The sequence below is a fragment of the Arvicola amphibius genome, chromosome 4 (genome assembly GCF_903992535.2).
Source record: "Arvicola amphibius chromosome 4, mArvAmp1.2, whole genome shotgun sequence".
In the NCBI taxonomy this organism is placed as follows: Eukaryota; Metazoa; Chordata; class Mammalia; order Rodentia; family Cricetidae; genus Arvicola; species Arvicola amphibius.
Genome location: NC_052050.1, coordinates 9020613 through 9092444, shown reverse-complemented (window position 1 = coordinate 9092444; position 71832 = coordinate 9020613). Strand labels below are relative to the sequence as shown.

At 47.4% G+C, this 71832-nt stretch overlaps 1 protein-coding gene and 1 long non-coding RNA gene across 2 annotated transcripts in view; both read left to right on the top strand.

The window, feature by feature from the left end:
* The window catches only part of LOC119813662, a 5981-nt gene extending 5718 nt beyond the window's left edge, over positions 1-263 (top strand). Inside the window, exon 2 of the long non-coding RNA XR_005285205.1 lies at positions 1-263. This exon is cut by the window's left edge and continues 776 nt beyond it. This is a non-coding gene — a long non-coding RNA (uncharacterized LOC119813662).
* A 35958-nt stretch (positions 264-36221) lies between these two features.
* On the top strand, positions 36222-41528 carry Sox9 (SRY-box transcription factor 9). Its single transcript, XM_038326856.1, has 3 exons — positions 36222-36992; positions 37791-38044; positions 38575-41528. The coding sequence occupies exons 1-3, from the start codon at positions 36562-36564 to the stop codon at positions 39411-39413; spliced, it is 1524 nt and encodes a 507-aa protein (XP_038182784.1). The 5' UTR covers positions 36222-36561; the 3' UTR covers positions 39414-41528.
* Positions 41529-71832: the final 30304 nt, after the last annotated feature.

The following is a 71832-nucleotide window of genomic DNA, read 5'->3' as shown; positions in this document are numbered from 1 at the left end:
GCTGTGGGAGGGGAAATTATCGTTGGTATGTAGAATGAATAAAAATTTTTAAAAATTGTAGATGAGCATAGTGTGTGTGAGAGTGCATGCATACACAGCAGAAGATTCTACTGCCATAAAGTTTCTCCAGAAAACATAATCTAGAGCAGACCCCTATATACACAAGTATAAATGTGTGCTTATAGTAATCTATAATTTCTTATATTATACATAGGATAATATGTAATAGTACATAATATAATAAAATTTTATTCAACATATAAGGAACTGTAATTTGTGCTTATGAAATACAATAATTACAAAGCAATACATTAACCTATAATAGAAAACACAGATACTCGTCTGTTCAGGCATTTTCAAGAACTGGCTTATGCAATGGTGAGAGATGAGAAAAGTTTCAACTCCATAGGGCAGGCTGGAAACTGAGGCAGCAATGGATGCTACCATGCAGAATTTCTTTTCTAGGAAGCCTGTATTTGTTCTCAAGGTTTTCAATCAGTTAGATGAAGTCCATCCACATAGGGGGAGTGATATGCTTTACTTAAGGGTTCAAATGCAAGTCATGCCACAAAACCCCTTCTTGACAACCTTCAGAATGATGCATGATTGAAGACCGACAGGTGCTGTGGAACAATGGTCTTTTATCCTGTCACTTGTATTATTTTTAATAAAATGTTGATTGGCCAGTAGCCAGGCAGGAAGTATAGGTGGGGGCAACCAAGCAGGAAGTAGAAGCAGGGCAAAGAGAATGTTGGGAAGAGGGACGCGCAATCTGCATTCATGGCCCAGCCACAGAAGAAGCAAGATGTGACTGCCTCGCCGAAAAAGGTACAGAACCACGTGGCTACCATAGACAAGAATATTGGGCTAATGTAAGTTATAAGAGCTAATAAGAAGCCTGAGCTAATGGGCCAGTCAGTTTATATTTAATGTAGACCTCTGTGTGATTTCTTTGGGACTTAACGACTGCAAGAACTGGGTAGAATAGAAAACCTCAGTCAACAGACAGCAGCAGGCCGTCCAAGACGGCACCAAGAGAAAACATCTTAGCAGCCTCCGGTGGCTTTGCTGGCATCTAACTGCTGTGAAATTCTTGCATCGGGGGCTGGGGGGACGACTCAGTGGTTAAAATATTTGCTATGCAGGTGTGAGGAGCAGAGTTCTGATCCCCAGAGCCTATGTAAAATGCCCGGTGGTCATGGTGACCTGACTGTAATTCTCCAGCCTTGGAAAGAGATGGAGGATTCTCAGGGCATGTTGGGTAGGAAATCTAGCCATATCAGCAATGACTGGGTTTGACTGAGAAGCTGACTCAGTGATTCCAGACATCAATTTCTGCCCTTCATGTACGTGTAGACACACATGCACAAGCATCCTTCCCTACACGTGTCCCCAAACATGAAGACACATATTTGTACCACATACATATAGAAAATAGAGAAGGGCTCTTTAATGAGAAAAGTTTTGGCTATGTACAGTCTTGGTAGAGATATGGGGTATAATGCTTAATCTTGGCTATCAACTTGATTGGCTCTGGAGGCAACTAGAAGACACATGTTCGGACAGCTCTGTGGAGGCACTTCCAGGAAAGATTAACAAAGAGAAAAAGACTCGCCTACCATGGGGGGCAGGGGTGGGCACCTACCAGTTGCAGCCCAGGTGGAGGAGGCCAGATGAAACAGCAGGGTCACTTGGTTGCTGCCTTTGTCTCTGACTGTGGCTGTCTCTGCTGGTGCTACCTACAGTGCCATCCTCACTGGAATCAGACTCTGTTTTCTTTATACTCGGCCCCTGTGGCGTGCAGAGAGCCACTGTCAAATGCCCCAGCCTGTGTAACCCAGTCCCATTTAGAGCCTGTGTTCATTCTGTCTGTCTCGCTCCTCCAGAGAACTCCGACTAACACAAGGGGACCACTTCACCCCAGAGCAGGCAACGCAACGGAGGTCTCAGGGTCTGGCTAGAGTCAAGATAGAGTAATCACAGGCTGGTAACTTATCACTGGACACCACAGACGGGACCACATCTGACTGGGCTTATCTCAAGGGAATCGGTTTCTTGGTTCTTCTTTCCCAGAGGAAGAGAACCTGAGGCTCAGAAAGTTTGAGTCACTGTGGGAAATCACCCAGTGTTTTTTAATCTTCTGGCACTAATTCCTGGGGTTCGCATCGGCCCTCAGACAATCATTATCTCCCTGAATGGATTAGAAATGTCTTATTTCTTCCTTACCTTGGACCCACGCTCCTTGCCTTTCCTCTCTTTCTCCTTTATCCCAAGGTGACTTGCTACAGAGTGGCAACTCCCCACTCCACACACTGCCATGAACTTAGAGTTCCCAGCTAAGCGAGAGGTCGTCTGAAAGAGGGGCAGAGTCGAGACCCTCAGAGTCTTACAAGGAACAGCATAAAGCCTGAAGAGAATTTCTGAGTCGTCAAAAAGTGGTTTTTATCAGAAAGCCTAAAATTTGATTCTGAACAGAGCTAAACTGTTGCCTCCACCCAAAGGTGCCTTGGGAACATCCACAATATTCACCACCTTCATGACACTCAGGTTTACCCAGATAACCTGCTGATAGAAACGTCTAGTGAATCTGGGCTAGAATCAAAAGATGCTAGCCAACTTGGCCCCACATCCTCAAGCAAACTGAAGACATCATCACATCTATCCCTTCATGGAAGAGGCACCCGGCCTCACCCAGGATGCTCACTTGTCCAGGATATGACACATGACATTGACTTCTCCGCCTCTGTCCTTGGCCTAGTTCCCAGTAAGAACCAAAGCCTCCTGTTTCAGTTTGCAACTGTTCAAATCAGAGGCCTGACAGCTCTGCTCTGAGAAACAGCCAATGGAAACAGGGGTCATGGCTGTCAATCAGGGCGTGTTTTGCACGCCCAGGGCAGTTTCCTCCAAGGGAGTCAATACAAATGAAAACTGCCCGATGGTCCCGTTTGCCTGAGGTCAAAGAACAAAAGTGCAAAACGGAAGCTACCCCAGCCCTAATTTAATCCGGGAGGACAAACAGGGGATCACTCAACAGTCCTCAAGCCCACGGTCAGAAGAGTATGCCCATGAGGCAAATAGTTTTCTGGACCATCTCCCCAACCTACTCCCTCCCGCTACAAAAACGAGTTTAAAATGGCCCTTGATGACTTGGTGAGTGACATTCTTGTGGGCTATGTTGATCTTGGGCTGTAAAGTCAAATACACAATGGAAATTTTTGATTTATGAAATAGCGATCATGCTACCATGTGAAGCTCACACTTGTTTCCTACTTCACGTCACTCAAGATTCAGCTCAAATGCTACTTCCTCAGAAAGGCCTTCCGTGACCTCCGCCACACAACACTCGCCCTCACGGTCTTTTAGGAAGCTGAGCTTTTCTTTCTGGCCTTGGCTTCTGTGTTTGCTTGTTTATGAATGTCTGACTTCTCCTCCCTATTATAGTGAAGCTGAATGACAATAAAGGCATCAAAGTCCCCAGAGCCCCAATTACAACAATCAGAACTGTACCTGGGCGCATACGAAAGACTCCATAAATATTCATTGAATAGATGTATAAATGGTCTGACCCTAAAATCAAAGACCCTGAGGAGAAATGAGCCATCTTGGGGTTTGCCATCTGAACTCTTTCTCTTTGGAGAGCTACTCTGGAAATCCTTTTCTTTTTTAATGTTGTGTGCATTTACATGTGCATGTAGATGCGCATGGATGTCAGAATAGAGTGCGTGATCCCCTGAATCTGGAGTCACAGTGGTCGTAAGCCCCGCAGTGGGTGCTGGGAAACAAGTTCCAGTCATCTGGAAGAGCAGCAAGTGCTCTCAACCACTGAGCCGTCTCTCCAGCCCCTACTCTGAAAATTCTTGAGGCTAGTTTCCAACCCCAAGTAATAGACTGACATCTCTCACATTGTGTGGGACTCGGGTGAGCAGCCAACCAGCTGAGCCACCTCTCTAGGGCATGCAGCATCCTTGGGGAGGTATATAGTGGAAAAGATGAGGTCAAGAGCTGAACATCAGATGGCCCAAATCCAAATCTCAGCTCTGGCGCTTCCTCCATGAACAGCCATGGAACATTCAGTTAACAACTCCATGTTTTAGTTTCCCGGCCTATAAAACAGGGACGGTATGGACGGTGCCTGCTTTACAGGGTTTCCTGTGAGAAAAGGTAAGCAAATGGTTCTGAGTCACTTCTTCTGAGATGGAGGGAACATATGACACTCATCATTATTTCCTTTCTAAAAGATTTATTTTTGTTATTTCCAATTATGTATGTGTGTGTTAGCATGCACTTGTGAGTATAGGTACCCTTAGCTCAGAAGATGTCAGATCCCTTGGAGCTAGAGTTATAGGCAATTGAGAGCCATTCCATGTTGGCTCTAGAAACCAAACTCAGATCTCCTGCAAGGGGACTCTCAACCTCAGAGCCATCTTTCCAGACCCATGCCAGTCATTCTTAAAAATACTGTTTTGAAATTATTAATGGGAATGTTCTATTACTCGGTGCCAGAGCTTGAGATGAGATGAGATACAAGGTCAGAGATTCTCGAACTCATGCACTGGCCATGTCCCTGGATGGCTAGGAATGAGCGGCTCCTTGTATTTTGTGTCCAATGGATTTCAATCACCCAGATCCTGGATTTGCAAGAAATGGACATGTAAGACATAAAACAACCCTCATTAAAGAAATGTCTCGTTACAACAGAGATCATTACAAAAAACCACAACCAACCAAAATGCAGAGAAGAAGAAATGTCTCATTTCAACAGACAGAGATCATTTCAGAAAACCACAACCGACCAAAATGCAGAGAACACGAGACCATGTGGTGTCCAGCCCCAGCTGGCACATCTACAACACAGCACCTAAGATTCAGGGATCCTAGCAGAACAGGGGACAGAAAGACTGAAAGAGACAAGGGGACGGGGGGTTGCTGTGAGACTATGTCTCCTAGAAACGTCAGAGAGGCTACACCTGTGAACATCACACCAACACAGCTACCGAAACAAGACCTGAACAAAAATGCCACCCACAGACATTTTCACAAGGAAGGGGGAGATCTCACAGGACCCCAACCCTAGAGCGACAAACACATAAGGAATTATGAGAGCTGGATAAATAGTCTTCCCCAGGGAAGAGCCCTCAAAGTAATGGTCCAACACTAAGAAGTCAGCTATGAAATCATATGCATGCAAGTAACAATATATGGACTAAGAAGATTGTATTGATCTATTTAGGAATTCACAAACATGTGTGTTTATATAACAACAATTGCAAAGCTATAGGCCAGGAGTTTGAGAGAGAGCGAGGTGGGGTATACTAGAAGGGTTGGGAGGGAAGGAAGGGGAAGATGGAAATGATGTAAGTATATTTCAGTTTCAAAAATAAAGAAATATACTAAAAACAGAAGCAAATTTAACAAACAACTTCCAAAGGCTGTTTGTGTTGTGATGCAATGTTTACAGAACAAGCATAATTCAAGCTAAATGCAGGGCAAGAGAAGAGCTGTGGCAGGGAGACAGCTAAGCAGGAGAACACCTACAGTGCAAGCATAAGGATCTGAGTTCAAATCTACCCAGAAACCTACACGGAAAGCTGGTGTGTAGAGGTGATTGAAGAAACATGTGCAACTCTAAGCATACATCGCACGCACCGAAACATAAATAAATAATATTGCAGGAAAAAGAACAGGAACCACTAAAGAGCAAAGTCCGTATTTTTATTTTAGCCAATTTATTCCCAGAAGCCTCTGAACAAAAACCCTTGCTGAGGAGCAGCACTCTTCAGGACTGATCTTCAGAAATACTCAGGCATCCCTCGCTTTATAAGTGAAATCAAATAGATTGATACAAGGAGGAGTTTTAGCTTTATGGCAGTAATGAAGGAACTCTTGAGCTGGGGTGGCCCAGCTCACAAGGGCAGAGGCAAGCGGATCTCTGTGAGTTCCAGGCCGGTCTGATTCATATCCGCAGTTCAAGTTCAGCTAAGGCTACATAGTTAGACCTTGTCTCAGAGAGTGAGAGGAGGGAGGGAGAGAGAGAGAGGGAGAGAGAGGGAGAGAGAGAGAGAGAGAGAGAGAGAGAGAGAGAGAGAGAGAGAGAGAGAGAGAGAGAGAGAGGAAGAGAGGGAGGGAGAGAGGGAGAGAGGGTGAGAGGGAGAGAGAGAGAGAGAGAGAGAGAGCGAGAGAGAGAGAGCATGTTAAGAGCACTTCAGCTTTTCTAGAGAACCTCAGTTACTGAACCCCAGCCTCTACATTGGATGATCACAGCTACGGGGGATACAAGGTCCTCTTCTGGCCTCTGCAGGCACTGCACTTAGAGGTACACACACACACACACACATACACACACACATACACACACACACACACACACACACACACACACACACACACATGCAGGCAGAGGGTAAAGGAAATTCCTAGAAAATTAACTCAATGTTGGAACAAAATGCATTGGTAAATGACTTCCCAGTGATGTTTTTCTGCAAACTCCATAAACAACAAGAATGGTATGAGAAAGGATCTTCTGGAAAGCTCCTGCTCCCATTCCCCAAATCATCAGTGTGCAATTTGCTCAAGCAGACATTTAAGGAAAATGGCCAGTGTGGTTCATCCCTACTGATCACAAGAGTTCGTGGTTCGCTCTGTAGATCTGATCAACCTTTTCATGCTCAGCTCTAAAGAAAGCCAAAACTGTTGCAGCACAAGTCCACTGAAAGAACTCCACAGGTTTGCTTGACCTCAGTATGTCCCTCTTCCCCTAAGTTAGCCACATCGTGAGGTCTAACATGAAGCAAAGCCAAATTGAAGAAATCAAATAGAAATGTGTATTATAATCACACTTTGAATATCCAACTTTCAAACAGGATACAGAAGTGGCAAAACCATGTAAGTCAAACGGTATACAATGCATGCTGCCTTGTACCTTCAGCCCAAGGGTAGTGACAGGTCTTCACTAAAAATGTCCCTCAAAAAAAGTTAATATTAAAACATCCACCTCCAGTGGCAGGGACATGGTTCTATCGGTAAAATGCTTGCCACACAACCGTGAAGACCTCAGTTCAATGCCCCAAAATACACATTTAAAAAAACCAAGCACAGTGGAGTATATAATCCCAGGACTGAGAAGGTAGAGACAAGAGGATGCCTGGGGCTCGCTGGCCAGACAGCTAAGTCAAACTGGCAAGCTCCAGGTCCCAGTGAAAGACTTCTCAAAAAAAAAGGGGGACAGCTCCTAAGGTGAGACCGACCTCTAGCATCTACGTGCACACACATACATGCACCTTCACACTTAGGAATGTGCACACAAACACACACACCCTTCACACACAGGAACATACATACACACACACACACACCCTTCACACACAAGAACACACATACACACACACACACACACACCCTTCACACACAGGAACATACATACACACAAACACAAGATCATGCACACACACAAATGTCTACCTATCCCCTTCTGGTTCCGGATGTTCTGGCTGAGCAACTCGGAGTGGAATTTGACTCCCATGGAAAGTGTTTAGGACGTGATGTAGTCACTGACCTCCAGTGTTTGTTCTGTCTCCTTCCAGAAGAGTCCTGAACGAAGCTGTGAAGTTTCCCAAGCACCACACAGGCCAGGGAGATCCACCCTGCAAACAAGAATCTGTCACCTCGCGAAGACATGACATCTATGAAGCAGCCAGGAAGGAATTCCCCATTCTACTTCCTGGCACAGCAATAACCCGGGGTCTTCTTAGCCAAATGCTAGAATTTTGCGGCAGAGCCCCACCACCTCTGCATTTAGCAAACCGTGGGAGTGGAGCCATTGGGGAAGAAAACTGGCAGGAACACCCGATATAAGCACAAATCCAGGGCTACTTTCCCTTTTCACCTCGCCATGGTGATCTGTAGTCTTCCGGGATGAACTGAAGAGAGAAGCATTAGCAAACATTGACTCAAGAAAGAGAGAAGTTTAGAAGGATAGAGGATGGCAGACTGCATTCGTTTTCAGTCTAGCATATTCCATTTTGGTTGCTATTTTGAGACCAGGTCTTGTGTAGCACCAGCTGACCTTTATCTTTTTATGGGATGACCTTGAGCTACTGACTCCCTTGAATTCACCTTCCAAGGCCTGGAATTCCAGGCACGCGTCATCATGACTCCTTCATGCAGCGCTTGGGCTTGAACCCAGAGCTTCGTGTATGCTCGACAGGTTCTTGAATGCTCAAACCTCCCCACATCCCAGCCTTGGCATGTTTCCTTTACATTGAGTACCCGGTGCCCAAGAAGAAAAGAAGTTGTCAGATCCCCTGCAACTGGAGTAACAAGCAGTTGGAGCTGCCACATGGGTGTTGGGAATTGAACTGGGGTCACAGTAACTGCTTCTAACCACTTAGCCATCTCTCCTGCCCCGTTGCTTATTTTTTGACATGGGTTTCACTGTGTTATCCCTACTGGCTTTGAATTTCTGGGATAAAATGATCCTCCTGCCTCAGCTTCCCCACTAGCTGGGACAATATGCCTGTTGCTACCACATGTAGCTATTCACTGTATAACTGTTTTAATTATTTTATTTTATTTGTGTGTGTGTGTGTGTGTGTGTGTGTGTGTGTGTGTGTGTGGTCATGTGCCACTGCGCATGTGTGTGGTCATGTGCCACTGCGCATGTGTAGAGGTCAGAGGATGCCTTTTGGAAGATAGGTCCCTCCTTCCAGCACGTGAGATCTTGGGATGAAACTCTGGTCCCCATGCTCACAGGCAGGCAACTTTACCTGCTGAGCCGTCTCACCCGTGCCCCCTCACGCAGTGTTAGTACTGGAAACTGAGGCATTTAAAGGCGTGCTTCCCAACAAGGGAGCCATTCAGCTCTTTCTTCAACTAACCCAGCCCCTTCCTCGATGCCCAAACACCCTAAGCAGCGGCCCCCAACCTCAATATCCTCCCCGTTTCCCAGAGGCGCCACCGTGCTAACTCACAGTTTAGCTTTCCCTTCCCCTGACAATGGCCATCTGTAAGAGGCCCTGGGCGCCTGGAATTTGAAATTGTTTTTCTTCCCTCTCTTCCTGAAGACCAGATTGTTCCTAGGCTCTGGGATGCCCAGCCAGCACAGGCCTGACTCCCTGGCACCTCAGCCGCCTTGAGGACCTGGGTTTGTTTTTGCAGGGTTGCTCATGAGCGATGGAGTGCTGGCGCTGCCTCCTTGGGAGAGGAGCATGGCAGCTAGGCGTGTGTTTTCAGGGAAGCAAACTGCAAGAATAAACAGAAGATACACACACCCCCACATCCTGACGGCTGAGCCCCAGACTCTCCGGTTCTGACAGCTGATCCATTCCGACTGCCCTTCAGAGCTGCAGGCTTGAAGCATGGTGGGCAGACGGGAGCACAGAGCTCATCTCTCCACAGGCTTGCAGGTACATTTTGCATCCTCTGCCTCTATGCTACGGGCTCCATCTACATCTGAAACCTCAGAAAAGCCAGGCCTGGCTCTTAAGATGCTGGCATGATGGGGTCAGGGGAAATGTCTCAGTCAGGGAAAGGTGACTTCAGCCAGACCCCGTGACCTGAGTTCCTTCTGAACCTGGTGGAAGGAGACGGCTGGTTCTCTAAACCTGGCCTCTGACCTCCAGCCAAGGCACGTGACACTTGCATGCACTTATATATACAGAGAGAGAATAATATTATATATATTATATATATATTATATATATTATAGATGCATACACACATACATATGTGGTGGTGGGGTTCTTCTAAAATACCAACCTCCTCCATACCTCAGAGCCTTGGACTATACTTTTGTCTCTGCCTGGATTATCCTGTGCACACAAGTGCGTGCACACACATGCACACACACACATGGGGTGTCCTGCTACCACCATCTTACCTATAACCCTTCATGTTTAGGTATCAGGTTGTAGGGAGTCCTTCCCTATCTACCCTGGCCAAAAAAAAAAAAAAAAAAAAAGGACCCTCCACCTCTTCCTCTTAGCTTGCTCCCTTTCTTCAACTGTGTCTTACAGATCTAATAATATGTGTGTTGTGTGTGCGTATGCCCATGTGTATGTCGTGTGTGTGTTTGTATATGTTCACATGTGTGCACTTGTATGCCGAAACCAGAGTTCCATGCTGGATGTTTCCTTCAGTCTTAAGTTTTTGAGACAGGGTCTTTCAATGAACCTGAGTTCACTGAGTCAGCTAGCCTCATCTGCCAGTCTCCAGCTCCCCAGTGCTGATATTTCAGACATGCCCCCAACACTCGGGTTTTGAAGGGTGTGGGGATCTCAGGTCCTCCACCTTGTGTCACATTCTACTCACTGAGCCATCTCCCCAGTCCAATTTCTAGTCATTTGCTCTGTCCGTTTTGTGAGGTTTACTGCCTGCCGGTGCAGCGCAGTGCCTAAAATGGGACAGGGACTCAATCAGTGCCTGCTCCTTTAATGAACTCATGGCCTTGTTTTGTCCAGCCTTAATTAGTTCAGGGGAGAGATCAAAAACAGCCACCAAAACCCTTAATCACAGACCCTATTGGTAATTCTATCTCCAGCCGAGCTTAGGTGAATGAAAGACAACAAGACAGTGGTGGAAAGACAGAGAGCCCCAAAGGCCAACGAGACAGAGGAGCCTGCAGCCAGAGGGGACCTCGCAAAAACGCAGCTTGTTGAACTCATTTGGGGTCAGCACAAGACATAGAACCGATGACATAGCCCTTGCCTATATCTGGTTGGGAATCCTCCTTACACTTCCCAGTGTGCATTCGTAAACATAGCTACACTGTGGAAGACTTAAACTGCAGACCCAGTGAGGGAAAGCCTTACAACGGGCAATTGAATAATTCTACAAATATGTAAACGGTATGATTCTACTATGGCTAGCTTATCAGCTTGTTCAGAAAACAAACTATACCTCCGTAAAATAATTCAAGGAACCAATAAATTCATAAAAGAATATCTATTAACTTTTATAAGTGCTTTGGAGGTCAACGTGAGTCATTGTTAAAGGGTGGGGAAAGGGCCTTTTTCATGAAGACCTTTAAGAGAAGGATTGGAAAAGGGATAGCACCCACATTTTTAAAGTTTTAGGACGAGAGCTAAGGATATGACTCTGTTGGCAGAGTGCTCACCTAGCATACATGAAGCCCTGAGTCTGATCCCCAGCACTGAGTTAACTGGGCATAGTGGTCCACACCTCTGATCCCACCACCTTGGAGACAGAGGAAATTGGATCTCAGTGAGTTCAAGGCTAGCCTTATCTACATAGTGAGTTCCAGGACAGCCAAAGCTACTACATAGTGAGACTCTGTCTCAGAAATACAACAAATAAATAAATAAAATATTTTTTAAAAGACAGTATCAGAAATTTAAGGTCACTATCAGCTATACAGTAAGTTCAAGGTCTTGCCCAGACTACCTGAGACACAACCTAAAATAGATTAAGTTTTAGAACAGAAAGACATATTTGTTATGACATTAAGTATAAATCTTATTATTTATAAGTGTTGAAAATGAGTGCTGCTCTCCAGATACCTGGTTTCCGCGTTAGAGCAGAGCCCTGGAGATGCCTGGACTTCTGCTCGTTCCACTGCAAAATTCAGGTCATTGGAGAGAGGTGGGGTCAAATCTCAGCCAAGAGCCCTGAACAAGAGAGAGAGCAGGATGTGGTAGGGACTAGAGCAACTGGGACGAGACTAGGAACGCAGAGACGTGACCAGAAAGGAGGGGAGGTGGACCGAGGGTGGCCAGTGGTGGCCAGTAGCTGCTTCCTTCATAGAGCATCCTTATTTTGGGCCTGTTGACTTTGCCAAGCAGCACCTGAGTCATCTCCCTCAAGACCAGTGACCAACCCAAACAGAGGAGCTCAAACATTGCTCCTGGCCTCTTGGGCATCGTGGGTTCCCACTAACTATGCACATCCTGTTGACTGGGGTTTGATTCTGATACTGGACCTTTAAGTGGGAGATGGGCTGTCTTGTGTGTACTCTTCCATTGTGTGTTCTCCTTGCTAGGAGGGTGCAGAGCAGGGAAAGAAATAGGCACCTTTTTTTTTTTTTTGAGATAAGCATTGCTATTAAAATTGCTTTTGTTGCCATAGAAACAAGAAACAGTAGGGCTGGAAGAAAGTGGTGGGGAGTTGAAAGGTAGCATGGTCTTGCCATTTTCCCTCTCCTTTTGCGGGTTGCTACCATACCCCCAGGAAAGTAGCATGTCTCACGGGTGTGGTCCCTTTCTTCCAGCCTCCCCAGAGAAATCTGGATCCCAGCTCTGCTTCACAGCCACATGATCTTGTATATGACTTGGACTTCTTTGAGCCACACCCTCCTCTTCTGTTAAGTCAGGGCAACGCTTAGCATGGTACATGTAAAGACACGTGCCCTACAAGCATCTTTCTCCATCGCTTCTTGAAAACAGTGACCCATGCAGGCTGGGGAGATAGTTCAGGTAGTAAAATGCTTGCCTTGCAAGCATGAGGGCCTCAGTTGCATCTCTAGAACCCATGAAAATACAACCAGGCATGATATCAGTGCTTATAATCCCAGAGCTAGAGAGGAAAAGACAGAAGGAACCCTCTGGTTCACTCCCTACTGTTACTGGGCCTACCAGCTTAGCCTACTGGTAAGTCCCAAGCCAGTGAGAGACTTGGTTTGAAATAAAAGCATTAAGTGGATGGCACCTGAGTAACAACACCCCAGGTTGGTGTCCTATGACTTCTGCATGAAATCACTAAATGTACACCCACACCTGTATAAATGTACACACACACACACACACACACACACACACAAGTGGCCCACAGAAAGCAGACACTGCACAGAGAAAGGAACAACAACCCCATCTGATCTGATAGAAAATGCATGGATGCATCTGGATTTTATTTTAATTTTTATTTTACAGGTCTGCATGGTTTTTTGCATCTATGAATGTGACCCACATGAGTGCCCAGTGCCCATGGAGGCTAGAAGTGAGCATCAGATACCTTGAAACTGGAGTTACAAACAGTTGTGAGCCTCCATGTGGGTGCTGGGAACGGAACCAGCGTTCCCTGGAAGAACAGCCAGTGTTCTTAGCCACTGAGCTATCTCTCTGGTTGAGAAGCAGAAGGCAGAGAGAGCTGTGCTGTGCAACTACAGCAAGGATCATGGTGCACAGATGTAAAGTTGAGTGTCACTGAGACAAGGGTGTTTTGAGCATCCGTCTCTTCTGTGAACCTCAGCAGCCTCAAGCAAAAGGAAGACAGTTTTAACATTGTTCTCAGAGCATTTCCCATGGCTCCTTGGTTCAGGGTTTTAAGCAAAACATAAGGCCTGTGACAAGAAAAGCCTCCTCCCTGGCTGTCTTTCCCCTGGAGCAGAAGCCAAGTGGGCAAAGAACCATCTCAGTTCAGAATCGTGTAGACACTGTGGTCCTGGCAGCAGCAAAAAGACGACAATGAAGTTCTAGCGCTCTCGCTCTCTCCCTCCCTCCCTTCCAGGGTAAGGAGAGAGAAGAAGGAAAAGGGAGTCAAAGCAGAAGGCTGTCATACCAAAGGATGTCTCCATGACATCCTAACCACTTAGCGATGCATCCCAAGTCATGCCTGCTGCTGACACATTCTCTGCCACAGAAACTCCTCTAGGCTAAGAGAGGACGTGGGGCCCCAGTGGTACCAGATGTATATGATCTGAGAACCTCCCACTGACTACGTTGGAAAATCATGGGCTACTGGTGCTGCTTGGCTCAGGTGAACTGGTAACTGCTACTCCTTTCCAAATCATTCGTCCCTATGGAAGCTAAACAAATTCCTATCCTGGGGCTGCCAAACAGTTACCACACACTGGGTGCTTTAAAACAGCATGCAAAGCATTCTATCATCCATCTAGAAGCTGAGAACGAAGGTGATGGCTCTCTCTGGAGGCTCTGGAGAAGGATCTCTGCCATCTCTCTCTCCCAGCTTCCAGTGATCTCAGGGGTTCTGCTGTCAAAGGGTGCTTGTTTGTTCCCAGCTGCCCAGACTCAAAATAACCACACAGAAACTGTATAATTAAGTCACTGCTTGGCCAACTAGTTCTAGCTTCTTATTGGCTAGCTCTTACATCTAGAATTAACCCATTTCCATTATTTTATATTTTACCATGAGGCTCATGGCCTACCGGCAAGGTTCCAGCTGACAGCTTCCGTCTTTCCCCTCTAGCGATTACATGGCGTCTCTCTGACTCCACCTTCTTTCTCCCAGCATTCAGTTTAGTTTTCTCTGCCTAGCTCTACTCTGCCCTATCACAGGCCAAGCCAGCTTCTTTGTTAACCAATAAAAGCAATTCCTATACAAAAGGACTTCCCACACCAGGGTTCCTTGATGTGTGGGTACCTCCACACCAATCCATCGTCTTAGACACGGCTCAGGTTGCATGGCGTCTTGTTATCTCCCCTCTGCAAGAGACTCTAAATTTCCTATTTACACAGAACCATCCTACCCCTGCATCACTTCATCCTAACCACTGAGACTCTACTTTGTTGTTGTTGTTGTTGTTGTTTTCGTTTGCTTGCTTGTTTGTTTTAAGTCACAGTACATGTTTGTCTCTTGTCATCTTTGCAGAAGGGGGCGAGTACTGCACACACACGGTACACATGCACACAAGCAGGCAAAGCCACTCAAACATAAAAGTAAAGAAATAAACAGAAAATAAAAGCTTTGAAAGGAGAACCAAGAGAGGTGGCTCTGTGGTTAAGAGAATTTATTCTTGTAGAAGACCCAGGTTCAGTTCCCAGCACCCATACCAGGAAGCTCACAGCTGCCTGATAACTCTAGTTCTAAGGCTCCAATACCCTCTTCTGCCTTTCATAGTCACCTTCACTCACCCCCATGGTAAATGTAAGTATATATGCATACTCAAGCACACACACATACACACAAAATAAATAATTTTTAATTAAAATAAAAGGGTTGGCAGGCCTGGAAAATGACACCTGAGGATGTCCTCTGCCCCTTTACACATGCACACACACTGTACACACGCACACTGCACACATGCACACACACACACACACACTGCACATATACATACACACATGCAAAAAGATTATCAAGAACTCAAAACTCAAAAATAATATTCTCCCAAAATGAAAGACTGTGGATGCCAATTTTTTCCCAAAAAGTACTGCATCGAGATATACATGGGTTCAAAGAACTCCCAGCCAGGCAGAAGCCTGTAATCTCTCTCTTTCCCCAACTGTAGTCCCCTTCTTCCTAATCTAACACTCCATGCTCTCCATGTACCAAGTACCTTGTCTCCAAACTGAGGCTGCACCAAAGCTGCTCGTGTAATGACTGTATGATATCGGCTTGCATCCAAGTCAGCAAACTTTTTATTCTATTCGATAAAGGAGATCTTCCTCCGGGAAGATTCCAGAGAAGGCAGAGAATAGGCAAAGCCCTGTGTAAGCAAGGAGAGGTTGAGGCAGGAGGATTGCTGGGAGCTCTAAGCCAGGCTGGCCCACATAGAGAATTCCAGCCCATCCTGATACAGCAAGATTCTGTCTCAAAACCCAAAAATGAAAACAATTTTAAATAAAAAAACAGAATATAAAAGATGTGTTATGTCAAGTCGGTCCCTACTGTATTTAAATCCCCTCAAAGAAACAGACTTTCAAGCTACAACTTCTTTTGCCTTTGCTGCTTCAGACACATATAAATTGGGAATACAGTCAGGCATAATGGCTCATATCTGTAATCCTAGCACCGGGGAGGCTGAGGCAGGAGGACTGTCAGGCACTTGAAGCCAGCTTAAAGCTAGCTTACTACAGGCTGAGACCCTGTCCCATCAAACCAAACACAGAGGGTAGGGGTGGGACTGGAGGAGGAGAGGGAAGGTTCCCACCACTAGTGCCTTCTAACATATTTCGACATTAGTCTTATCGGGAGCTGCTTACCCCAAGACAGATGCCAAACAAGAAGCTGATCACGTTTCTCAATCTTATTTGCAAACAAGCGCTCATTTCCTGCTTATCAAGCACAGTGAGGGGACTTTGTCCATTCAAATCATTGTCTTAAGCCGCTGATGGAAACCATTGAACAGGCTTTGCCCTAGCCAGAGCCTGGATGCTCAATGTCATTGAACTCAAAGAGGGCATAATTCATATTGAAAGGTGTGATTGCAGCCCTGTCGGCCAGGTAATCAGCCCCTGATTTCTCTTCAACATTCTAGACCACTTGGAAATCTTAGCCTAAGAGGAGGCTGGAGGGGATTATCCTGGAAATGCGGTATCCCCTTCTCAAATATAAACATGGGACTATTATCCCAGCCAGTTAGCCCTTCTTTGCTGAGACCTGAGACCCAGGCAGTGAGCACAAGGGGACCCTAGCCCTGCCCAGACAGCTGTGCCACAGTCCTGGCTCCTCAGGGCTCTTCTGTCAGCTCAGTTTTCCAAGACTGTTGCAACCTTACGATGTCTCCGACGCCTGAGCCTCCTCATCTTGTCTCAATGCTTGTTTTGCAAACTCTTGGCTGCTTCATAGGAACCTGCCTCAACCTGAGGCCTAAGCTTCCTCTTGGCTAGAGCAGTGAAGGCTTCCTGAAAGGGACTGATCTCTTTTCCCCACTCCAAGCTGATGGTTTGGAAGTTCCAGATCAGAATGTGGCTTCCACAACTCAAAGATGAGAGGCCAGCTGTCTGTTTGCAGAGTTAACATTGACATAAAACTTGGTTGAGTATTTAAGTGGGCCTTCATATCAAAAAAAGGACTTAGAGGAAAATTGAAAAACAAAACAACAACACACAAAAAAATAGGGCAACCAAAGTTTGCATTCTGACCATGTGTGGCCCTTCTCTGTGGACAGAGTACCACTAGACAATAAGACCCATGAGGAAATACGTTGCTTTGGTATCAAAGGATGCTTTCTTCATTTCTTTACAGGGTTTCGTTTTAGCCAAACTCACAATGGATAACACAGTTAGACAGCAAAATAAACACCAGAGACCATAAAATACTGAGTCTTTCAAGCTTCGGTGCAGACCTGCAGCCAGCTACCTGCCCTTGCGCTCGGAGGGAGAGCCTAACATATAAACAAAGTTTGCATGCAAGACTCCATGTATTATCAACATATCACATTCAGGCTCCTGCCAGCCTTGCGGCAGACACATAACTCTACGTTATGTAATGTGTGGGCCAGTAAGGTCTGGAGAAAAGAGTATTTTGTTCCTGTATTCGGGGTCTGAGTTCTCTGAATTAGGCTGAGGAGACCCGCTCCCCGCCCCCTTCCCTCCCCCCCCCCCCCCCCGTCAATCCCGAGTGTGTCAGGCCACTGGAGCAATGTCTTTCTTCTAGAGAACACTGAGCTTAGAATTTAGATTCTTGGCCAAAGACCCTCCTTGTGGCTTCCAAATGATAGCTCTTCTTTCTTTTCTTTTCTCTCCACTCTCTCTCTCCCCAAATATACACATAAGCATATACATGGGTGTTTATTACATTTGCTTACATTTTGTGTGTGTGTGTGTGTGTGTGTGTGTGTGTGTGTGTACCATGACACAAGTGAAGATTCAAGGACGACTGGAGGGAGTCACTTTTCTCATCCCACCATGTGAATGTCAGGGATTAAACTGAGGCTCTCAGGCTTGGCAGCAAACATCTTTACCCTCTATGTCAGTGGTTCTCAGTCTGTGGGTGAAAACCCCTGAGGGGTCGCATAGCAGATACCCTGCATAGCAGGTATTTATATTAAGATTCATATCAGTAGTAAAGTTAGAGCTATAAAGTAGCAATGAAATAATTTTATGGTTGGGGGTTACCACAACATGAGGAACTGTATCAAAGGGTCGCAGAATTAGGAAGGTTGAAAACCACTGCTATTCTATCTCATCAGCCTCAATCTATCTATCTATCTATCATCTATCTATCCACCTATCTATCATCTATCTATCTATCAATCTACCTATCTATCATCTATCTATCTATCAATCTACCTATCTATCATCTATCTATCTATCTATCAATCTACCTATCTATCATCTATCTATCAATCTACCTATCTATCATCTATCTATCTATCATCTATCAATCATCTATCTATCTATCATCTATCTATCTATCTATCATCTATCTATCATCTATCATCTATCTATCTATCTATCATCTATCTATCTATCTATCATCTATCATCAATCTATCTATCTATCTATCTATCTATCATCTATCTATCTATCTATCATCTATCTATCTATCTATCTATCATCTATCTATCATCTATCTATCTATCTATTTATCTATCTATCATCTATCTATCTATCTATCATCTATCTATCATCTGTCTATCTATCATCTATCTATCTATTACCTACGTACCTACCTATCTCATTTCACTATAGAGTCCTGCTAACATAGAACCCACAGTGACAGGCCTCAGCCTCCTGAGTTCTGGGATTACGGGGGTGTGCCATCCTGCCTGGTCTCAGGAGAACCTCACCTCACTCCTTTGTACTATCCCTCTTTTTCCAATCGTTTGTACAATCTTTTTCTCTCTACTAATTTGTTATAAAATTTTCAAACATTCAGAAAACTTGGGGGAATCATATAATAACCATGCTGAGATAGACCTTAAAGACATTCCTCTCTTCTATATGGCTCTTGAGTTTTGATCTTTCCTTCCAGGCAATAGTGATATTTTTCTTTTTGATTATGTACATTTATTTATGGGAGGAGGAGGTATATGCAATACATGTGTGAAGTTCAAGGGTGACTTTCAGAAGTCAGCTCTCTTCCCAACACGTCGGCCCTAGGACCTGACCGAACTCAGACAGTCAGTCTTAGCAGCAGGCACCTTTACCTACTCAGCCATCTGGCCAGGTCCAAGTGATGTTTGTCATGACATTTGTCCTGGGAAACTTGTGGCGTAAACTATCAGGACCATATCGTTTGTCCAATTGGCATCCCAGCTTTTGTTGTTGTTGTTGTTCAGAGACGAGCAAGGCCCAGGCTCCAGCAACAGACAGACCTGGCTTTCGTTCCCAGCCACTCCACTTCCCAGCTATGGAATTTAGGATGTCCCCTTCTCCCAACCAAGGATTTATGGAGAGGACCATTAACTGAGTACGTGGCAAAGAACATCCAAAGCATTGTCCAGCAAGCTCAAATTTCTATTTGAGGACACAGATGGATTGGTTATGGTAAGGACAGAGGAGATGTTCGAATTCTGGGGTGGAATATTTTTCTATCATGTCCTATCACAGAAACAGAAGACAGACACAGACACGTGTTCAGGTGCCTTTTACTGACCAGATCGCTTTTTGTTATTGTTGTTGTTTGCTTGCTTGCTTGCTTGCTTTTTCAAGTGATGGAAATCAATCAAATCTAAACTCTTCTGTCCATATGTTCAGCTGTTCACAGAGCTGTTGGCATGATAGGAGTCTTTCCAGACTGGCTCATCCCTTGTCTGTCTGGCTCAAGGATATTTTCCGTAGTGGGTATCATGCATACTCTAAACCCTAGAGACTGGGGTTAGCACCACATCTGTGACCAGCTCTTCCTTGTGGCTAGGGTAAAGCGCTGGTTTGCTTCAAGGCAAGTGGGTTGCTGTCTTTCAACCCAGAAAGACTGAATGCTTCTAACCCCTCTTTCATCCAAAACTCTTCCTGAGTTCACTGGCTCGGTTTCTCCACCGGGGAGTATTTTTTAAATCTCCCAGGGAAATCTCCCAGCCTAAGTAAATTTGAGGATGATTGAATAAATGAATGAATGAAAGAATGAATGAATGAATGAAGAGTTGCACATGAACTTTGAGGTGGGTGGGCATATGGTGCATATGTTCATGTGTGCGTCTGTGTATATCATGGATGTACATGTATGTGTATGAGGTATATATGCATTCACGTGTGCACAATGTGTGTATGTGTGTGTAGAAGTTGGGGGCCAATATCAGATGCCTTCCTCAATCGCCCTCCATCTTGTTTTTAGGGACAGAGTCTCTCACTGAACTTGGGGGTTATGATTGGCTAGAATGGCTAGTCAGGGAGCCCCAGGGATTCTCCTCTCTCTGCCTCTCCACCATTGAGATTACAGGTGCATACCACTGCACCTGTTTCTTTGTTTTGTTTTGTTTTATGAGAGTACCTGGGATCCTCCTACTTACAGGGCAAGTGTTTCACTGGCTAAGCAATCTCCCCAGTCCCTGGACACTAACTCTCGTCAAGGTGGCTTTGCCTAAGACAGAAACTGAAGCCAAGAGAAATGACTCTAATTCTCAGACGAAGCTGATCAAGAGAGAACCTAGGACTTCTGAATCAAGCGTGCTGCTCCACATGGGGTCGGTGTTCACTTCTACCCTGCAAGTCCTGAGTCCTGGGAATGAAAACAATTCCAGCAAGTGCTTCAGAAGAAATCTCAGAGACACCAAGACAAGACATGGTGGACACATCTTTGACACTCTTCCCATCTGGGTGGGAATGGAAGGGAACACCCTCAGGTCTTCATCTTTTGTAGTTTAAGAAGTTGAAGTTTGAGGCAGAGTTTGAGAAAGAAGTCCTCAGTCCGGGAAGGGATGAAGATCCACGGTTGACTTGGACCAGCTGACCCAGTGGGAAAAGTCTCTCAAAAGAGAAGGACAAGAAAATCCAGAGCTGAGGACACATGAAGAGGATTCTTGATTTTAAAAAAAAATCAAAAGATGAGGGGCTGGAAAGATGGCTCATGGTTAAGAGCACTGAATGCTATTTCCTGAGACCCAGGTTCAATTCCCAGCACCCACATGGCAGATCACAACTGTCTGTAACTCCAGGATCCAACACCCTCACACAGATAGACATACAAGCAGAACACAAATAAATTTTTAATTTTTTTTTAATTAAAAGATGAGGAAGATTGAGGAAAAGTGATGCAGGGAACTGGCGTACATTTATAAGAACTACATTTCAGACTTGCTAGAAGACAGACACTCCCATCAAGACATCATCTGGTCACATAACCCCTTTTGGGGCTGTGGAAGTTCACCAGCAGAAGCAGCAGTAGGCATGTCATCACACAAAAACAATCAAGGTTGGGAAGAGAAAGTGAGTTTTGAGGTGGACTGGCATCCCAACCGTGTAGACTGCCCTGTTTTTCAACAAACCCACAGCCCGACGGGAAGCCAAGAGTTCTTCACGCTGGGCCAGACTTTCCCACCCCAGCTTGGGGGTCTGCCAGGTTTTGCTGGCTCGCTTTCCGATGTCAAAGTGTCTTGTGAAATGACTGGCACTTCCTGCTTCCTGTCACACCCCAGACTCAGACATTGCCACCTCTCCCTGGGTATCCACCCTGTGGCTCCATGAGAAAGAGCCACTGCCACCAGGAGCTCTTGAGGACACAGAGCCCCTGTGGAGGAGAGGGTGGCACTGCCACGACCTTCTTCTTCACCCTGTTTTCATCAATCACACCCCTTCTCCTGTTCCCCATCCCGACCCTGGCCACTGCTCCTTGATCCTGATCCGCACTTCTTCTTGGCGTCCCAGCCTCCCAGCTGCAAGGCCAAGAGGACATTCAGACTTACAGGCTCCAGAAATTCTCATCTTCATAGACCTGTCTACCCACCTCCCACCTGGCCTCCAGGGACACAGCCAACATTCCTTCAGTCCCACAGAGAAAGGGCGTAAGTTGGATTACTCAATGAAGCCTCCAAGCCACCAGCATCCCGTGCCCCCAAAACAATAGCGTTGTATTTTTCTTGGACTTTATTTGGTTTCTTCTTTGATTAGCAGGCAGGACTCCACCCCCTCGCCTCCCCATCCCCCACTCTTCTTAATCCACCAGCCTAGCTCTTGGGTACTTCTGGAAGGCTCCAACGCCAGTGACCTCAGTAAGGTAAAGTCTTGGACTGCAAACCTCGGTGACATCAGTGAGCTTGAGAAACGCCATCTCCTGGGCTTTCTCACACGTGGGAACTTCTCTCCGGGAGTCCACATCCCGGCTCTGATCTGTTTGTTTTGGATGCTAATCCCAAGACGCTGGGTGAGGTGTGAGGCAGACTGACCTGTCCTGTTCTTTGAGTCAGTGATCTAAGTCAGGTGTTAAGTGTTGAAAATTCAAATCAATGTGTGGGCCCTGTCTGGAGAGCTACGATGGTGGGAACAGAGGAGAGTGGGGAGAGGCAGGCAATTCTGGGCTTGGGTTGAAACAAACAAAATCCTACCTAATTCTGTATATTTGGTGACAGCACACATCACAGAGAAGAACGCATTGACTCGACCCCTCCCGGCACACGTTCTCTCTGAAAGAGCTACTAGCAACCATATTTCCACTAAAGGAGGATATATCTGGAGTACTCACCCCTACCTTGCCTATCAGCCCGGCAGATCTAATGGAATATCCATTCTGATAACACCAGGTGTGTGGTTTGGATTCCTTTTTTAAATCCAGGTCTTTTACCACGGGTCAGAATCCCCTGCTGGCCTGAGATTGGACGTCTTAACTAGCTCTAGAGACTCAGGCAAGCCTGCTTCTTCCTTTCTGCACGAGGAGACTGAATTGCTGAGAAGCGGAGTATTTTATAGTTGGCCACATGACATTTTTTTTTGAGACTCTTCAAGGTCTGTTTTGGATCGAAGGAACCCCTGGTTTGGAATTATTGTCAGATCTGGGGCTGGTCGTTCGAACCTGTAATACCTGCTCTCAGAAAGCTGAGACAGGAAGTTTATCCAGAGTTCAAAGTCAGAATTGCCACGTAGTGAGTTCTAGATGAGCCTGGGCTGAGACCAGGTCTCAAAAAACAAACAAACAAACACTCCTATTTTGGCACAGGGGTTTCGTACATCCCAGGTTGATGTGAAACCCACTAGGTAGCCACGGATGACCTTGAATGCCTAATTCTCCTGCTTCCACTTCCTAAGAGCTGGGATTACAGGAGAATCTACCACACCACACCCAGTTTATGAAGTGCTGGGGATGGAAGCCACGGCTTCCCAAATATGAAGCACCTTTGTACTTAACTAGCTGCATACCTACCTCCATACATAGCCCTAAAAAAAAAAGTCTTGGTATGATCTGAAACAGACTTAGAGAATTATTGCTTTGACCAAAATGGGCTTCTGGGTTTCAACAAATACGATGATCACATACTTAGACTGTATGCATGGCTGCCTTCAACTCTCTTATCTCCCTGGGGAACAGACTGTTTTATTCCCATTTAAGCAATGCTAGCACGTGAGGAAGGCACGCAGTGTATCCTGAGCTTTCTCTGCCTTCTCAAGTAGAACAGGCGCAATTACTTTCACCAAATGTGCATTGAGGACTAATTGTGTATGAAGGCATTTTTCTAGAGTCAGATAACAACAACAACAATAATAATAAACAGCTAAATTCACTTGTGGAACAAGCCCTCCTGATTACTCTTTCTCTATATGCGCTTCCAAACTCAGGAGTTCACCCTGAGGTTTTTTTTTTTTTTTTTTTTAAGATGCCATTACAAGAGCATATGAGTTCACTACAAAAGGAGAGGAAGATAGCCCATTTTCTCTACCCTGAGAAAGCACACCCATCACACATGTATCGAATAAGCATTTGTCCAGTAAGGTCTCTGCCTATGCCATCAACGTAAGGTGTCAATATGCTAGACCCGTCTAAATCTGAACTCCAACTGCGTACCAGCTTCCTTCAAGCCCCAGAGGGAGTAACGGAGAAAAGGAAAACTCCACAGCTCCCTAAAGGAGTCAGGTGCCCTTTCTCTACTGTTGAACAACTGTTGACAGAAGTCAGCTGTAATACAGAGCCATTTTAAAGGAGTGTCAATTCAGTTCTGCCCCGCCTGAAGAAGATTGGGCCTTGGCCTTTGTTCCTAACCTGGGCAGTTTTTCACAAAATAACAATGCTTCTGGCTAAGAAAGGGAAACTCTCCTCTCCCAGATAAGGGGCAGAAGAAGAGGTGGCAGCTACCAACAACAGGGAGGTGGGCTGCAAGGATCCCAGGGTCAGCCACAAGTGCCTGGCTCCTTGAAAAAAAAGTAAGGTGAAGGTAGCAGGCAGAAGGGGACCTTGCTCCCAGGAATTTAAGTTCCTTCCCCCACCAACCTTCATGCTTAGAGGCCTCTTGCCTTCAGCAGAAGCCCCAGGATCTCCCGGAACATCTCTTCCATATTGGTACGTTTGCAGTCTAGGCCTATACTCTACAGCTGACTCTTTCCAAGAGTCTGAGTTTTAGAGTTTGGGTGAGCTCAATGGCTGGCCTTTCTTCCTCTCATACCTTTTTATTCAAAGTTTCCAACACACAAGCACTTCAGAGACTCCCTGGAAACAGTCACCGCCTCAGAATGAGGCTATGAGCAAGTGTCGGTGGCCTGGAAGTCACACATCCAGTCCGGTGGCATGAATGCGCCACTTTCTCTTTCTCTAAGGGAGCCACAAAGTGTCATTTCTTTGCAAAGGAAAGAAGACCGTGGCCACGGATTGGGTGAATTAGAATGTGGTTGTGCTTTGACTGGTAAGCGTGGGCTCACACAGCAAGGCGGGACTTAGACACTCCAGGTCACTGACCTTGATAGAGCACAAGGATCCTTCTAGAGGCAGGAGTATTCTTGTTCCTCCTCCAGCCTTTCTGACTTCCTGAGAGCAGTCTGAGCTCAGGGCCAGTCCACACAGTATGCTACTCAGTTAAATGGCCTTGTCCTCTTGAACTCTCTGGGCCCCATTCTGCACACCACTTTTCTTCAGCATCTACCAGGACTGGATCAAGGACCCTTCACAGACACTGAAATCTAGAGATGCTCGAGTCTGCTATAAAACAGTGTGGCGTATGCACAGAACTAACACACATGCCCCTGAGTGTGATAATCATCTGTTACCTATGACACCTGACATGATGGAGAGTCTGTGCAAGTGGCGAGCATACTGTTTTGTTTATAAGATAAAAGACGAAAGAAGAAAAGCCTGCGCCTGCCCAGTATGAACACCAATTTTCAGTCCACGGTTGGCTGAGAGGGAGCCCGCAAATAAGAAGGCCAGCAAGTATCCTCTGGCGATACACAGTCCCTCACAGCAGCCATCTTCCAACCCAGTAGCCCAGGCTGGCCTCAGGCTCTCTTTATAGCCAAAGATGACCCTGAATTTCTGATCAGTGCCCTTACTACAACCTCCTGAGTTCTGGCAATGATCATACCCAGTTCAAACAGTCCAGGGGATTGAATCCCGAGCCTCATGAAGAGCAGGCAAACACTCTACCCACTGAGCTACCACTCTAGACCCCAGGTGAATGCTGGACCCAATCTTCCTTAGAGAAAAGAGCTAAAGAATAATCAGAGAGACGGGTGGTGTTGGTGCATGCCTTTAATCCCAGCACTCGGGAGGCAGAGGCAGGTGGATCCCTGTGAGTTCAAGGCCAGCCTGGTCTACAAGAGCTGGTTCCAGGACAGGCTCCAAAGCTACAAAGAAACCCTGTCTCAAAAAAAAAAAAGAAAAAGAAAAAGAAAGAAAGAAAGAAAGAATCAGAGTATGTGAGTTGCAAGTCCCCTGGGCCATGCATCTGCCATGTGGTCTTCACTGTGCCCAGCCGGCCTTCCGTGTTCCTCAAATGATAGGCTCACTTCACCCTCTTCTACCCAGTGACACAGGGTCAGGTATGAAAGCAACGCGTTATCATCTGGACATGGATTGAGCCAGAACTTTCGACTCTCTATTCCTCCTAAGAAGAATGGGGCCTTCTCTGACATGGTCCTTCAGTAATAGAGGACAAGTTGGAACTAGGGGAAGATGGGAAAAGAGGACTCAAGAGCAAACCCAAACACCTGTGCAGATGCAGAGGACAGATGGAAGGGAGCCCCTGCCATGCTCCCTGCCAAATGCAAGATAGACATTCAGATTCTGAAATCCAAGCTGGCCCTTCCCCTTTGACCCAATCTCTTCCACTGGCAACTTTATTTAAGGATGGTCATCCCTAAATATGGCCTAAGGGTGCTCTCCAAAACTCATAATCCCAAAGAAACAGGACCAGACTAGAAAGTAAACAAGCCCACAGGTTTAAAAACAAAAATTCCTCACAGGTCGAATAGATATTCCAGCAATGCTGCCCATCGGGTATCTCTGCTGAGTTTCTGCATGGGAAGCAGGCAGGACTTGGCAGCCGTGGCTTGCTTACTTGGTTGTTATTGTTAACACTGGTTTTTACCCCTAAAGGGCTTTGAGACTTTGGACACGTGAATTAGCCAGCTTTCTCATTTGTCAAATGAAGAAAATAACAATCCCACAAAAGATTTTCAGAAGCGGGGTAAATACGGGTAACCAAGTGAAGGCAATCTGCCAAGGGCCATGCAAACATTCCCTCTAATTAGTGAACATCCCAAGAAGCATAAGAAGGCCGGGCTGAGAGTGGTAGGTCTCTCCTCACAAAATGGAGAGTGCTTTAGCAGGTTTTAGAGGGTAACCAGGTACCAGTTTTACTGTGGAAAGCAAAGTCATTTTGACTATCTAGATAAGTCTGGGTCAAGACATGATAAGGTCCCTCAGTATACATCAGCCCAAAGTGAGGTAGAAGAGCTGGCCAGATGGCTTATAGGCAAAGGCACTAACTGCCAATCCTGCCAACCTGAGTCTCAGTCTCCTAAGGGAATGCCCATACATCATCCTCTGACCTCCACACATGGCACCACGACTTGGGGGCACACACAAATAGATAAATAGCATTTTTTAAATTAAGATGAATAAAGAAAGCAATGTAGAGCAAGTATAATGAAGGAAAAGCCCTTTAATCTCACCACTCAGGCAGTAGACGCAGGTGGATCTCTGTAAATTCAAGGCCAGTCTGGTCTTTAGAGTGGGTTCCAGGCCAGCCAGGGCAACACAGTGAGACCTCGTCCCAAAACAACAAGAAAAAGTCACACGAGCCCAAAGGCATGCTTATGAAATTGAGATGGTGAAGAGGGAAGCTGCTAGATGCAGCTGTTCTGAACATACTTTCTTCTCTCTTCCTTCCTGGCAGTGGTAGCCAAACACTGATTAGGGAACAAGGTAGAAGATAAAATCAAAAGCACACAAAAGACTAGAATCCCTATCTTTCCATGGGACCCATTTGGCTAGTGGCCAAGTGAGAGTCGTGGGGAGTCACTAAGGGCATGGAGGGAGTAGGTCTGAAGACTGCTGGCTTCATGCTGATGGTTGCCTGCAGAACTCCATGCGTGCGTGGGACTGTGAGGGAGGTAGTCATGGCTCCCAGCACAGGGCAACCAGGGATCTGCCTCTCCCATTAGCTCTGTGACCTTGAGCGAATGGCACACGATTTTCAGAGCTACTGTTTTCACATGGAAAGCAAAGGGAGTCACTTCTTCCCCTCGCCAGCCTTCGGGAGACACCCAAGGAGGAGGAGAGGATGCAAGGGCGGAGGTTCACAAGCGGTTGAGAGAAAGCAGAAGAAAAGGAATAGTCATCAGCAGTGGGGTACTTTCTTCAGTCATAAATGAGAAAGCAAGAGAGCAAAGGCGTGTGCATGTTCCAGAGTGGAGTTCACGCCAGGGAGTGGGCAGGTGTGGGCTCTGGAAGAATTCCCTTCGTAAGGAATCTCTTCAGTGTGTGAGTCCGGCGTGTGAGTTGCGTGAGCTGTGGCTGGACAGGGATAGTGGCGCCGATACTGGTATAAGTGGTTGAAACAGGGAGGGCCATGGGTTCCAAAGATGCCGAGGCCAAGCCCAGGGCATCTCTCCTCCCAGCAAGAACCCCCACATTCCCTCTGTGGGTTGGCTGACCCCGGCTAGAAGAGAACAATTCTCTCTGCATCACCCCCCCCCCCCCAACTGAGTAGATTTTACCAGGAGCAGCAGAAAGCGAGGAGCATTTGAGTAAGTAAGTAAATCCCTATTCAGATACACCCCCACATTCAGGCCAGTGAAATCCTAGTTCCTAATGCTCGCCATCCCCTCCTCTGCTCCTGATTGTTAACCTTCCTCTTTTGTCTTCCAATTAGTCTCATAGTTCAGAGACTGGGGGTGGGGGTAAGGGTGGCTTAGACTTTTGCGTGCCTTAAGCTGGACAGTCCATAGGGTGCTAGGGACAAAGTTCTGCAAGCCAGCAAAGCTCCTATGCAGGCCAGAGCCTGTGCATGGACTTTCCGGCTCACTGTCCCTTTAAGTCCCACCGCCTTCCCTTCCCCAGGAAGAGGTGAGGATGGGTCAGTGCCTCTAGGGCTCTGGGGACCAGACTGCAGTCCCTGGAGCCACCTGGAAATGATTAGCCTACAGAGTCCAGGTAACTTCAGACACATGCTCACAAATACATGCGCACACATGCGCAGACACACAAACACACAGAAACACAAAAACACACACAAGTCCATATACACATGCATCTTTATATACATGCACACATACAAGCTTAAACAAACACATGCACGTGGATGTGTGCCACCCAATCATGCAATACCCATGGCCCTGCCTCTCAAAATAAACAGGAGACAACAGAAACCACTGTCCTGATAGGTGGGTTGTGGAATGTCATTGTCCCCAAGCACCAGCATCGGGGTCACTTCCCACCACCTCACCCACCTGTTCACCTCACTTGGGGACAGTCTGCGCACAGTGCTGAGAAGGAAAAAAAAAAAAAAAACGAGAAAAACATTTCTGATCACTGTGTGTTTAGGTAAGCAAGGTCTGGGAGGGTCAGATGTGTTAATAATGATTCCAGTTTGTGGTTTGTGATTGCCTCCTCAAGACCTGTAAATCCAAGCCAAAAATACAGAAAGACTGTGCCCTGAAAGATTGGTAGCCATAACTCGAAACAGCCTACAGAAGAGAATCAGTCAGTCCTCCTCAGAGGAAGATGTCAGAAGACAGGAAACACAGAAGGTCCCAGGACAAGGACTGAACACATGATGGAGTGCCCCAAGACCTTCACTCTGGACTCGATGCCCTAAATTGTACCATCAAATATTCACTTCTCTCGCTAACTTGTGGCATGTGTTCCGCCGATGAGCATCTGGTCGCTGGAGTCTATTTGGGCTCATTAGAGACACAAAGAAACCCAGCATCGCATGTCTGTCCCAAGGACAGAGATGGGAGCAAATAGCTCTGACTGGAGAGCCCTTACATCTTCCTAGAAGGGGTAAACAGTTAGACTCACATCACCAATCCATGTTAAAGTCTGGCTGCCTCTGAGAGTGAGGCCTGGTGAGCCTTGTTGATGGTTTCCCTCCACAATCTAATGAAGTCTCACTTGGTTCCCATGCCAACAGTAGGTAACTTTCCTTCATGAAGGTTGCTTTCTGTGAGCCCAAAGGTTACAAAAGTAGTAGAAAGAAGCACACCCCCCCCCATAAAAGATGAGGAATAAGTCAATAGAGTGACCCAGAATATGCCAGAACAAATAGAGAAACTAACTTTTCCCTGTACTCGAGCCTACCGAGCCTCAGACCACGGCGAGATTAGGGTGCCAAAAACCAAGGACAGAAAATGGGGCCAAGAGAATATGACTCCATCTCTTCTTGATGACATCACACTGAGTTGGGGGATGCTAAGCAAGGACAGTGAGCTCAGAGCAAGACACCTTGTTGATGTCACTGTCAAGTCGTTGGTCCTAAAACCCAAGTTTCCAAAGAAGCACCTGGATCAAAAGATCCTCTCCAACTCCAGGGAAATGCAAAGCCATTAGGGGATTTTGCTTTCTGTAGAATATGAAGGAGAAAGAAAATCTAAGTATCCAGAATCTCCGCCTCCCTGGGCATCTTCTGGAAGCACAGCATTCAGCCCACTCAGCCTTGGGCCTGTGCCACCCTCTCCACCCCCTGGAAGACTTCTTTGCTTTTAGAAATTTATCTGAAGACTGTCATCACCACTGTGCTGGTTGGCAGATGTCTCCCAAAGAGCGAGTAGAGTGTACCACACACTACAAGGCTTTTCTGGGCCCAGACCAAGACGGGGAGGAGAGGGCTAAGGAGAGGTGGCAGAGAATATGATTCAGTCCGAAAGCTGGTGATATTGTGTCATCAGGGTTGAGGTGGGGGGAAAGGGGATGGAATGGGGCTACTTCCCCTCACCAGCTTTGCCAACTGTTCAGTGTGCCCCTGGGATAGTACCAGGATAGCAGGTCCTTCTCCATGACCATGTGTTTGAGTCCATGATAGAAGGAAACAGAGTTTCAGAATACCCTGAAGATAATGCTGGGCATACGTTAAAATGGAGGCTGAGTCCTGCCAAAAAGCAGACCTTGGGATGGCTTAGCCAGATGCCAGCCCCCCCCCCCCCGGGTGTTCAGATGCACAGGAAGCAAGTGACAATCACTGGGTGGAAAAGAGGAGAGAGTGGTTTGATTCTGTGCTCCCTGGGAGGAGGATGAAAAGTGGAAATGACAGGGGAAGATGGGGTGCAGGGGACAGGATGTCCTGCAGTGTGATATTTCTCCCTCTAGAGCCCCAGGTCAAACCCTCAAAGCTATTCACCCTACTCTCCCAGTTACTGCTTCTCCGGAGTTTGTCAGTTTGCAAACACTTCTGGTTACCTCAAGTAGCTCAGCTTCTGTCTTCAATGGGGGGGTCTATTTGGGGCTCCCTCTGGAGTTTCTACAGAGGATCCACTAGGGATGGGGGACACTGGATGTGTAAGGTAAAAACCTAGTGGAGTTTCCCCCAAAGCATGTCTATCCACCCATCTCAATTCCTACCTCAGAGAGCAAGCCCTCTGTCGTGTAGCACCTGGCCACTCCGGAAACATCTTTCCAGGTATGTCTGAAGTTCCAGGAAAATGAGTCTGAAGGAGAAGATAAGACGTTCAGATGCCAGAGCCTATAGTGTCTTTCCCCAGCTTATGAACAGTAACAGCTTTGCCCCTTCATGGCACGTGAGACTAAGAAAGTCATCTTCATGGGCTCAGTGAGCATGACAGTCCTGCGACACTCAGAGAAGTCGTGTCTTCAGGACTGTTCTCTCAGTCACCCCTCCGTCAACATGGCTTAGCCAAGCTGGCCATTAGAAAAGAGCTAACGCAGCTCCCAGTTCTAGGACAACCTGCCTCTTCTACTGGATGGAAACACATTTTGTCCCAAACCAAGTGACAAGACTTGGCACGGTGTGGTGGGGCATGTCTGCAATGCCAGCGCTCAGAGTTTCAAGGCAGGGGAACGGCAAGGTTAAGGTTAGCTATATAGTGAGCACCAGGCTGGCCTGGGAAACTTAAGAACCTGTCACAAAAGGAGGATGAGGAGGGGCAAGGAAGAAGAGAAGGAGGAGGACAAAACAAGGATGAGGAAGAAAAGGAAGAGGAGGATGGAGAAGGAAGAGGAGGAGGCAGGTTCCCCATGAGATTTCAGCACTGTGTTGTGACTTCAAGGTTCACAGGTGACCACTAGTGGCCAGTGCCTTCCCAGTTTGGTTAAAATGTCTCCCATATTCTGCCTGTCTTTCACGGGTCTCACTCCTGCAACCCAGAACCCAAGGCAGATTCCAAAAGCAGCCCCAAGGGACCCTCAGCTTGGTCCAGGCTAAACTTAGGGTAGAGAGAAAGGGAAGAGCTAGCTGCTTCAGGCTGGGTTCCCGAGTTCTGCTGAGATGGTAATACCTAGGAAGAGGCAAAACAGATTCCTCCTGACTCTGACAATTTGCCATCGGGATTTGGGGATTGGGATTGTATGGCAAAGGTGTGCCCTCCCTTTCCATGGTTTGGTAGAAACCTTTATAAATACCTGAAAAACTCACCCTCCTACCACGGGCAATGGTAGAGGGCAAAGCAGGTTAGACTCTCACCGGGTTGGGGAAAAAAAAACTTGTTACAGTACCCACCCTTCCCTAGACGAACCCACACAACTGCCCTGAGGAATTTGGCCCTCCAGTGGGCCCCTTTTCTGGGACTAAACACTTTTGCTCAGAAAGATTACAAGGAGCCAGAAGAGGGGGTGTCAAATCTGTGACTGCCCAAGGCGCCCTGGTGGCTGAACCAGCCTGAGGCGCCTACCCACAGACCCTGCTTCTCCCCAGGCACCTCCACATTAAGCGCCTACTTTATTTTTATTCTTAAATTAACAAGGCAAAGCTCCTATAGTTAAAAGGAGGGACTTTGGAGGTGGGCAAGTAGGGGGTTAAGACAGGGCCCAGGAAATTTACCGCAGGGTGTTCTAGGGACTCTGCAGGAAGGAATCCGCAGGCTCACCAGTACCACCTCTCCAAGGACAGATATTTTTGGAAAGCCGAGGATGAAGGCAGATCGCTCTCCTCTTGGAAGTGTTGTCCTCCCTTGAGAGGGAGGCGCCTCCCACCCTCATTCCACTCCTTTTCCATTTCCAGGCTCAACCAGCCAGTTTATAGTCAGTCTCTGGTCCTCATGCTCCCGGGAGGGGTGTGTGTGTGTGTGTGTGTGTGTGTGTGTGTGTGTGTGTGTGTGTGTAAAAGGGGGGGGGTCTCAGGACCTGGTTGGTAGGGGGGAAATAGAGGCATATAGCTGGTCACACCTCCTCATCCAACACCTCCCCCGTGACTCATCTTTCTCTTTCTTCAAATATAGGAGGGGGTAAAATTGCCCATTTTAGGGCTACCGTTTGAGTAACACAGGTTTGGAGAGAAACGGACTCGTAAGCATGTCTGTGTAAAGGCGGTTAAGGAACGCGTTGCTGGGAGGTCTGGCCGTTGTAATCACACAAGCAAACAGTCCAAAGGCCGCATTGATTCAGATATTTATTGCGCGTCTACAAAATACTCTGCTGCTTTGCCTCTTTCTCCCGCTGTGTTGCTATTGCGATCCAGCCCAACGCTTGTCGCCTGTCGCCTGTCCCGAGTCTCGGGCTTACCTGGCGCTCTCTTCCCAAAGGAAACTGTGGCTGGAAAAGCAAAGAACAAACATTTGCATGCCTCAGCGAAAAATGGAAATCACGAAAGAGGGAGCGTCTGGGAGCCCCTTGTGCCAGAACCTCCGGTCCAGCCAGAATCCGAAGTCATGTGAGATTCAAGTGGACCCAGTCTGGTCACTGGAAGGCAGAAGGGGTGTCTTTTCTGTGGATCAATCATATCGGTGAACGCTGCCCCGAGTTGAGATCTTACTGGGGATTGCATCGATTACCACGCGCTGGTACGTCCTAGGATCTGGGACCCTGGTGAAAGTCTTTAGCCAGGGCCCCTTTCGACCTAAAAGTCCTTGCTAAGGACTTTGAAGTAGGGAGGTTTGGGCCCTTAATTCTTCCAGTGGAAAGAGTATGTGAGCCTTCACACGTTCCCGGGAGGCCGGCAGAAGCTGGATCCTCTCTAGCTCTGACCGTGCAGCACCTCTAAGCCCCTCTTTTCGTGTCCTCCTGCCCTGCACTAGTCGGGGGGGAGGGGAGTAGAGGATGAGTGGGCCTCCACCGAAGAAATTGGATCCTGCACTGCTGGAGGGTCCCAGACTAAGACTTCCCTGACGACATCTCTAGAGATCCACTAGCACCTCTGTGCCAGTCATTTGTGAAGCACCTTTAGTCCGCCATAAAGTCTTGGTCTCCATTCTTTTCATTCCTTGCTACCAGGAGATGGCAGACCCCAGAGCATCCAGCTAGGGCAGAAGGCTCTTGTAGAGCAGCAAGCCTCAACTTCACAATCTGTAATCTAAACATTAGTCTGGACCCGGATGCCTTCCCCCTATCCCAAGCCAGGGTCCCCAGGCTGGGGGACTGCAGGCCCTTCCAGAACCGGGTCGGGAAGGAGAGGCCTGGGCACCTGAAAAGGGTAACTCACAGTGGGCTGAGCCCCAGTGGCGAGTGGGGAGTGGGCTGCCCAGGCCCTGAAAGAAATTCAGACCCAGTCACTCTTAAACTGAGGGTGCCTACCCACCAGACTTGGCCCGATCTTGGCAAAACAGATAACTCTTGGCACCTGGGGAAGTAAGGGGGGCCTTTTCCCCTCATCTTACTCTCCAAGTTACGAGCTAAAGAAAAAAACGCTGGCATCTGCGGGTCTTTCCCCCACCCCCATTCCCCGAAGACAAGCACTTCCCAGGTTCCTACACACAGTTGGATCCGCACAGGAGAGAATAGGAACTCCTGTAGAGATAAGTCTCGTCCTGGAAACAGTATTGACTGTGGGGAACACACCACTGCCGCCTCCCCCACTCGGGCCCCCTGCCCCTCCACCACAGCGAGAGAGTTTTCCAGCCGCTTCTCAAAGTTCCAGACAGTTTCTGGGCTTTTGGCGCCCCCTCTGGATGTTGCTGAAAATTGCAGTGCAATTTTAATTTCGACTCTTTCAAAATGTTTCCGAAAAGATTCAAGAATATAAAAACGCTTGCGTGAAAGAGTAGAAACATGTAAGAAGCTTCGCTAAAATATGGTAGCGCATCTATCCATGTGTTGTATTAAAGATATATTTATAAATGTATGTGTTCATGAACAAATGTTTAATAAAATATTTCAAAATGCCTTGAGGCCACAGTCGTTTTCCTTGCTTTTGTGCCAGAAAACGTGGTAATTGCAACAAATTACATCTTGCTAGTTTAGTACATCTGCCAGTGGGCCCTGATTTCTTCAACCGGGTGTCTGGGGGGGTCACACAAATACGTTCTTCCTAGGACCCAGAAATATGTCCACACTAGCAAAACTTGACCCCCACTCTGAAAATGATATTTTTTCCCCCTACGGATTGCGAGAATAATGAGAGGTGCGAATACGTGGCTATTGTTTGTTCGTCTCTTAAACTCTAGGCAGACTATAGGGCACTAGAGATTTGGAATTCGAGTAACATTCGTTTAAAAAACAACCGACTGAACGGGTTGTGGCTTACTACCTCCTCACGGGTTCCTTTCCCCATATAACAAATGTCCACTTCGGGAGAAAACGAAGGGGAAAACTAGCTTTACAAAATTATCCCAAAGAAAAGATTCGTTTACATCTAAGTGTCCACACTTGGCAAATTAGAGGGGGGACCTTTGATATGCTACAGGCCGATTCACTTTATCCATAATTTAATACGTTCAAAGAGAAGTTTTGCAAGAAACAGAAAAGGGCTTTTTGTTTTTAAATTAAGTTGCTGTTGTTTTTCTTTTTTACACCGCTGCGAGTTTGTTTGTGGTTCTGAGAGCATGTCACCCGGTAGCAACTGATTTTTATTCGTTCCAAAAAAAAAGATAATTCTTTCCTTACCCAACCTTGTTCTAAGAGTTCTCAGTGACACCAGCTCTGGCCCCAAGCACTCTTAAAGTACAACGGACACCTACGTGGCCTCCCCCAGACCGTCCACCTGTGCTTAGGTCTAAAAAGACACCACTAAAGTCCCGACGCCTAGCGCTTAGCCTTCCCAGGTAAAGGAAGGCCCAAGCGAGAGAGCGGCAGGGCTCCGCCAAAGGGCCCGTTTGGTCTGAAGTTTTCCAGTCCAAGACACGGGTCTCCTCGGCCTCGCCGCCCTGCTTTGCCACCTTTGGAAACTTCATCCTCAATGCAGGAGCACTTTTGCAAGCTCCCGTGGTGACCCTGCTGACGTTTCTGACTCAGGCAAGAAGCAGAACTCTAAAGTAATAACCCTAACACCGAGGGGCGTCCGAGTGCTGGAGGGGTCCGGAAAAGACTTGTCAGTTCAAGGCCGGTTTGGCCCACGGGACACGCCAAGAGAATCGGGGAATGCCTGGTCGCCGCCAGCCTTCGCTGGCGCTCAGCTTTGGTTTTCATTGATTCTCACTGCGAGAGCGCTGCAGAATCTCCAGCCACCACACCAGCCTTGGAGAACCAGAGCGCGTTAATCTATTTATATGGATTATTACAGAAGAACAGCGGGCGTTGAGTCACCCAAACATTTGCTTCCAAAAGACCATTTCTAAGCACTTTTGGAAGCCGGCAGGCTCCGGGAGCAGAAGCCCAGCTCCGCATTGAGGCGCGGCTGTAGCAATTTCCAGTGCTGTAAACGCCAGCGAAGCCCGGGGTACCACGGAGACAGTTTCAAAAAGTAGTGGGATGTATGCGTGTGTGGGGGGGTCCTAGTCTAGACACGCGCGCGCGCGTGCACACACACACACACACACACACACACACACACACACACCGCTTCACACTGAGATTCCAAAACTGTGACATTCCTAGAGTAGAGAGCAAACTTACACACTCGGACGTCCCGGGTCCCCCGCCTGCACCGCGGCGCCCCCCCCTCCAAGTCCCCTCACCCCACCATCCACCCTCCGGCAGCGCTCCCCTCCCTTCTCCTCCCCTCGTGTCTCGTCACCCAACCCGGAGCCACACTCCTCCTCCCCCCCCTCTCCAAAATCCGGTCCAATCAGCGACTTGCCAACCCTGATGACTGCCGAGCCGTGATTGGCCGGAGGTCTCTAAGGTGAAGGGGGGAGTATTTATTAAAGAGACCCGGGGCTGGGAGTCTGAGAGCCGACAGCGCAGCTCGGAACTGCCTGGAAACTTCAGTGGGACAACTTTACCAGTTCTCAGTCCAGGAACTTTTCTTTGCAAGAAAGACGGGGTGCAAGTGGCCCCGGTTTCGTTCTCTGTCTTACCTTCCTTCTCCGCTCCAATTCGCCTTCCCGGGGTTTGGAGCGGGCAGCTGAGTACCCGCCACCCAGCGCCTCTGCTAAGTACTCACCGCTGCAGCCCGGTGACGCGCGAATCTCCCCGGGAGCCGCTCGCTCGGCGTCCGCGTCCGGGCAGCCGAGGGAAGAGGAGCCCCAGCCGCTGCGGCTTCTCGCCTTTCCCAGCCACCCGCCCCCTGCCCCGGGCTCGCGTATGAATCTCCTGGACCCCTTCATGAAGATGACCGACGAGCAGGAGAAGGGCCTGTCCGGCGCCCCCAGCCCCACCATGTCCGACGACTCGGCTGGCTCGCCCTGCCCGTCGGGCTCAGGCTCCGACACGGAGAACACGCGGCCCCAGGAGAACACGTTCCCAAAGGGCGAGCCGGATCTGAAAAAGGAGAGCGAAGAAGACAAGTTTCCCGTGTGCATCCGCGAAGCGGTCAGCCAGGTGCTGAAGGGCTACGACTGGACGCTGGTGCCCATGCCGGTGCGCGTCAACGGCTCCAGCAAGAACAAACCACATGTCAAGCGGCCCATGAACGCCTTCATGGTGTGGGCGCAAGCTGCGCGCAGGAAGCTGGCTGACCAGTACCCGCATCTGCACAACGCCGAGCTCAGCAAGACTCTGGGCAAACTCTGGAGGTGAGCGCGCAGGACCGCAGGGTGGGCTCGGTGGCTTCCGGGACAGAGGCTGCACTCACCGACCGCGGGCCGCCTCCCTGAGCCAAGGAGTGGCAGCCTAGGATCTGAGGGGCCGGGATGCGAGATGGGAAGCGTCTAGGGGAGGTTGGCTCAGAGTTTGAGAAAGTTCTTGGGTTAGCTCTTGGCGACGGCGCGTGGGGGGTGGGGGGAGGGCGGTGTTGTGTAGCACGTACGTGATTGCTTTTAGGAACGGTGAAGGAGTGAGGGGTGTGCCAACTCGGTCCCCTCGAAAGGAACAATTAGGAGAAGCAATCCCCCCCCCCGCCACTCCCCCCCCCCCCTTGCAAGTTGCGTTCTTTCCTGGGAAGACGGGATGAAGGGAAAGCTGGGATGGAGGTGACCCAGGCAAGAATTAGGGAAAGCTACTGAGAACCGGTAGGGGCGTGAACCGACAGAGAGCGTCTTGCTATTTAAGTGGGTTTTCGGAAAGTTTTTACAGGGTGTTGGGGGGGGGGGTGGACCGCTCCGGTAGCAAAGGCGTTTAGAGCAGCCTCAGCAGGGAGCTATTTTCATCTTCAGGGTTTCCAAAATAGGAGGCCGGGGAGGGGGCGGGGCGAAGAGTGACCGTTCAGGTCGACTCAGAGCACTTAGAAGAAAGAAAAAAAAGTTCTGAGTCTCAGTGGAGGATGGCAAGCCGAATGGAGGGAGGAGGGGAAGTGTGCGAAGGAGGGGTGGGGACATGACAGCTCCTGGGGTTTCACTGACCCCCCCCCCCTTTTCTTCTGCCCCTCTTCCCAGACTGCTGAACGAAAGCGAGAAGAGACCCTTCGTGGAGGAGGCGGAGCGGCTGCGCGTGCAGCACAAGAAAGACCACCCCGATTACAAGTATCAGCCACGGCGGAGGAAGTCCGTGAAGAACGGGCAGGCAGAAGCCGAGGAGGCCACAGAACAGACTCACATCTCTCCCAACGCCATCTTCAAGGCGCTCCAAGCCGACTCCCCGCACTCCTCCTCCGGCATGAGCGAGGTGCACTCACCGGGAGAGCACTCCGGTGAGTAAAGCAAAAGTGGCCCACTAGACTTAGCCACTCTGGGCCCCCCGGCCCACCCTAAAGCGCGCTCTCCCCTCCTCCCCGAGAATCTGGGTAGGGACTTCGCATTCCTTGGAGTAGGGAATTCCCTGCACTCCCTCCCTGTCCAGTACCCACCTAAATGGGCAGGCGCGCTGGACACACACACACACACACACACACACACACACACACACACACCTCGCGAAACTTGCCCACTTTTCTCTTTGCGCCTCACCCCCAAAGCACACACTCTTCTACTGGTAGCAATTTAGTCTTCCGGACCCTTGGGACCTCAGACCCCTCCCCTGATAAAAGGAGCTTGCCTAGTGTGTACCTGCGGGTTAATCATTCGGCGACTTATCGCTGGTGCAGCGCGCCTCCTGCGCGGGCTCGGGTCCTAATGACACCTTAGCAACCAGGGAGGTTCACCAGGGGGCTCCTAAGACCGGAGGCTTTGCACAGCCCTTGTTGATTTTTTACGGTTTGTCTTTCTCTTTTATTGCCTGCAGGGCAATCTCAGGGTCCGCCGACCCCACCCACCACTCCCAAAACCGACGTGCAAACTGGCAAAGTTGACCTGAAGCGAGAGGGGCGCCCTCTGGCAGAGGGGGGCAGACAGCCCCCCATCGACTTCCGCGACGTGGACATCGGGGAGCTGAGCAGCGACGTCATCTCCAACATCGAGACCTTTGACGTCAATGAGTTTGACCAATACTTGCCGCCCAATGGCCACCCAGGGGTGCCGGCCACACACGGTCAGGTCACCTACACCGGCAGCTACGGCATCAGCAGCACCGCTGCCTCCCCTGCCACCGCGGGCCACGTGTGGATGTCAAAGCAGCAGGCGCCACCCCCTCCGCCGCCGCAGCCCCCGCAGGCCCCGCAAGCCCCGCAGGCGCCTCCGCAGCAGCAAGCGCCCCCGCAGCAGCAGCAGGCACCCCCGCAGCAGCAGGCACATACGCTCACTACACTGAGCAGCGAGCCGGGCCAGTCCCAGAGAACACACATCAAGACGGAGCAACTGAGCCCCAGCCACTACAGCGAGCAGCAGCAACACTCCCCGCAGCAGATCGCCTACAGCCCCTTCAACCTTCCGCACTACAGCCCCTCCTACCCGCCCATCACGCGCTCGCAGTACGACTACACAGACCACCAGAACTCCGGCTCTTACTACAGCCACGCAGCGGGCCAGGGCTCAGGGCTCTACTCCACGTTCACCTACATGAACCCCGCGCAGCGCCCTATGTACACCCCCATCGCTGACACCTCCGGAGTCCCTTCCATCCCGCAGACCCACAGCCCGCAGCATTGGGAACAACCGGTCTACACACAGCTCACCAGACCCTGAGGAGCCCTTGAAGAGGGATGGCGATGGAGCTGATCGTTAAAAAAAAAAAAAAGAAGAAGAAGAAGAAGAAAGAAAGAAAGAAAAAAGAAAGAAAAGAAAGAAAGAAGAAAGAACCGAAGAAATCAAGAACCAGTTGAAATTCCTTTGGACACTTTTTTTGTCGTTGTCCCTATTTCTTAAAGACATGTAAGAGAAGGTAACTAGTGCTGAGATTCCAGGAGAGAGACTTTAAGACATTATCCGAGCACATGCCAACCTATGGCAAATGGCCGGGCCACTCGTGGCCAGATGGACCCACCTGAATCATCAAGGAAGGACTTGGTTCCTTCAGAGTCAGCTTGGAGGACGATTGGAGAATCTCCCTGCCTGTTTGGACTCTGTAATTATTTTTTAGCCGTAATTAAAGAAAAAAAAAGTCCTCTGTGAGGAATATTCTCTATTTTAAATACTTTTAGTATGTACTGTGTATGATTCATTACCATTTTGAGGGGATTTATACATATTTTAGATAAAAAATTAAATGTTCTTATTTTTCCAACAGCTTAACTACTCGTAGTTCAACAGTGTCCCCTAGCCTTCCTTGCAACCAGAATATTTGTGTACAGATATGCTTTCTCCTTAAACAAACAAAAAAAAACAAAAAAAACAAAAAAAGAAAAAGAAAAAAAGGCATTGTTATAATAACATTAAAAATAAACACAGAGTTTTGTTACATCACCAGTTTTGGGGGTGAGCTTTGGTTAATTTTCCAGGCTCTCGGATTTCAGGAGCAGCTGCCTTAAAAAAAGAAAGAAAGAAAAGAAAACCTTATTTTGCAATAAGGGGAATAAACATAGAGAACATTGGTGAGCTTTATCATATAGATATATATATTTTTAAATGAGAAGAAAAACACCTTGAGCCTTAAACCCCCGCTGCTGGGAAGATGCAAACGCTGTTCCTAGAACATTCACTGTGCCTGCCTTTGCTTGCTGGCTGCAACCTCAGAAGGAAAGCCAACGGCAAGCAAAGGAGACCAAATTTTCTTGGGGAAGATTTTTTTCAAGCAGCCTGTAAGTGCCCAAGCACATTGCCCCCTAGTTGCCTGCCTGGGCCCCATGTGCACAGCAGATGCTGGAGTAGGCCTGCTCAGACTGTGACTGTCACCTGTGCCTCCCTGAACACCAGCGTTTAACCTTCAAGACATTCCACGTGCTAAAATTATTTATTTTGTCAGGAGGAGTTTTCATTTTTTTAAGAAAAAAAAAAAATCTCCTCCCTTTTTTTCTTTTTTAATTTACTGTCTTTAAGGTAGATTGTTGGCGCCTTCCTCAAAGGGCATCGTCATCTGTTAAATTATGTTCTTAACTGTAACCATTTTTTTAATTTATCTTTAATCTTTTTTATTATTAAAAGCAAGTGTCTTTGAAGTCTTCATTCTAGATTTGTACAAATGCTTTCTTTTTGTCCGTTCTCGTGGTCCCCCCCCCCCTTCTTTGTTGTTTTTGTTGTTGATAACAAGCTGGAAACCTATTTCTCTCTGTCGTGTACACATGAGAAGGTACAAATGCCGTTGCTCATCACTTTGTCGTTTGCAGTGTTTTCTGCCACGGGCCTTTGGGCTGCCTGGACTGTCTGTGGAAGTGTCCACGTATTGTGACAAGGAACAACACAAGCCCCTGCAAGCCTGTGTCGTGGCTAGCCCCCTGCCTGCTCTCCTGCAGAGACATCCATGGGATGGACAGACCTTAGTTCTTACTTGCTGCTGTGGCTGGAGAAGATGAGGATTGCTTTTCTTTCAACGACAGCAGACTTTTTTTTTAATTTAAAAAAAAAAAGATATATTAACAGTCTTAGAAGCCAGTAGAGTAAAACCTTACAGCATTCTTATAATATGGCATCTTTCGATTTCTGTATAAAAACAGACCTTTTAAAAAATATTTCTGTAACTTAAAAAAAAAAAAAAACCTGACATGTAAGTCCTATTTTCTCTTTAGGTAAGGTTTGGTTTGTGTTTGTGTTTTGTTTGTTTCCCCCTCTAAACTTTTTGTTCTCTGTGGAACTCACCTTTCTTTCCTTCTTTCCTCCTTTCTTTTTTGTATATTATTGTTTACAATAAATATACATTGCATTAAAGTGAAAACAGCCCTGTGGATTTATTTCCTACGTTCTCCAGTTAAAGGCTGACGTGAGGAGTCGGGGCACTAAAGAGATTGGAAGAGGGGAATGATCTTAGTGGTGGTTTCGATTTGATTTGATGGCTTCCCTTGCCAATTTGAAACTGAACTGCGCAGTGAAAGACTGCGTCTCTCACACCCCCAAACCTGAACACAAAGCCTCTTGGAAAGGGTCACCCCAGCAAGCCACACAGAAAATGTCATGTCAGTGTTGCCGGCTCTGGCAAAACGTGTGTTGTGGTTTTCAAACCCCTCTGCTTCGGGGCAGACACTGTTCTCCTATGGAGGTCAGAGGGGAGAAGGAACATTAGGCCGGACAGCAGCCGCCTGTCAGGAGACCAAATGCCAGAGGGAGTGGCTCTTTTATCTGAATGCCATATGGCAAACTTTATGTTATTATGGACACATACCAAAGAAATGGGGTGTCCACTTGCCAGGCGGTGAAGCCAGAGGGAAAGAAGGTTGGCCTACCTAAAGGAGACAAGGGGGAGACAGGGGAAAGCCTGCCCAATTAACCCCTGAAACCATTTCCGCCTCTCCTGATTTCTCTGCAGAGACAACGAAGAGAGATTGCCGCCCACCCCCCTCCGGTTTAACTCATCACAGAGAGATGCAGAGGAGCCATCCTAGGAGAAATATGGCCTAATCCTGTTTTCTTTGGCCCCAATTCGATGGGGAGTTTCCAGGTTCAGAGCGACATTCAGGTCATTTTTCATTAAACAGATGAAGTCACTCCTCCCTCCCTCCCACCTCCTCCAGGCACCTCCCCCCAGCTGATGGGGCCCTGTGTCTAAGAAGGTAAAGTCACCTCCACCACTTCAGGCAGAGTGCAGGGCCTGGGCTCTGCTGCTTTCCTGGCTGAGCTCCCACACCAGGATCAGGGCAACCAGGACAACGATAGTTATCCAACAAAGGTAACATTAGTTTGAGGTCTCCCTTGCAAATTCCTCCCACAAACCTTGACTGAGGGCCTGGGATCTGTGGGGGACTCCGGAGAACTGCCTCTGCACCTCCAGACATCAGGTTCTTGTCCTTAGGAGTGAGATAGTCCGGAGTTTGTCCACCACCCTGACAAAAGTCTCTTCTTCTCCCCACTCCTGCCAACTCTCAGAAAACCCTGTTTGAAACAGTCTGTGGTAGCCTCTAAGTCTTATCCACCTTACTCCTCCTAATCTCCACACACCGACTCTCCCACGGGCCCAGTCTAAAGCCTGCTGCCTTTTCCTTATTGTGCCTAGTCGGGCCTTCTGAGAGTCAGGATGTTGTGTTGTGACATACATGTATTAGGGTGACTCGGGGCAATTTAACCACCTGATGCCTCAGCTTCCCCCTTTTCTGAGAATGTTTACAGCTGCACCTTACCCTCGACAAGTTTATTTTTGAAGAAATTTTCAGTCAACACTACTCCAACACTATGGCTGACTGATGGTCTGAAAACAGCCCTTCTGTACTAGGATTTGGTAAAGCAAGACTCATAAAGGGCTCCTTAGTGGTCTCCAATATGGAATGAATACCCAGGATACAGCAGAGGGTCCCAAGAACATTCTTCAGAATCCGCCTCGCCGCCGCCCACCCACGTACTCACTAGATCTAGCCAAAGCCCAATGTCACCAGATTATGAAATGTTTTAGAGAAAGTTTTATGGTAAATCCAAAACCATGGGGCTTATCACCCTGGCAACATGAACACGGGCTGGGAACCTGGGAGAGCCCTCCACAACAGCAATAACAAAAACAACAACAACAAAAAGTCTGCATTTACACCCAAGGGTACTTGTTTATTTGTGTTCAACTTCAGCTTTTCTATCTTAACAAAAAAAAGGGAGGGGGAATTTTTTTTTTCAACAAAAACGAATGAAACAAGCAATTTAGAATCAGTGTCTTTGTCCATTATTAATCTTGAACCACATGGAGGAATTTGAGCTGGGCTTTGACTTTTTCTCTCCCAATCCTCTTGTCTTTTCCAACATCCTCATCCTTGTGGGACTTTTTTTTTTTTTTTTTTACATTGAATTGATAGGTGCACTGTCACTATAAGCAGAGACAGGTTTACTATGGAGAAGATGAAACCTGAGTTCACTGGTCTGGAACTCTACCAGTAGGTTAGGCTAGCTAACGAGTGAGCTCCAGAGAGCTTCCTACCTCTGCCTCCCCAGCACTGAGATTCAAGCATGAGCTATCACAGAAGATATCCTCAGGACCTCATGCTTGTGCTGCAAACCCTTTACCAGCTGAGCCATCTCCACGGCCTTTTATGCTATTTTATTGCAAGAGTCATTCTCTAAAAGCGGGAGGGTGAAGCTGGACCTGCCCTCGATCATAAATTGACCAGTAAACCCCGCCATCACATACTGGAAACGTGACCTTTCTGTTTGTTCTCAGTAGTGCCTGGCATTCAGTAGGTCCTAAACGAAAGCCAACTTCTCATTACATCCATGAACATGAGGGCACAAACATAGACTACATTACCGAGAACCCCACGTGACTCCAAAGGCTCTTCCTTGGTTGTCAACTTGACATATGTCAAAGAGGGAACTTCAGCTGAAGGACTGCCTCCATCAAATAGGGCTGCAGCATGTCTGTGGGGCCTTTTCTTGACTGCTGACTGAGGCCAAAGGGCCCAGCCCACTGCGGGTAGCACCATTCCAAGGCAGGAGGACATGGGCTGTATTAGAAAGACAGTTGGGCATATACCCTAAAGCAAGCAAGTAAGCAACATTCCTACGGGATTTCTGCTTCGCTCTCCTGCCCTGACGCCAACAACGATGGACGGTAGCCTGTAAGGTGAAACAACCCCTCTCCTTCCCAAGCTGCTTATGGACACACACAGAACAGAAACTAAACAAGAATGGATGGCATTTTATCGCTGGTCCTTATACAAACCACTTACTGTTCGGAGACGCATATGGTTTCTCTACTCCAGTAGTATCACCCATTAGCACCACAGAGCTTAAGTTAGGGAAAGTCAAGAAGAAATGTGACCTCGTTCACATTTTCACACTGTGCTCTTCTTGCCACATTCGTCTTCTCCTTCCTTACATCTCCTTACTTCTGGATTTTCCCAGGGTCCCCGTGAACTCTCACAGCCAAACCACTGTGGAACTCTGGCTGGAGTCTTACTCCACCATCCACGGATCACAACTGCTCTCGTCTGGATTTCTGGAGAGTCATTCTTACTTTAATTTGATTTATTTTATGTGTATGGATGTCTTCCCGGCAAATGTCTATTCACAACCTGCATGCATAGTGCTTATGAAAGCCAGAAGGGGGTGTTGGATCCCCAGGAACAGAAGGTACAGATAGTTGTGAGCTGTCGGATGAGTGCTAAGAATCCAACCCAAGTCCTTTGGAAGAGCATCCAGTGTTCTTAAACATGGAGATGTCTTCCCAGACCTGGCACTATTTTTTTTTTTTAAGAACAAATACAGCACGGTGAGACACTCTCAAATTTGCATGAATTCTAAACAGCCAGACACGTTTGTGGGACAGATATGTATGCAGAGATAACTCCACTCTTAGACACATCTCCTGGATTTCTCAGGATTTTAACTGTCCTTAATCCAATTATTTCACTCTGACACTTTCTCTCTTAGGAATAGTTAAGCATAGAGTCATCATAGCTCCAAAAGATACGACAGGAACAAGAGGCCAAGAGGTCCCATTACATCCACAGTCGGGAAACAGAAATGGAAATCTTATTTCTTTAAGATACAGCTGTACTAGCTCTTAGGGTAGCCAACCACCTTCTTAGACTACAGCACACAATTTCTCACGTATTGTTAGTGTGCAATTATGTGTGTGTTTATTTGGGTGTGTGTGTGTGTACACATGTACACGTTTAAAGAGACCAGTCTTTTCCTGAACCTAATTCAAACATTAGGCCAGGCTGATGGGCAGTGAACTCTAGGGAGCTGTTTGTCTATGAACTCCCGACACTGAAGTTACAGGCACATGCCTGGCCTTTACAGGGGAGTGGGGTAAGCATCTAAACTCGGGTTCTCATGCTTGAATGGCAAGCACTTTACTTACTAGTCACCTCCTTATCCCAGGGATTGATTCGTTGAACCCAATCACCAAGATGACATTTACTCCTGTATTGACAGGGGGAAAGCATGTACAGTATCAGTAGAAACAAGCAGAAGAACATGGATTCCCATCACCGAGCCTTTATTCTGTCAGATGGTTTATATACATGATTGTATCTAATTCATTTAATATCCCTTCGAGACAACCATTACTATTACTCTTCTACAAAGAAAGAAACGGAGGCACAGGGATACTAAACAATTAACCTACGGTCACACTATGACCAAATGGCCCAGGCAAGCACCACAGACTCGCCCCCCACCTCCCACCAGTTTCCAAAAGAGCATTTGAAATAGAGTTCGCAACAGCAACGGAAGAATAAAAGAAGAAATACAACATTTAGGTTGTAAATTATATCACAGGGAATCTTGTTAAAGTAAGTACTGACCATCCAATAGCTACTTGTCCCTCTAAAGAAAAACCAATTTTTATTTATTTGTTTTTTGCAGTTCAGTTGCCCTACTCCAGGACAAATTATAGCCTACATATATGCCGAATCTGGCCCGCCACATATTGTTGTAAAAAACAGCTGTACACCTGCATATCATCTACCAGCGATCCTGCTGTGGTGGCCAAGCTGAGTGGCTGGAGTGAAGGAGTCCCTTTTTTGTTACAGTCACCAAAGATAGGAAGCTGTTTAAGGAAAGATTTATTTATCCTGGCTCACAGTTTTAGAGTACACAGTCCACTGTGGTAGGAAATGCACAAGAATGAGAGAGGTCCGATGATCCCATTACATCCATGAACAGGAAGTGAGGCCCGGTCAGAAAAGCTCAAAGTACAGTCCCAGGAACCCACTTCCTCCATGAGGCTCTCCATCCTGAAGGCTCTGCAGTCTTCACAAGCAGTGCTTCCCAAACACATGAGCCCATGGGGGACAGCTCACATTCGCATTCCAATATTGAACAGTGAGTTCATGTTCACAGCAGGGCCCAAGCATGCTCTGTCTGGCTCTCCACAGAAAGGATTTACCATTTCACCTATACACTCTAGCCAACAACTTTCTTCCTTGGAACTTGTCCAAACCTCAGGTGCCTGTCACAATGTCCCACTGCTTAGTAGCTATTTCCTCTGAACTGAAACACCACACACTGGGGGAAAGCCCCTCAAGGTCTAGGAAGTATACAGAACTGCAAACCCCAGCAAGCTCCTAACATCTAGAGATTGACTAGACCTCTCCCCAAGGTTACACAAGTGGTAGCAACTGTCAGCTCTGCCTGCAAGTCATGCAAGAGCGCCAGGGATGCAGCTTTCATGCTTCTACTCAGGCTAGGCTTTCGGTGATGTACCTGTCTTTGAGTTACCTATGCCTGCCCCCTAACTCACTGGGTCATCAAGCTGGATTTGGGTGAGATGGTTTCCTTGATCTGGTGTTGGCCATGAGATATTTGCTCATGTCTGTCAGTGACGAGGTGAGTCCCATTGCACAGTAACAACTCCCCTAAAAGCGTCCAAAGATGGTCCTCCTCTCCAATTCCCCCTTCCTTGCTTTACTGTGGAAAACAACAGCAAAAAGAAAGGAAGGGAGGAAGGAAGGAAGGAAGGAAGGAAGGAAGGAAGGAAGGAAGGAAGGAAGGAAGGAAGACAAAAAATAAACTAAACTTTACCAATAGTAAAGGACACGGGTCTTCCTCATTCAGTGTGGTGGTTTTGATCTATATACACATCTACTTAACTCAGCATCCAATCTCATTAGAGAATATATCCATTGCCCCCAAAAGCCTATGCACCTCGTCTTTTAGCCATTCCCCATCTTCCTATGTCTAATCTCTGGTCCCATGCCACCATAGATCAGATTCTGCTGGGGTTTCCCCCCCTCATATATTACACCCTAACCAGTTTCTCCTCCCTCCTCTCCTCCCACTCCATCCCCCCATCCTTCCCCACCCACCCACTCCTCCTCACTGTCCCCTCAGAAAAAGGCGAGCCTCCCAGGGCTATCAGCCAAACAAGGCATGTCAAGGTGCAATAAGACTAGGCACCTGCCCTCATAATAAGGCTGAGCAGGCAGATGGACCAGAGACAGTCCCTGCTCCTGCTGTTAGGAGTTCCACAAGAAGACCAAATTGCACAACTGTAACATATATGCAGAGAGCCTAGATGAGCCCCATGCAGGCTCCCTGATTTAGACCCTGTTCTTAACATAACTGGAATTACACATTATGGCTCCATTTATACCTGACTTCTTTCATGCCACATAATGTTTCAAGATTTGCCAGTGCCATTATGTGTCAGTAGTCTTTCACTGCAGTGTACTATTCCATTGGACTACTACGTAGGAATGTGTTTGTGCATTTTCCTGCCATCTACACGGTGCCCAGTTTGAGACTACTGTGAATAAAATCCATATAACTGTCTCTTGGGCAAATACCTAGAAATATGATTGCTGAGTCACGGGAAAGATAAATGCTCAACTTGACAAGAAGCTGCTGATCCATTTTGCAAAGTACTCAGATCATTTCGACTCCCAAGGCAAAAAAAGGACCATTTTAGCTCTATCCATCCATGCTAATGCTGGTCATCAGATCTTCTACATTTCGTGCTCCATATCGTGGGTGGGAAATGGTGTCTCCACTAGTTACTTTTCTCATTGCTGAGACAAAAGACAAAAGCAACATAAGGAAGGAAGGGTTTCTTTAGGTTCACAGCATAGTGGAGAACGCATGAATTGTTCCCCCACACACACCCCGAGGTGACTGACCATGTTGGACCCACAGTCAGAATGTTGGTGTTCAGCTCACCCTCTCCATTTTGGCCTACGATCCAATGGGATGGCACTGCCCCTGCCCCCTGTTAGGATGTGTCTTCCCACTTCAGTGAGCAAGCCTTGGACACTTGTTCTCAGCCATGCCCGGAGGCTTGTCACCAAGGGGATCCTGTCAAGTTGATAATATAAACCTTTACAGTATTTTCTGTTTCCTTGGCATTGCCAGCCCTTCCTTCCTCATTACCCCCAAGGAGCTCCCTTGCAACTGCTGAGCGTTCAGAACTCAAGGGATGTCAGAGGTGATGACCACCCTCCAGTATATGTATTATTTTGGAGCCTGGATGCTTACTCTTTTTCTTAGTAGGGAAATGGCTTTAGATGTCCATTTTTTCCCCTGACTTCTCATTTTTGCAGCTGCCTCGGTGATGTCTCAGTCCAGCTAGCCCTGGATGGGGACACGCCAAGATCTGTGAGGGAGTAAGTTGCAATGTCTTTCCAGGTCCAGCTGGAGATAAACAGAAAAGGGACTCCAGAAATGTCTAATCTGTGTCTTGGGACCACTTATGACAACTTGGGAGGTGGAGATGCCAAAGGATAAAACAGTAAAACTGTAAAGTCAAGCAAACAGCTGAGCTTGGAGGTAGCATTTGTACAAATGCATCTTTATCCCTGGGCCTATGCGCTGCTAAATATACAGCTATGCAGATAAGGGGTCTTGTAAAAAGACTTTTGTGTACCTGGACACTTTAAGCAAAGGTAGGGGGTCTCTTCCTTGTAGGCAGAGATAAGAACAGCTGCTGCTTCTCTCCTTGATTCCCCAAATCAAAGATGGAGGAAAGTACCCCAGTGCCCATCTCCCTCACACTGCGTTCATGGATCTCAGAATGACCATGCTTCAGTCTGTGCCTCCCCAGACCACGGAAGTATCACCCACCACCTCAAGCCAGTTTTCCAAGTCTCTGAAATTTCAAAAGCCTGCAGCAAACATGAGGAAACGTGGAACCTCTCTGAGCGATTTCATCACCCAGCTGGCCCCTGCCTGAACCCTGGCCTCCATGGAGAATTCTGGAAATCCAGTATTCGCTCCACCTGCAGCTGTTTTCTGGGATTTCAGCAAAGAATGACAAAGCATTGTGAACTCACCCCACACCCTAATGCCCCCGCCTCTTCACCCTCTCTTTCTATCAGGACGCTTGGGCCTCTGAACTTCATTTCTATTGTCTCATCATTTTGATCCAACCTTAGCATGAGTGGATCACTGTCCGAATAACGTCTGCCCATCATGCTAGACTCCAAAATGGAGATGGCAAGGAAGTTATCTGAAACAACAGCAAAGACAGATCTGAAATTAACCATGAGCAGGAGCCAATCAATGGACTTGGGGCCAAATGGCGTTCAGCTACCCAGATAGAGATCAGCTATTAATCAAACTTTTCCCATACTCTAGTTGGTGTAGCCACATTGCCTAAGAGTCCATATGACTATATATGTTCCCTGCTTGTGTCCCATGTCACAGACTCAAAGCAGGAAACTTATAGTGCAAAGGTAAATAAGACCCCAGGCATAGAGGGAGGCAGTGTGGTGTCTAGTATGTTAACAAAAGCTGGAAATTTCTGTTTCTGGATTAGAGAGATTAGAATCAAGAATTCCCTAGGTTGGGGCTGGAGGGATGGCTCAGTGGTTCAGAGAACTGACTGGTCTTCCTAAGGACCCAGGATCAACTCCCAGCACTCACATGGCAGCTCACAAGTAGCTGTAATTCCAGTTCCAGGGGATCCAACACCCTTTTCTGGCTTCTTTGGGCACCATACATACATGGTGCATAAACATACACACAGCCAAAAACATAAACATATACATAAAATACAAATAAATATATCTTTTAAAAAAGACTTTCCTGGGTATTGTCAAGGCATGGATTACTTTTTTTTTTTTTAATAAACAGAAAATTACTTAAGGGCCAAAGAGCTGGCTCAGTTCATAAGGACAGTTGCAGCCGCGTCTAATGAGGGATCTGAGTTTAATTCCCAGCCCAATATGGTATGAAAGGAGAAAACAGACTCTTGAAAGTTGTTTTCTATCCTTCACACTTGTACATGGCACACGTGCATGCACACACACACACACACACACACACACATACACACGTGAATGCAAAAACAAGATTATCTGAAGCAAGCTCAACATTCTGATGTGTAGAGTCATCTAGCATTTAATTAGCAGCCAGTTGATTCGACATAACAAGGCTGCAGTGTGTGCCTGCCTCTGAGATTTAATTGAAATTATAATTATTATTATTATCTCTCAAGCACTGATAGTGGGAACTAGGTTAGAGAATAGCAAATATTTTACTTTCCCAGAAACTTCTCGCCTCTCCCGATAGGCTATCTGTACTCCCCTTTCTCTCAAGTCGCTCCTTTTTCATTCCTGACTTCTCAGTGCTATCCAGCCCAAAAGTCCCCCTGGAAAAGTGTCTAGTTGTTGCTGAAAGGCAGCCAGCGACCATGACTACAGGTCTTTTCTGCTTACTCAGGGCATCCTCCCGGTCAGTTGTCGACAAATGGCGTATTAACCTGCTGTTGCCTTTACATGCCAGGAACTCAACAAAAGACAGGTTCCAACGAAGTCAGGGGATTTATGAGAGATTCAAGGGAAGAGCCGTGCACCACACAGGCAGCCAAACACCAGCGGAGCTTGTGGACTGGGGACTACCTGCCAATCTTCACTGCATACTGAAAGATCCTTCCATTCCCTGTAGACCTTCTGCCTTGGAGAGCGGCAATGAGGAAAAGGGCTGGTGGGGTGGGTGGCAGCCCACAAAGGACTCTGGTTTGAGCAGCAACCCCCAACCCCTGACTCTGAGCAGAGCCCTAATAGAGTGCAAAGCCCCTTGAGTGTGGATCCATCCCAAAAGCTGCTGCTTCTTTGCCACAGCTGCTTCCATTTTTTATAACGATTTTCTGCCTTTCAATTTTGGGGCCAAGAAGAAGCTCAGGGGGCCCATCTGTTCCTCTCTTCCCGTTTCTCTGTTCCTAGCAGCATATCATACTCATGCTCACATGCACGCACACACACCACAGAGGACCACCAAAACGCCTTGGATGGCGATGGAGGTCAAGCCCAGAAGTGAGCATCATTCCCTCAGCAGCACATTCCAAGATGCTGGAAGAAGAGGCTACCCAGAACAAGATGGCATCCTCAGCTTTCAAAGGCGAACATCCGGCCCAGAAGCAAACCTTCCCCCTGAAAGTCTGGGGTCTCCTCCTTAGAGGAATTGTTGCTTCGTTTTGAATTAGGGCAAACTTTCCAATGAACACAAAAGAAGTATTGGGGTGCGGCTCAGTTTGTAGAGCGTATGCCTAGATGCAGAAAGCACTGGGTTCCTACACTCCATTCTCGGTGCCACTGGAGGATCGTAAGTTCAAGGTCATCCTAGGCTACATCTCAAGGTCAAGGCCAGCCTGGGCTATGTGCTAACCTGCTAAACAAACAAACAGAAACAAAACAACAAAAGAAAAAAGAGCGCTATAAAAGCCTGTTCTGATCCCCAAGACCCCAACTTGGAGGATATTGCTACATAGAGAACCTAAATCTAACTTTTTGCCTTGTTTTTTTTTTTCTTTCCCTCCTGAGTCCTGTCCCTCTTCAGTGTCTGTCCCAAGTTTCCCATCTAGAAAGAGCAGACACCACTATACTGAGTTGGTTTTGGTTTTGCCCAAGTACTAGTCTGGCTTTTGGAAGCTGCTTTTCAAGTCCCAGAAGTAATCAGAAAACCCTGACTGTGAACCTGGGTACCAGTGGGACCCTGCTTCTGGGAAATGGCAATTTCCAGTTTGAAAACCTCGCCAGGTGCAGAAACCAAAAGGGTGCCACCTTACATTTTTATTCTTATTTTTCCATTGGTGAGCACACTTAATTCGCTGCTACAAGTAGAGACCAGACCCTGCAAACCATGGCCCAAATTTAAATAACTGAAGCCGCCTCCTGATGGAACATGGGAGTCAGACGCAGGCTGCAGATCCCAGGACACCACCAGTGGGTGGAAGGGAGAGGTACTGGTCACACCCATTCAAGGTGCCAGCTATGTCAGACTAGAAGCGTGGTTCCCCAAGCTTGTAGCAGGGCCAAGGGGAGTCACAAAGGCTGAAGAAGGAAGGTGGTCTCTTCACCTCATTTCCCAACAAGGTCACTTGAAAAGAACAAGGCGGAATGTCTGAAGTCCCATAAGGGACCGAGGAAGAGGCTGCCCCTGCCGCCCTCATTTCCCTACCAGGCTGTTCTAACAGCGTTCCCAGGGGTCAAGTCAGGCCCTACTGCCCAATCGCCTCCCAGGGTGCCAGAAGGCGAATTCTGAGGAGCAGCCCCGACAGACTCCCCACCCCCACCCCCAAAGCTTTACTAGTCCTTCATTATTTGCATAAGAAAACACAGACCCGCCCACACCTCCCCCTCCCACCTTGCCCTTTCGCCATTCCCCTGCCCACAGATCCCTCTCACTGCCCGGAGTTTGCACCGGTATCAAGTTCTTGTTGCAACCGGGCAACTCTGTCTTTCCCCACTGTTCTTGCCCTCAGAATGCCGCAGCTCCTTCACAGGTGGATTGTGACTTGTCTCCTGCAGGCTCGTGTGTTTGTGCCGTGGGTCTTCAGTAGCTGGTATTGTCTTAGGAGCTCGGGAAGCTTTAAGGGGTAATTTCCAGAGCTGCAGTAGATGGCTTAGAGGTTAAGAGTAAGGCAAAGGATACCATCAATTGAGGGGGGAAAAAAGGCAGCCTACAGGATGGAAAAAGGTCTTCACCAACCCCACATCTTACAAAGGGGCTGATTTCCAAAATATATAAATAACTCAAGAAATTAGATATTAAAAAAAATCCAGTTAAAAAATGGGGCACAGATCTAAACAGAGAATTCTCAACAGAGGACTCTCAAAGGGCCAAGAAACATTTAAAGAGATGCTCAACATCCTTAGTCACCAGGGAAATGCAAGTCTAGAAGACTCTGAGACTCTACCTTACATCTATCAGAGTGGCCAAGATCAAAAACACAAGTGACAGCTCCTGCTGGCAAGGGTGTGGAGCAAGGAAAACACTCCCCCACTGCTGGTGGGAGTGCCAACTTGTACAGCCACTTTGGAAATCAATATGGTAGTTTTTCAGATAATTGGAAATTGATCTACCTCAAGACCCAGTTATACCACTCTTGGGCATATACCTGAAGGATGTTCAATCATATCACAAGGACACTTACTCAACTATGTTCATAACAGCTCTATTTATAATAGCCAGAAACTGGAAACAACCTAGATAAAAGTCCCTCAACCTAAGAATGGATAAAGAAAATGTGGTACATTTACACAATGGAATATTACTCAGCTGTTAAAAAAAACAATGACATCATGGAATTTGAAGGCAAATGAATGGAACTAGGGGGAAAAAAATCATCCTGAGTGAGATAACCCTGACTCAGAAAGACAAACATGGTATGTACTTACTTACTAGTAGATATTAGCTGTAAAGTAAAGGAGGACCATTCTACAATCCACAGACCCAGACAGGCTAGGTTAACACAGAGGGCTCAAGGGGGGAAGCTCGGATCTCCCCGGGGAAGGGAAAATAGAAGAGATTTCATGGGTGGATTGGGGTGGGTGGGAAAGGGAATAGGAGGGATGGAATCAGAGAGTTGGAGAGGGAAAGGCCTGAAAACTACGACTATGACTAGCATTTCAGGATTAAGTAGAAACCTTGTATGAGGGAAACACCCAGGAATCCACAAGGATGACCCCCAGCTAAGACACCTAGCATTAGCTGATACACAGCCTGAGCTGGCCATCTCCTATGACCAGGCAAGACTTCTAGTAGAGAGACTGGGACACCAACTGAGCCACGTAACTGCACTGGGATGTGCTGAGGTAGGGGTGGCACAGAAATTAGGAGAGTGGGTAACCAATGACTGGTCCAGCCTGAGACCCATGCCCCAAGAATGAGCCCATCCTTAACACTGTCGGGAGTGCCAAGTCCCAGAGGCTGGATGGTGCAGAGACCTAGGATAGAACCAAGCATTACAGAAGGGGGGAAGTTAATGTAATCTGATGCCTGCAACATTCTGCTATACTCATAGATTGGTACCTAGTCCAGTTGTCGTTGTTAGAGAGGATTCATCTAGCAACTGATGGAAACAGATGTAGAGACCCATAGTCAAACATTAGGCCAAGCTCAGGGAATCCTGCTAAAGAGAGGGAGGAAGGATTGTAGGAGCCAGAAGGGTCAAGGATATCACAAGAAAACCCACCGAATAGAGTAACCCAGGCTCAAAGGGGCTCACAGAGACTGAACCAACAACTAGTGAACCTGCATGGGACTGACCTAGGCCCTAAGCATGTATGGGACAGTTGTGTAGTTTGGTCCTCTTGTGAGACTCCTAACAGTGAGAGCAGGGGCTGTCTCTGACTCTTTTGCTGGCTTTCGAGACCCTATTCCTCATACTGGGTCACCCTGCCCAGCCTTCATACAAAGGCTGGTGCTTAGTTTTACTGTAACTTGATATGCCAGGTTTTGTTGATTTCCATTGGAGGTCTACCCTTTTCTGAGCAGAAACAGGGCAGGGGGAGTGGATGGGGGGTGGAGAGGGGAATGACTGGGAGGAGAGGAGGGAGGGAAACTGCGGTTAGGAATATATATATATATATATATATATAGCCATATATATATATATATATTTATATACAGTACACACACACACGACTGTTGCCTGCTCTTCCAGAGGACCTGGGTTCAATTCCCAGCAGCCACACGGTGGCTCACAACTGTCTGTAACCTGGCACGCATGTAGTAAACAAGCACACATGCAGACAAAACAACGATACACACAACATGAGTGAAAAAATGTTCACGAACAGTCAGTTTCCTAAAGGACTGCTATCTACAAACTCACAGAGATTGTGGCGACACACACAAGACCTGCATAGGTTTCAGCAGACAAAACCCCAGCATGGAGGAGGGGAAGCAGACACAGAGGCCGGTCCCTAAGTGAGGATCTGCTTGCCGCTGACATCTGCAGGGAAGGGAGGCTCATTTTCTCCAATGTATCACTAGGTAAATCAGCCACTCTCCAGGGCAGACCCCAAGGCCAAGCTGGGAAGTGGCTGAGGCAGAAGGTAAGCACGCTTGTTGCTTGTTGCGGAAGGCTGAGCTGCAAACTTTCCACCTGTGTGTGGTGACTCACGCCTATAACCCCAGCACTTCCTGAGTCAGGGATGATTGCCAGGAGTTCCAGGCTAGCCTAAACTACATAATGAGTTCTGGGCAAGACTGGGCTACAGAGACAGAACTTGCCTAAGACGAGACGCAGGAATAATCACACTCAGGGCATGGGAGTCCTGCAAAGGCAAAATGTAAAACCACATCATACCTTGGACCTGCATCTCCTTAGCAACTCGTGCTGTGCCCTTAGCTACTGTAATCCTTGCTTAGGCCTGGGAAGTTTGGGCCTGCTAGCTGCTCTTGATGGTCACAGATGAGGAAGCAGCTGCCAGGCTTCTGGACAGAGGGCCACAGCTTCCATCACTGTCAACAGGGGCTTGTCCCAAAGGGCTGGAGATGTAGCTCAGTTGGCACAGGGCTTGCCTAGCATCCACAAAGCCTGGGTACCATCCCCAGCACCCTCGTGGTAATGGTGTATGTCTGTTTTCTGTAATGTCAGCACTCTAGAGATGGAGGCAGGAGCAGCGAGTTCAAGGTCATCTTCAACTACGTAAGGAGTTCAAGGCCCATCTGAGATACATGAAACCTTGTCTCAAAAATAAAATACCAAGGGAATATGTTGTTGTTGTGTTTGTTTTTTGTTTGTTTGTTTGTTATTGTTTGGGGTTTTTTTTTTTGCTTTTTTTGTTTTTGGTTTTTGAGACAGGATTTCTCTGTACTTTTAAAGCCTGACTAAAACTAGCTCTTGTAGACCAGGCTGGCCTCAAACTCACAGAGACCCGCCTGCCTCTGCCTCCTGAGTGCTGGGTTTAAAGGCATGTGCCACTATTGCTTGGCAGGAATATATTCTTAAATGTTCCTTTTTCCTTCTTTTGAAAAAATAACTCTTTCGAAGGATACTGCATCTGTCCAGGGTGACAGATTGGGTCTTTCCCCTCCACCAATGAGTAACACTAGTACATTATGACTCTCTGGGGTCAAAGACCAAAGAGGAACCGACCCACTCGCTCAATCACAATGAGTTGATTCTCTTACCTTTTATTATTAGAACAAAAAAGTTAGAAGCACATAAATGTATATGTGGTTCATGTATATAATCCAAGCATTTGGGAGGTGGAGACAGGAAGATCGGGAGTTCAAGGCCATCCTAGACTACAGAGAAGTTATCTTCTGCTACAGAGAAGTTTACACTGGTGTCCAGCTATGCCGCCTGGACCATCTCAGCCTCCGTACATAGAATACACACAAGTCTTAAATGCTTTAAGAGTTTTAATGTAAGTGTCTTCTACTGACATTAGACTTGTGAGACCTAGTGAGTATTCAAAGTCAGACCCTGGGAGCCAAGAGAAGGGTGTCTGCTATAGACGGAAGAAACACAAATTAAAACACATAAGGGAAGGTTGCCGTCCTTCTGGCATATAGACACACCATGCCATAACCCCCAGCTTTGAGCCTACACCCAGTGGATGTAAACACTTGAGAACAGGTAGATGGTATGTTAGAGGGAGGAGTACGCCATGGGAGATGCTAACTTATACCTTGCTTAGTTTTGCTCTCTCTCTCTCTCTCTCTCTCTCTCTCTCTCTCTCTCTCTCTCTCTCTCTCTCGACTTGGGGTCTGCAAACCCCTCCTTCATGAGCTTTTATTTCCACCAAAGAGGTTATTATCCTGAGTCACCAGGGTCCTGAGCTCCTTATCAACCTCACTGGTCTCACGCCATAAATTTCAAGCTGCTATTAATGCGGCCAGACAGATTTTTTTTAAAGACTCCCCCTCCCATAGACTGCATACAATTAACCATCTCCTGTCAGCTGGAAAATCAGCTCAATAGCCATTCAAGTTCACGTCCAAACGCCTTTGCATTAAGGAAACTGAGTAAGCTTCCTGACTCTTGGGACTAGCTTCTCTCAGAGGCTCAGGAGAGAGAAGGAAGTCTAAGCAGAGAGCTGGAGCTGGCTAGATAAAGGGAAATGTCTGGGAATCTGTCGCATGAAAACACAGGTTACAAAGCATGGAGGCCACCAGGCTTTTCGCTCAAAAGCTCTTTATTGCACCAGCCGCAGTACTAAGCTGTGCGCTCTGTTCTGCCTGCCACTCTACTCGGTCTCTGCAGAGTTGTGCGCAGGTGTGTGCCCACCTGGAGCAGACAGTGAAGGGGCCAAGCGGATATCTCTGTGGGTGACTGAGGGCGCCAGCATGAATGGCGGTCTGGGCGGTCTGCAGATCTTTCTTGGGGACAAAGCAGAAGAAATATCAGCACGTAGCAATAGCTTCTCAGACTTGGTCTTGGCACCGTGGCCGTCAGCTCAGGGGAAACGCATCCCAACCAAGCATCCTGAGAGCAATGCCAAGGGCAAAGGCATGGATCATCCCAAGGGAGGATGGGGCCAGATTAGTGAATAGTCAGAGCTGGACTCTGTGAGCCGAGACAATGGAGGTCTAATATACATAACCGACTAATAGGGTGTCCTCGGACGATCTCACTTCACCTCTCACTGCTGACGGGAGCTCTCACGTGATAGTCCACCTTCTGTCTCACTCACACTTCAAGACCCGTCCATTCTTTTCCTCTACCCTCCAAACCCTGGCATTTCCTCATTGCCTCCCTCCTCCTCTGTCTCTCCCCCTCCTCTTCTTTCTCCCTCTTCATCCCCTAAGCTCTTGGGTCTGTTTTTGCTACTGTCTTCCTCTCCCTCTGGAATGCTTGGGTCAGAGCCTGCATATCCCAGCTTGATGGAGATTCTAACCATACCCTCCTTCAGGGAACCATGCACTGTTCTCTCGATCTTACTGTAGAACCTTGAGAACTGTTCCTCTGAGTTTCAATCGTTGGACTCCTCTCCTCCGTTTATTAGATTGTGTGTTCTCTGAAGGTGAGCCATGTTCATTTCATCCTGATTTAGAATGAAGAGAGCATTGTAGTGTGGAGCTCGGCGGGCAGGCCTGCTTTTCGTCCCGCCCGGCTCCCTCTTGGTTAGCTTTACCTGAAATAATTACATGGAAACTGTATTCTTTTAAATACTGCCTGGCCCATTATTTTCAGCCTCTTACTCACATCTTGCTTTAACCCATTTCTAATAATCTGTGTAGCACCACAAAGTGGTGCCTTACCGGGAAGTTTCTAGCGTACATCCATCTTGAGCTGGAGCTTCATTGCGTCTGGCTTCTCTCTCAGGAGAGGCACGGCGGTCTGTCTAACTTAGGAGAAGCGTAGCATCTTACTGATCCTTCTACCTCACTTCCTCTTCCTGTTCTGTCTACTCCACCCACCTAAGGGGCGGTCTATCAAATGGGCCAGGCAGTTTCTTTATTAGCCAATGAAATCAACTCAAACAGAAGACTCTCCCACATCAGAGCATCACCTTAAACCTGCACGGTGCACAGCACAAATGCTAACCTGCTCAGGAGGACACGGCTGTGCAGTCCTGCAAACAGGGTAACATTGGTTAGACAGCTCCATGTGCACAGACTTTGTCAACAGAGCCAAGACCAATACCACCTTGTTTCTTGTTTCACCCCAAGTCCTTATTTTTTATTATTATGGTGGAAGGTCCTCCACTTCTCCAGTTAGAACCACAGACGCCCTCAACTCTCTGTCTGTCCCTCTTCTGCTCATTCAGTCACTGTGACTTCATGTTTCCCTCCGTACATTTCTCTCCTCTCCAGTCAGAAAGTCCTCCTCCTGTTTTACTGCCAGAGCATCCGTCACCGGTTCTGATTTCACACTCTTTCGCTGTGCTTTGAATGTTACCTAAAGAACAATCCTCCTAAAACAATTCTGGTTACTCTGATCTCCAGTGAAAATATTTCAAAGGCTCTCTACCACCACGGCCAACATTTACACAGCAAAATACAATCTTGGGCTTGGAGAGATGGCTCAGTGGTTAAAGGACTGGCCACAAGAGTGTCAGATCTCAAAATAAGACCACATTATTGCAGAGTGGGCCTAGCAACCCACCTGTAATTGCAGTTTCTGAACGTGAAGTCAAGGAATTCCTGGAGCAAGCTGGCTAAGAAACTAATCAGTCTGGTTTGGTTGAAAAGCCCCGTTTCAAGGAACAAGGCTGAAGCGGTATGCAGCATAATTCTGGATATCAGTCTCCAGACTCCACAGGTATGCATGTATTATGAACAAAAGTGTGCCCACGCATATGTGAACACACACAGACTGATGGGGGATCTGATCTTTGTTGCTCCAGTCTTGGATTTCTCTGGGGGAATTTCTCTGCCTGGGCTAAACCACTTTATATCTTGATTAAACCAATCCCAGGAAACAGGCCGCTCCTTGCCGATTCTCTGGGGTGCATGTGAGTAAGTGAGTGCTCTCTGTTGATCCACCAAACTCCCCTCCTACCCATCCTACCAACTCCTGTGAGTCACTTGGGAAGCCTGCCTCCTAAGTCACTCAACTTCAGTTCAGCCCCCAGAGCTCTTAGCTGCCTCTTCTTTTGGTCATGAATGCATTGCACCCCAGGCTCTGGTATCATGTCCCTCCCTCCCAGGAAGCCACACTGGAGCCTTCAGTGGTGATATTGCATCACCTTTGCTTCTATAGCAAAGAATAGCATCACTTTTGGGTCACCTTTGTAAATGTCGTAGGGGTGACCAAAAGCATAGATGGTGTGGTGCTAATTGCTCAAGTTAACATTTCTTCTAAAGATGCAGAAAGAAAAAGTAATGCCTCAAGAGGGACAGGGACTCTTGTCCTTCTGGTTAATCCTGGCATGACTTTGTAGACCCACCAACTTCTCTGTGCCTAGGTCAGGGGCTTGTTTATCTTATTCATTAGTGACATATTTGTGTGTGTGTGTGTGTGTGTGTGTGTGTGTGTGTGTGTGTATACCTGTGGGGTGAGGGGGGTGGGGGATGTATATGTGCACAGGTACTGTTGGCAGCCAGAAAAGGTGATCAGATCCCCTGGAGTTAGAATTCCAAACCTCTGTCAGTTGCCATGTGGGTGCTGGGAACCAAACTCTGCTTACCGGGAAGAGTAGTAAACACTCTTAAACCACTCAACCAACTCTCCAGCCCAACGTGTGCCACTTTAACCAGATCCAAAATGCATAGATGTGGAAAGCCAGAAAGTAAAAAGTTAAATGAAGCAGACCATGCTAAAATTCTGATTAAGCAACATTTCCTTCCTTCTCTCTTTAGCTTCCTCCCTCTCTCCTTTCTTCCTCCCTTCCTTACTTTAACCCTCTCTTTCTTCCCCCTCCTCAGCTTCCATCCCTCTATCCTCCCTCTCTTCCCCTCCCTCTCATCCTTCTGTCTCCCTCCCTCTGTCCCTTCCTGCCTAGTGTTTAGATCACAGGCAAGAAACAGCATATCTAGCAAGACAGAATAGTGAACTCTCTAAAAACTAAGAGCCATGGTGAGATTGCAAAGAATTCCATTTCCTTTTCTTTGCCTGGAAACTGTCCATCGATTTTAGGGGGCGGGGATCATGGTGGACCGAAAGGCAGCAGGATACAGGCAGCTCTTATGCTCCTGTGGGGAATCTGCACAAGCGCGGATTCTAACCTTCTCCCTGATATCCCTCACCCTGTTCTGTGAGCAGATCTAATACAGCCTTGATCAAAACGGGGCCTGGGGTGCATCTGGATTTTGCCACCTCTGTTGCCTCACTCTCCGGATCTTTCTTCACCATGACTGCTCTGGGAACCACCTTCCCTCCCACTCACAGCCCAGCTGCACAGAAACAAATGGGACACACACTGCCGCAAAGAAGGACAAGGAGGTGAGGGGCAGGGTCTGGGGAGACGAAAGAGAGCCAACAGCTGTACAGTCTGGAGGCAATTAGACCTTCTGTCTGCAAATTGGAATCAAAGTTATTATTTATACTGTGCAGCTCGCTGTTGACTGAGGCTGTATCAAAGCCTCGCTAATTTACAACAGGGCTCCCAGAGAACAGTCAAAAAATGCACCCTATGTCTCCCCATGTTTCACACAACAAGGTGGTGAATGAAGGCCTAGGAAGCCGTGTGTTTTCAAAGTAGAAATGACATGGACGGTTAGTAACAAGTCATAAAAGCGAGAGTCCGTACTCTTAGCTAGTTTCTAACTGAAGGCAAATATTCTGGTTTCCGCAAAAGCCTTAACCCTGTCTGAGGTTCTTGCTCACCTCCATCTTGGTGGAACTGACCTGAAAAGCTAAAATTCCCATGGCTTCATTTCTTGCCTGATGAAGCTCGTGTGGCTCCATTTATAAAAAATGTCACTCACAAAATTTGTGGGTATGTTCAATCACGCACACAGGCCCTCGTAAGCATATGCACAGAGAGGGCAGAGGTCAACCTTGTGTGTCATCTCTAAGGGGCCATCCATCTTGTTTTTTGATACAGTCTCTCATTAGCCAGGGGATCAGAGAGAGATTCAGCTAGACTGGCCTGCTAGCAAATCCCAGGGATCCTCCCGCCTCTGCCTCCCCAGCACTGGGATTAGAGGTTCACCATCCCATCCAGCTTTTGGTGTTGGTGCTCCAGACCCAAACAAAGCACTGAGCCAGGTCCCCAGCCTCACTTTTGGTCCCTGGCTACCAGCTCCTCAGATGACTTGACATTTTGGTCATTTGGTAAACACATTTAACCAGCATCTGTTTTACGACTTCCAGTAGGTTGCTTTGATTAAAGCATCCTATAGGTGAACTGGGTGTAGTACCACATTGCTGTAATCCACCAACACAGAATGGTAGAGGCCAGAGGACCTGAAGGTCAAAGTCATCTTCCTCCCAGAGCAAACTGCAGGCCAGACCCTGAAGTAAGGCAAGTAGAGGTCAAATGATCATCTCCTGGACATCTATCTACCCATATATTGATGCCAGCCTACCAAAGGATACCTGCAAAAAAATAAAGAAATAAATTAAATCTAAGAGCTATTTGAAACAGGAGGGCAGTGGCATTCCCACTCCCCTCAGCATCTCCATATTGCCTCAGGGATCCTGTTAAATGGCCAAGTGTTGGCATTCTACTGTAGTACTGTTGGGTTGCCAGGCTTCGCCAGCTCTTCTAATGAAGGTCTTGGAAAATTTCTGTTCTGAAATGCCAAATGACAGCCTGGGTAAGGTGGTATTTCTATTTGTCCAAGTTAAGCAAGAGGGTTTTGTTTGTTTTGTGTATGTCGCTTTGTTTTTGTTATTTATGTCTTATTTTGCTCTCCCGTTTTTGAGTCAGGATCTCACTGTATAGACCACAGCGCCAGGGAACTTACCCTTGCTGGCTTTGAACTAGTCTTGTGCCTCTGCTTCCAGGGATAAGATTATTGGCAAGAGCTACTACACCTGGCTAAGGAACTTTTTATTTTGTCTGGCTTTTTTTTTTTTTTAATGTGTGTGGGGAGGGGAAATGTAGCTGCAGTATCCGGTACCCTTCCTTCCAGCCCAGAGGTAGGTAGGTCATGAGCTTTGCTCGTGAGGTGATCTGGAGCCACTGAAAAGCGAAGATAAAGAAACTCAAGAAGTTCTTTAATGAAGCAACTTTTCCACTCTGCCAATAGAATCTTATTCTGGGGGAGAAAGAACACTCCATACCCAGAGACACATTTGAAATAAGCCTTGGGGAACTTACAGCAATCGGTAACAAAGACAGTCCCTTCCTCTGGGCACTATGGGCTTGAGCATCCAGTCCTGTGGGATGAGAGCTTGCATCTTTCAACACCAGCATGGGGGGGGGGGGCGCTGGTGGCAAAGGCAGAAGGGAGCTGCTCATTGGCATCTGTCACCTGAACTGAAATGGCCACTGAAGACAGAGCTTCTCAACCTTCCTAATGCTGTGACTCTTTAACACAGCTCTTCATGTTGCGGTGACCCCCAACCATAAAACTGTTTTTGTTGCTACTTCATAACTGGAATCTTGCTACTTCTCTGAACCGTAATGTAAATATCTGAGATGCAACCTCCCATAGGGTCCTGGTTCTCGGGTTGGGAACCAGTGATGTAAGCCATGTGAAGACACCGGAGGCTAGTCAGAGAGGAAAGGGAGATGGTGTATCTATCCCCCACCGAATGCTTACAATACTCCACGTGAACCAAGCGGCAGCTCAGCGAAGGAAACACATTCGTTTTCTGTTTCACCTGTAAAGAAGCCAGAACAAAACAGAGCAAAACCCCCATCACAGACCGGAAGTCAGGTGGTTGGTAAACAGCAGCAGGGATGGGATTTGAATTCAAACAACCTGGCTTCCAGCCCTGCCCTGGATTCTACAGCGTCCCCAAAGGAATGGTGGGAGCTAGACAGAGGCTCTGCGTCCTGCCAAACTCAAGTCCCTTTTCAAGGCTGCTGGGAAAGCTAGAGAAGAGACCGGCTGCCTGACAGATTTCAAGGTTCTGGAAAAAATGAAAAGCCCGTGTCCCCTCGCCGATGCTCACCCCCCTCCCCCCCCCCCCCCCCCCCCCGCCGCCGTCCTCCACAGCCAGGCCCACAACTGTGGAGTCTTCTCTGTCCTGCTCCGCCTCCGGCGTTCCCACCGCTATCAGCAATTCCAGCAAAGTCTAGCTCTACTAAGCTGCTTTTACTTCGTTTGCACCTCCTTGGTCACCTACTTCTGGTCATTTTGTGAGAGGTGGGAGGGAGAACTGCGGGTCTTGCGGAGGTTTTGAGAAAATAGTCCTTCAATCAGGATCCTTTTCATTCAGGGCATAGGCCCTGAGGGCAGGGGAGTACTCCACAGGTGTGTGTGTGGGGGGCGGGAATCTAGTGTTTTACTGTGCAGGGGGTAGGCGGGTGGAGGGGTGGGTGGATTTGGAAAGGGGAAAGGAGGAGGAGAGGCGGGACGGGGGAGTAGGAAGAGGCTGCCTCCTTCGGGTAAGCAGCTTTCCCAGGGAACTGCACGGTGGCTGGTGCCCATTAGCATCCCTATGCATAATAAGAGTTTGATTCATTGTCATGCAAATGAATTCAGATGACAACACTCTCTCCTCGACAACACTGCCTCGGCACTGGAAAGTTTCTCACACTGTGTCAGCCAATAGGAACGAGCGCCCTCGCCATCTTTCATTAATTACTTCTGTGCCCTTCACTCCGGCTAGGCTCGTTCTCAGCCAAAGCCCCCTTCACTTCCCAGCTGCTGCCTCATTCTGGAAAAGCCGATGCACTCTCTGGTCCTCCAAATAAAATATGCCCTAAGGTAAATAAAAGCTCGAGAGACAGTCCCGACTCAGACCAAGCATATTCTGACTGAACAGAAACCAAGCCATTTGCGGCCCTCTGAGGATAATTTTTTTTCCTTGGAATTTCCGGTTCACTATATTTCCACGGCATCGCCCAGGGTTCCCCCTGGAAGCTGTATTCCTCAGACATCACTCAGTGAGTGACTGCTCTGACGGGTTCGGGGGGGGGATGAGCTACAGAGCGATTCATCCTTGCCATTGTGTGTGCTGTCAACCCCACGTTCTCGGACAGGAACTAAACAGCATGCTTGTCTCTGCCAGCAGGCTTAAAGCTCAGCCATCAGGTCACCAGCATATCATTTTAGGCTAGTTGTTGCCATGAAGGGAGTTCTCCACTAGCACTAACCCTAGTGCCAAGAGAAAGACTGGACAGTAAGAGCCCAGCCACACCGCAGCACCCTCCTCTTTCCCCCTGGACTCTTGACATCCAGACCTCTTCTTCCGACACTTCTACTGGCCTGGGGAGATGGCCCTTTCCCTGATAATCCAGCACTAGCCATTTTACTCGCCACAGGAAATAAGTTTGTTGCAGACAGGTCTACAGTCTGAAGGCCAAGCTCAAACCCTGTCTATTTTCTGACTGTGTGGCTTGGGGCAAGTTAATTACGCTGTGCAAGTGTGTGTGCACATCTATAACTTGGAGCTAGCTACTGTCCTCTCTTCACACTGAGCTACAGGAGTGACTTAGCCCCTGAATGTGTTAAATATAGAACCATGGCCTGGCACACTGTTGGCACGTTTAATAAATGTTTGCGGTCATCCTTAATACATTTTCTCAAACTTCACTTTTCCCTGGTTTATCCGGCTAACCATTCTCTATCCTATTCAGCCAAGTTAGCGTCTCTCTTTATTGCCTCCAACCCCCCAAGGCATCCCTACCCCTGGGTCTTTATCTATCTGAAATGTTTAGCGACAATAAAGTGTATAATGTCATACAGCATGGCTACTGCACTGTGATATGTGGTCTAGGGCCTAACTGTCCCCAAAGTTTAACCTGTCCCTAAGGATCTTGCCACTTCCACCTCCCATCAGAGTACCCAGGGTCAGGGAAGATAGGGGTGGAGGGGGAACAAACTAGGAATCCACTTTAGTTTCCACATTATCTCAACAACAGACAGGCTTTGTAGGCAGACACAAATTATATGCAAATCATATGCAAATCTGAATGTAAATACTTTGGACCCAGGGAGAAAATCCAGGAGGAGACATTCCCATTCCCCTTTCCTCTACTTCCCAAGAGGCATTTCGTTTTCTGATTGGTCAGTTGGGAACTCATTATAAAGGCTCAAAGGTGCGTGTAATTGTCTGAAGGAGTTTGTGTTACCTGCTTGTCAAAGGTCACCTCCTGAGGAGATTTAGGAGAACACTGCTGGCGTTTAATTCCTTCTATGGAAGGCGGGCCTGTGTCCACTCTGACCCCAACTTAGAGGAAGAATAAACATGGATGGGGACTGGGGGGTGCGGGGGCGGGGAAGGGGAGGCTGCTGGTCCAGTGTAGCTGGGCTGTATTGTCCCTGACCTGGGGTAGAGAAACCCACTTTCCTTTCTTCTCAAATTTGAAAGGAAGCTTGAAGCAACTGAGCTGGGCTTGGGGACCAGAAGAGGGCAAGAGAGAGAAGAATATGATCATGTTGTTCCCTCATTTGGATTTGGACCTCAGAATCTTTGTTGGCTTTTACTTTTTAAAAAAAAAAAAGATTTTTTTATGCGCATTGGTGTTTTGCTTGCATGTGTGTCTGTGTGTGTTGGGGGGGGTCGTATCCTCTGGAACTGGAATCAGACAGTTGTGAGCCGCCATGTGTGTTTTGGGAATTGAACCCAGGTCCTCTGGAAGAGCAGCCAGTGCTCTTAACCACTGAGCCATCTGTCCGACTCCATCTCCTTTGTTTTCTTTTGGCTTTTCTTCTGAGATGGTATCTCACTGTAGCCTGAGCTGCTCAGAAGCTCAGGATAGCCCAGACTGGCCTTAAACTCACAGTGATCCTCCTGCCTCACTCTCCCAAGTGCTGGGGTTATAGGAATGAGACTCCTGGGTCCCACTTGGGTATCAGACCATTTCTGAACAGGGCGCAGAGAGTCTCATCTATGACTGATTGTCCGAGGGTGAGCATGCCAAGCTGAGAGAGTTCAGAAAGCATGCCTACCGTCTCCAGTGAAGCCCCCACTCCCACCAGCAGCATGTGTGTGGAAGAGAATCCTATCGCTAGACTGCTATCCATAGACTCCATAGTCCCCCCACCTCAGCCGGGCCCTCGAAACATCCAGGAGGCCCATCCATGTGTTTTATTAGCTTGCGGCCCATTCTCAAGGAAGGTTAGCTCACGCCAGCTCTTCTTCCTCCCACTCCCGCTCTATTCTCTCAGTCTGAAGTGTTCACTCTTCAGACTTCAGAGGGAAGCTGAGACTCACCCCCCCGCACCCACTAGATTCAGACTCACTCACATCCTACCCAGCTTCCTCCTTCCCAGAGGCCCCAAGAGAAGACAAGTCCCATGTGTCAATGACCAATCAGGCTGGCTCCTTCCTAGGGACCACTTAACCTCTCTGGGTCAACTTCAAAGTCCCTTTCATATCCTGAGCCTTCTTTTCACCATTCAAACAGTTCAGTAGAGGTAGAACACTGTCCATACCCCACAGGTGTGCCCAAAGGCTGGCTATAGTTATCCTATTAAAAAGCTGACTAGAAGCGTGTACCCCAAACTAACAAACCCCCAAGTCCCAGGTCCAAGATTAACCCTGTCCACTCTTCACCCACACTGTCAAATATGGAAGCCACTAGAGGCCCAGTGTAGCAACAGAACCCTTGGTTCCTGAAGGTGACCACTGCAGAGTTGAAACTGTAATCACTTCCATTCTAATTAACTTAAACAGCCACACGTGCCTGGTAGCTATGGCGCTAGCTAGCAGTGGCCTAAATGTCCGGCCAAAAAAATTGGAGGGATTAAGATTACCCAGGGTAGTTCAGGTCAGTGTGGAGAGAGACTGGTACTGCTGTCACTATCAGCAGGCAAGTCAATCAGCTATGGCCTTTTGCTGGGTGATATGGCAGCGTCTGCCATTTGAAGTCTGCTTTCATCAAGTTCTCGGCATTTAGAATGAAGTGAATTTACAGAAAGCTACAAACGGTCAGAGTAAGGAATTAATGTGATTTCCTGTTTCTTTATTGTAAACATGTGGTGTGTGTGTGTGTGTGTGTGTGTGTATGTTTTGCAGGTACCCATGGAGTATGTGTGGAGGTCAGAAGACAATGTTCAGGAGTAAATTTAATCCTTCCAGCATGTGGGTGCAAGTAGCTCTACCCACAATGCTCTGTTTGACTCCCTATTTCTTTTCTTTGTAATTTCCTATTATGTGTATGAGTGTTTTGCCTGCATGCATGGATGTGCACCATATGCATGCCTGATATCCATGGAGGTCAGAAGACAGGTGAATTTCCTGGTACTAGCACTAGAATTAAATCACAGGTGTTTGTGAGCAGCGTGTTGGTGCTGGGAAGTGAATCTGGGTCCTTTGCAAGATCAACGAGGGTTCTTAGCCACTGGGACATCTCTGCAGGAAACCTCCACCGTTTAATGCTGTCAATCATGCTGGGCTCTTGCCCTCTGCTCAGCTGTACACTGAAGACAACAACAGGTGATCAACATACTCAGAGCTGGTGAACGATAGAGTTAATTCATTCTAAGTGGCTAATAGGGGCTGTAGGACAAAGAAAGGGCCAAATGAGTGGTGGCTACTTTGAATTGATAATAACACTATGAATACTTTATTAATAGTATAATCACCATTATTATTAGTATTTAGTAGTACTCGTCGTAATATATGGTCGAGATTTTGGTCAAAGCCTTATAACTTCACTCTAAATTCAACCTAGGTCTCTCTTTGTTTTGTGAAAGGTTCATCTATTTGTTTTTAAGTTAGGTGTGTGTGTGTGTGTGTGTGTGTGTGTGCCTGTGTGAGTTCATATGCACCATGTGCACACAGGGGCTCATGGAGGCCAGAAATGACGTCATTGGATCTTCTGAAACTGGGGTGATAGGCAACTGTGGGATACCAAGTGGGTGCTGGGAACAGAACCCTGGTCTTCCATCAGAGCACAAAGTGTTCTTACGCACTGGGCCATCTATCTAGGCTCAGGCCTCCTGGTTTTATGATAATCAAAATTCAGAGAGGATATGTTGACTGGGCAAAGTAATCCTCATGGAGAGTGTGTTAGAAGAGCCCCAATTGTAGGAAAGCATGTCATTGTCCGTCAAGGGTACAGAGTCAAAGTTCTCAATTGTGGGTTGTTTGGGATCTTAAGAGAACATTTAGCAATTTCTAGTGTCAATTTTAGTGGGGAAGCACAATGCCTCCTTAGAATCCAGTGGGTAGGGGTCGGAGATGTTCCTAATATTCTACAGTGTGTAGCACAACCCACCCCAATCAAAGATGCAGCTACAGCATCTTCGTGTCTGAGGCTGAGGAAGCTTGGGTTAGGCTGTGAACCAAGCCTAGGAGGACACTCTGAAGCTTTCAACCATAGGGAAGTTCACCAGGCATTTTGGCCTGAGTGTCTCCATATAAGATAGAGGTGATAACAGATCCCACAGGAAAGGATGGCTCGGCTTAAGACCAGGAAGGTGTACAGATTTTGTGTCCAGCATACAACAGATTCAGTGGAAGAGATAATAATAACATTAGCATTTACATTAAACCACAGCATGTACCAGACCAAAGCTAGCCCTCCCTTAAACCCCAGAATTTAACACTACAATAATCTCACACTAAAACAAAACCCAGACCCCAGTTCATTTCTCTGTAGAATCACTGATATGAGAAAAATGCATGGGAAGTACAGAAAATAAAACTATAAAATCACTAATATGAAAAATTTAATAAGTATACATATACAGTGTGTAGTTAAATATAAAATTGTGGTTTGGATAGTGTGAATGTTCTTCAAAGCCATGTTTTGAAATTTTATCCCTCTAACAAAGCTTAAGAAGTTAGAAACTTAATGTGACCGTGGAGTCCAGAGGAAGCACCTTGGGGAAGTGATTCGGGTTAGAAAACTCATTAGAAAAATCAGAGTCCCATGACTGACACCCGGGAACTTTATAACATACAATAATCTCTTGTCTTTTACCATGCGCCAACTTAATGGATGGCGCTTTTCACCAGAGGCTGAGACCAGGGCCTACCCAATCTTAGATTTTGAACCAAGGACCACGAAACAAAATAATCCTCCTTTTATTTATATAATGTCCAGCCTTATGCAGCTCATTACAGTAGCCTAGATGCTGACTGATAAAGAGACATTGACAATTATTTGGGACTTTTCTGCATGGCACCCCTGGAAGCTTAAAATCTGCTTGAAGGAGAAATACAACCTATGAAGGTAGTTCCCTAAATCATGCTAAGTCAATGTCAGTCTAAGAAGGATGATCTAAAAACTGAGATAGCCTCTCACAGCCCCATCCCTTCTACCTCTCCTCTCTCTGTATTCTTTTTTAGCATGATTTGGAGGGGGGAAGCAATTTGAATCCCCCAGCTTTATGTTTATTCCATATTTTCTCTTAACAAACTACATGTCCTTGGATGGGTGACTGAACTCTCCTAAGTCTGGGAATCCTGCCTGGACCTTTTCCCACACACTGTTAGATCTGTGATAGACTGTAAGATTATTGCCTAATTTTGCTATCATCCCCTGATCACCCACCATCTCGACCCTCACACACACATTCCAGGTTATGTGTTGAAGTGCTAACCCCCATCCCTCAGAAAGGAGCTGTGTTAGAGATTTAGACTTTAAAGAGGGGACTAAGGCAACATGAACTCACGTGACTAGAGCCCTTATAAGACATACACAGGTACACACACATGCACACACATGACAAACACATGTACACACAGACATGCACACACATGTACACACACACATACACAAAGGTTGATCACATGAGAATATAGAAGTCAGGCAGAAGCCTCAGAATAGGCCAGTCCTGCAGGTACTAAACCTTGACTTTAAATGTCAAGTCTTAGGAACTGAGAAAAATAAATTACTGTTATTTAAACCACAGTCTTGGTATGCTTTGTTATAGAAAATGAATATAACTCTTGTTATAGAGTTGCCTTTATAGTTTCATAGCAATTTCTAGAACACCTTTGCAATCTAATGGAATTGAAACCTTCTGGGAGGAACCTGGCAATAGTGCCAAGCAGAGGACTAGCGACCCTTGACTTAGTCCTGTTGTGTGCACAACTGAGCAGGTATTGACACTGTTCTTCTAAACTACCTTTTCCAAGCTTAAGATTTCCTATTCAGTCTGAGAATTGAGTACAAACCATTAGTCAGATTTCTAAGAAAGTAGGAAAAGTAAAAGGAAATCTCGTCTGACCTCTTAGGGGCCTTTCCATCTGAGTGAAATGCTCGCTTCAGTGTCAAAGAACTGTTCCCAGCTGGAGTGTGGAGACGTTAGGCCTGGGAGCCAGTGTAAGAGGAACAACACAAGAGCAATCTTACTGGGGCAGTGTCCTGCTTTGGCATTTATTCTTTGCTATGCCATTGCCCCTCTTCCTCCTCACCCTCCTACTCATTCAATGGCTGTCAAATTCTCAACCCCTTTCTCCATCTCTCTCTCTGCAGGCTGCTTGCTTTTTCCAGTTCTTTCTCTTCCATGTCTTTCTCCTCCTCCTCCCTCCCTCCCTCCCTCTCTGCGGTGGATAATTCTCACTGTAAAGTTGACATTTGAGAGACACCTAGGAGACAGCTAAGACATACTGCTGGATATATCCATGTGGATAGTCCCAGAGTTGCCAGGGTTGTGGGACTGGGATGTGGTGGTAGATCTACTCCAAATGTAGGAAGTAACACCCTTGATAGACTGGGTGCCCAGCTAGAATGAAAGATGAAGGAGGAGCCCCAATATCATGGGCATCCTCCCTCTGTCTCCTAGCCCTGGTGAGATGAGCAGTTTTGCCCCCCTCACTCATCCTTCACGATCGCCTTTGTCATGCCCTGGAAACCACAGACGCAGCCCACCATGGACTGAAAACTTGGACACAATGAGTCAAGCTATGACTTTCCCTCTGTTTTTCTCAGGTGCTCTGTCATAGCAAAGGGAACTCTGA

Excerpts from the sequence above, each read along its gene's own strand:
- Sox9 (XM_038326856.1), top strand. The coding sequence starts at position 36,562 with ATGAATCTCCTGGACCCCTTCATGAAGATGACCGACGAGCAGGAGAAG. Across the intron at positions 36,993-37,790 it reads ACTCTGGGCAAACTCTGGAG|ACTGCTGAACGAAAGCGAGA; the intron begins GTGAGCGCGCAG and ends CCCTCTTCCCAG. Across the intron at positions 38,045-38,574 it reads CTCACCGGGAGAGCACTCCG|GGCAATCTCAGGGTCCGCCG; the intron begins GTGAGTAAAGCA and ends TATTGCCTGCAG.